The 72,089-nt window shown below is 29.7% G+C and overlaps 6 protein-coding genes, 1 non-coding gene and 1 pseudogene across 8 annotated transcripts in view; 5 read left to right on the forward strand and 3 right to left on the reverse strand.

The window, feature by feature from the left end:
* The first annotated feature begins 7,663 nt into the window (after positions 1–7,663).
* LOC137814130 (uncharacterized) lies at positions 7,664–10,745 on the forward strand. The gene is made up of 6 exons (XM_068616701.1): positions 7,664–8,487; positions 8,587–8,800; positions 8,881–8,997; positions 9,449–9,503; positions 9,602–9,671; positions 10,220–10,745. The coding sequence occupies exons 1-6, from the start codon at positions 7,894–7,896 to the stop codon at positions 10,427–10,429; spliced, it is 1,260 nt and encodes a 419-aa protein (XP_068472802.1). The 5' UTR covers positions 7,664–7,893; the 3' UTR covers positions 10,430–10,745.
* Positions 10,746–17,346: 6,601 nt separating this feature from the next.
* LOC137814131 (uncharacterized) lies at positions 17,347–20,069 on the forward strand. Its single transcript, XM_068616702.1, has 7 exons — positions 17,347–18,120; positions 18,503–18,671; positions 18,771–18,847; positions 18,942–18,981; positions 19,316–19,370; positions 19,515–19,584; positions 19,697–20,069. The coding sequence occupies exons 1-7, from the start codon at positions 17,518–17,520 to the stop codon at positions 19,796–19,798; spliced, it is 1,116 nt and encodes a 371-aa protein (XP_068472803.1). The 5' UTR covers positions 17,347–17,517; the 3' UTR covers positions 19,799–20,069.
* Positions 20,070–27,599: 7,530 nt separating this feature from the next.
* Positions 27,600–33,675, forward strand: LOC137816173 (non-structural maintenance of chromosomes element 4 homolog A-like). Its single transcript, XM_068619253.1, has 7 exons — positions 27,600–27,959; positions 28,148–28,228; positions 31,368–31,623; positions 31,712–31,802; positions 32,139–32,355; positions 32,459–32,550; positions 33,448–33,675. Exons 1-7 carry the CDS (start codon positions 27,791–27,793, stop codon positions 33,502–33,504), a joined length of 963 nt encoding a protein of 320 aa, XP_068475354.1. The 5' UTR covers positions 27,600–27,790; the 3' UTR covers positions 33,505–33,675.
* Positions 33,676–34,429: 754 nt separating this feature from the next.
* LOC137816764 (small nucleolar RNA U3) lies at positions 34,430–34,655 on the reverse strand. Its single transcript, XR_011081876.1, has one exon. It is a non-coding gene; the product is annotated as a small nucleolar RNA U3 (small nucleolar RNA).
* Positions 34,656–35,287: 632 nt separating this feature from the next.
* On the reverse strand, positions 35,288–35,381 carry LOC137816779 (U6 spliceosomal RNA; annotated as a pseudogene).
* Positions 35,382–43,615: 8,234 nt separating this feature from the next.
* Positions 43,616–46,812, forward strand: LOC137814132 (zinc finger CCCH domain-containing protein 36-like). 2 transcript variants are annotated; one of them, XM_068616705.1, is made up of 4 exons: positions 43,619–43,868; positions 43,972–44,073; positions 44,472–44,532; positions 45,911–46,812. In XM_068616705.1, exons 2-4 carry the CDS (start codon positions 44,001–44,003, stop codon positions 46,662–46,664), a joined length of 888 nt encoding a protein of 295 aa, XP_068472806.1. In that variant the 5' UTR covers positions 43,619–43,868; positions 43,972–44,000; the 3' UTR covers positions 46,665–46,812. The 2 variants fall into 2 exon arrangements, with proteins under 2 accessions (XP_068472804.1, XP_068472806.1); XM_068616703.1 differs by having other exon boundaries at positions 43,616–44,073.
* A 7,776-nt stretch (positions 46,813–54,588) lies between these two features.
* LOC137816015 (18 kDa seed maturation protein-like) lies at positions 54,589–55,054 on the reverse strand. Its single transcript, XM_068619117.1, has 2 exons — positions 54,947–55,054; positions 54,589–54,846 (listed from the first exon to the last, which is right to left on the reverse strand). The coding sequence occupies exons 1-2, from the start codon at positions 55,052–55,054 to the stop codon at positions 54,589–54,591; spliced, it is 366 nt and encodes a 121-aa protein (XP_068475218.1).
* Positions 55,055–70,237: 15,183 nt separating this feature from the next.
* LOC137814138 (omega-6 fatty acid desaturase, endoplasmic reticulum isozyme 2) overlaps positions 70,238–72,089 on the forward strand; it is a 6,028-nt gene continuing 4,176 nt past the window's right edge. The window contains exon 1 of the mRNA XM_068616713.1: positions 70,238–70,528. The gene's annotated coding sequence lies outside the window, so the exon portion shown is untranslated. The remainder of the gene's footprint in view (positions 70,529–72,089) is intronic.

A 72,089-nucleotide genomic window follows, 5' to 3' on the forward strand; every position in this document is an offset into this window, starting at 1 on the left:
TTATTCACGTTGTTCTTCCGCTCAATTAACACAGAGGATTTTTTTCTATTATGGTATAGCTCTGCTGTGCACTTTAAATTTCATCTTCTTCTAATGTTTTCGTTCTTCATGATTTCTTGTTCCAAATCTTGAATTTTTGTTTCTTTTTTCAGATATGGCTGAAATCGGTGGAACCAAAGAAACCACAACGCAATTGTCTCAGTCGAATGCAACGAACCAATCGGTGGAACAATTGAACCAAATGAGCAACTGCCTTTATCTCCATCCCAGTGAGAACCCTGTCGCCCCTTTGGTCTCGCTGGTGTTGGACTTCACAAATTATCACTCTTGGAGTAAATCAATGATAACGACGTTGAGCGCGAAAAATAAAGTGGAGTTTTTCCTTGGCATGTGCCCATGTTCGCCCAAGAACCATCCCACTTAGCTTGGTACAAATGCAACAATATGGTTGTTTCCTGGTTAGTTTATTTTGTCTCTATTACCATTAGACAAAGCATCGTATGGATGGATATAACTTTAGATATATGGAATGATTTGAAGAGTAGATACTCTCAGGGAGATTTATCTAGAATTTTCAATTTGCAACTGGGAGTTGCTTCTTTAAATCAAGGTGAATTGTCTCTTACTGACTATTTCACTAAGTTGAGAATAATTTGGGATGAACTAGAAAATTTTAGACCTAATCTTCTATGCATCTGTCATAAAAAATGTTCTTGTTCTGTTGCTTTTACTTTTGTTATCAACCAAAGAAAATTTGAAGATCAGGCCATTCAATTTCTAAGGGGGTTAAATGAACAATATCACAACATAAGATCTCGTGTACTCCTTATGGAGCCTATATCACCTATAACGAAAAAAAATTCTTTGGTGGTGCAACAAGAACGTCAACTAGCCAGTAAATTTTCTGTCTCAAATATTAATAGTGCTAATTCTAATCGCATATCTACTTTTGTGATATATGCACCTTTTGTGGTACAAGTGGGCATACAGAGAACGTTTGTTTTCGGAAGGTTGAATTTCCTAATCAAGAAAATAAGTCTTTCAAAAATAATGGGAATAAGAAATTATGTACCCACTGTGGAAGAAATGGTCACACCATAGAAACTTGATACAAGAAACATGGGTATCCTCCAAGATACAAGTTTTATGGTGGTAAAACCAATTAGGTTAATAATGTTGTTATATCTAATGATGTGTTTTCTGAGCCTTGCCAAAAAGAATAAAAAAAGGGGAATATCACCTCACAACACAACAATATCAAGTTTTGTCAGATTTGTTTAGACAAAGCACCAACAATAATACTGCAACCAATGTTTAAGTAAATGAGTTGGGCTCGTTCACTGCGGACACCAATCATAAAATGGCAGAGAGGTTTCCCAACTAGTAATATTCTTACCTTAAATAGTTCAAAGCATGGTAGAAATTATTGGATTCTAGATTCAAAAACAATTGATCATGTGTGTTGTTCTTTATCTGAGTTTACATCATACAAAAGCATTAAAACTATTCCTATTAGTCTACCTAATGGCCATCATGTGTTTGCAAAATATTCTAGAACTGTGATTTTTAATCCCAAAATTTATCTCATTGATGTTTTATATGTTCCTCAGTTTTCTGTTAATCTTGTCTTTACTTCCAAACTTTCTTTAAATCTCAATTGCAGTTTAATTTTCTCCTTCAATAATTGTGTGATATAGGACAATCAAACCAAAGAGATGATTGGTATAGTTAGTGTCAAAGCTGGCTTGTATGCTTTTGAATCTTCTTTCTTTTGTAATACTGCTACATACACTATTGCTCCTTCTTTCAATTGTACTGTCAAAGACATTAATTTGTGGCACTATAGAATGGGGCATCTTTCAGATGAAAGATTAAATGTTTTGAGAACTCAATACTCTTATATCTCTGCTGAAAAAACGTATGTATGTAATGTATGTCATCGTGCTAAACAAAAGAAACTCCCTTTTGCTTTAAGTAATTCTCATACTACTAACATATTTGAATTATTACATATGGACATTTGGGGTCTTTGTTTTGTCATTTCCATGCACAGTTTTAGATATTCGATTTTTCACATTTGACTTGGGTTATTTCTTTACATACAAAATATGAAGTTAGAAATCATATATTTAATTTCATTGCTTACATTGAAAATCAATTTAAAACTACTGTTAAAACTATTCGCACTGACAATGGTGTTGAATTTGCCATGAAATTTTTTTTTCTTCTAAAGGCATTGTTCACCAAACCACACGTGTAGAAACACCTGAACAAAAATGGGGTTGTTGAAAGAAAACATCAACATGTTTTAAATGTTACCCGTGCCTTGCTTTTTCAAGCAAATTTCTCTCTTTTATTCTGGAATTTTGTTGTTCAACATGTTGTTTTCTGAATCAATTGCACTCCCACTCCTTTGTTGCACAACACTACACCCTATGAAAAATTGAATGGTAGACCATGTGATCTTTCTTTTTTACGCGTTTTTAGATGTTTGTGTTACTCTAGCACTCTCACTACACATAGAAAGAAACTTGATGATCGTTCAATGCATGGTATCTTTCTCGGTTTGTCCCCCAACACAAAGGGATATATCTTAAAAATCATAGTTCTGAGGCCTCAAGGAACATTATCTTTTATGAAACCATTTTCCATATAAATTAAAGAAAAATTCCTGTGCGAATTCCAACAATCCTCCTTTACCTATTCCTCACAATTATGATTCAAACGGTGATATTACTTTTCCAAATGATTGTCATCCTCATGAGACTATGGGTACTGCAAAAATTGATGAAGACATGGATCCTAACCAAAATGGCAAGACCTTGGATAGTACACAAATTGATGATGTCAACATACCATTGAGGATATCAAATAGACAAAGAAAGGCACCAGCATACCTTGCAAATTTTCAAATTGATTTGACCACCACAAACAGTGTAAGTACTAAATATCCCATTAATAATTTTGTTTCTTATAAATCTTTATCTCCTGCTTTTAAATGCATTATTGTTTCTATTTCTTCCCATTAAGAACCTCACACTTACAGGGAAGCTTCAAAACATACTTGTTGGAAACAAACTATGCAAGAGGAGCCGACTGCACTTGATGCCAATCACACTTGGCAGATTACCACACTTTCGCCTGAAAAGACGACTATTGGCTATCATTGGGTTTACAAGATAAAGCACAAATCAGACGGGTCTATTGACCGGTACAAGGCATGCCTAGTTGCCAAAGGGTACACACAATTAAAAGGCCATCACTTTATAGATACCTTTGCCCTTGTTTCCAAATTGACAACACTATGTCTAATACTTGTGTTGCTGCTTCCAATGATTGAATTCTCAAACAACTCGATGTCAATAACGTTTTTTTACATAGAGACCTCCTTAAGGAAGTGTATATTCAGCCACCACCTGGCCTCACTCTCCCCTCATCAAACCACGTCTACAAACTCCAAAGATCTCTCTATGGTCTTCATCAAGCTAGCCGACAATGGTATGCCAAATTATATAACTTCTTACTTTCACATAATTACACAGTGTCATCTGCTGATCATTTGTTATTTTTAAAACGCACTCATACTAAACTCACTGCTCTTCTTGTATATGTGGATGATATTATACTTACTGGAAATGATGATAAGGAAATTTCTCATATCACTAAGTTGCTAGATCAACAGTTCATAATTAAGAATTTAGGGGACCTCACATATTTCTTGGGACTGAAAGTAGCCCGCAACAAATCTGGTCTACATATCAGTCAAAGAAAGTACACATTAGATCTTCTTCATGCAACGAGAATGTTGGATTGTGCCTGCATGCCTCATTCATCTCGCATTTCTTCCACAAACATCCAACTCAATGAAGAAAAATCATCTACCTACTGCAAACTTATTGGACGACTGATCTATTTCACCAGCACACGACCTGACATAGCCTACAGTGTCTACAACTTAATTCAATTTGTATCTTCTCCTACAAAGCACCATCAACAAGTTGTTTTTCGCATTCTAAGGTACCTTAAGGGTAATTCTGGCTCGAGAATTTTTCTCCACAGAACAGTACCAACCAGCTTCGAGGTTACAGTGATTCTGATTGGGCCACATGTTTTGAAACTAGACAATTCGTTACTGGCTTCGCCATTTTCTTGGGTGAGTGTCTTATATCATGGAAGTCCAAGAAACAACAGACTATCTCAAGAAGTTCTTCGAAAGTCGAGTATAGAGCTCTTGCAGCAACCACTTGGGAAATTCAGTGGCTAGTTTACATTCTTAAGGATCTTGGTATCTCTTACATTGAACCTACAATCATATACTGTGACAATCAGTCAGCAATTCATATTGTCTCAAATTAGGTTTCTTGTGAACGCCCCAAGCACATAGAGATTGACTGCCACATTGTCCAAGAAAAAATTAATGTTGGTCTTTTCAAGTTGCTTTCCATCCCTTCCTTCATGCAAACTGTTGACATCCTCACTAAACCACTGTCTCCTTCCACCTTTACTGATCTTAAGTCCAAGTTAGAAATGCGAAATATCTATTCCTAGCTTGAGGGGAGTGTTAGTTAGAATACTTTTTTATTTATTTTGAGTTAGATATTTAGGTTGTTTGGGCCTTCTTTTATCTTTGTCACCATGTATTTTAGGCTTGGCTTTATTTATACATTGTGACTTTTGTAATTCAGAATTTTAATTCAATTTTCAGAATACACTTTCACTTTTTCCTTTGCCCTCTGGTCTCATTCTTCCAACCCTTTTAGGGTTTATCTTCCTTTCATCTCTTTGTCTTTCTCACCATAGGCCCCATTCACTATTCACGGTGTTCTTCCGCTCTTAACACAGAGGATTTTTTTTATTAAGTCTTGCTTAATGATGAGTTGAAGATTTAAAACTAGTTGGAAAAAGCCTAACATAGGTCATAAAAGTGTGCCTAGGCCTGTAAGCTAGGTTAGTGTTTCCAACCTTCCAATCCACTTTGGCTCATTCTACTTCGCTCATCAAAGTTAAAAGTTAAAAGTTAAAGACGGGTCAGACGGGTTGACCTGCAAAGTTATTTTTCTTCTCTAAAGAATTGAAAAGTAAAATAAAAAATAGTTTAAAAAATTAATATTTTTGTATTATATTATTTGAAGGATGAAAATATACTATAAATGGTAACTTAAACCATTAACACTTAGAAATTACATTTCAATTATTAGTTATAATGGAGTAATTACACTTAAAATATAATAATAATTTTAATTTATCTAATTAGAGACATTAATTAATCAATTAAAAATTTACAAAATATTTATATGATTAAGTGTGTTTATATATATATATATAACAAAATTTAACAAAAAAAAATTGGAAGGTTGGGTCACCAACCTACCTCATCCCTTTTTTGGCAGGCCAATTGTATGTCAGGTTTCTTCGTTTTGTTATGCCTAGTCTAACACATGTTTTTTAGTGATGGTAATGAGGTTAAGCAAAAAAACTTGCTCAAACAATATTTCGCTATGATGATCATTTGTGAATTGTGTGGTTAATATATATGTGTTGAGACATATATGATATATTTATCATGATAAAGGTAAGATTTTTATTGATATATATATATATATATATATATATATAAATTATTTGTATGGTATGTACTGTATGTGAGTGATTCATTGTGAATGTATGATTCTTTGTGAATGTGTGATTCTTTGTGGATTATATTGTAACAAATACTTAGGGATGATACCATTCTTTAAGTTGTTATGTATTATACATTTTAGCTCATTAAGTAAATGAGTTATCTTGACTTCACTGACAGTTTGATTGAGGGATATGTATTTATTCGGACAATGTTCTAGTTTATACTGTTTATTTGATTATTGTGAGAAATTACTTCATCTTGATATCATGTGATGATTAAAATTAAATTAACTCACACTTGCATATGTATTTGTGAATTGTTATAATAGTATATAGTACAAGAACCAATGATGTTGTACTTGATAACAATACAACTACCTAACCGGATGAAGATATATTATTCCTGGATTTAGATTTTGTATATATATTCTTTTGGAAACTTACTATCATTGAGTTGTGTAATATATTTTATATAGGTTTATATATATACTATCATAGAGTTGTGTAATATATTTTATATACTAATGGTTTATGTAGATTTATACATTAGTTTATACGAACTAGTATCTGAGTAGTAAACCAGGACATTCGACGAGAAGTAGCATTATAAGTTTATGTAGGATATTATAAGTTTCATTGTCAAAATTTATTTAAAAGATTCGTCCGATATAGAATAATCTGATAAGAAATGCATAAAGTGTATCTAAGAAGTTTTCTAAGGTTATCCAAATTTAGAAGAAACAACAAGAAAGGATAAAACCTGTCATAACTCATACTTTCACTCCACAATGATAGAAACATGCAAATGAGATAATGTTTCACTAGAGAAACATAAAACAAGAAACATATACCTTAGGGCACAAATACTACAAGAAAGATAAACAAAATGTTTTATCAACTTTTATATTACAAGTTGATGAAACATTAATTTATTGTAGTATTACACCAATGTTTATATTTTAAGACTAAAAAAGAAGGGTTTCATTGGATATTTTCAAGCTCCTATAAAATTCAATTTTTTTATATCTCATTTGTTCCCATTTTTTTTATATAATGAATGAATTAGGTTCTCCTCAGCCAGTGATTTTTCGCACCAAAAGGTTTTCTACATTAAACGTGTTCATTCTTCCATTTTCTTTATTTTTGTATATTGTGCATCATTTCTTACACGTTCCTTTTCCCTTTGTCTATAACACTCTGAAAGTGAAAAAGAAAGTGAAGCCTTATTCACCAAGAAAATAAACTTGCAGGAATTAAAAAAAAAAAGGGATAGAGGTAAGAAATATGTCTAAAGAAAGATCAACAGCAACACGGAAGTGAGACTGCATATGAATGCACTGAATTTGTGTGTCACGTTGTACATCTTTTTATTTCACCTTTATGTAATGGAGAGTCCATTAAGTTACTGAATTTTACTGGGATTCTTATAGTTAAAGTTCCATTGTACTTTTATGATGAATATAAAAATTAGATGCACTTTTCTGGTAACTTCTGATACCCCACTTTGCAAGATACAGTGCCAGCAAGCAATGGAACAGGACTTAATTTGATAATATATATTTGTCATTCTTGTGTGTAGTTAAAGTTATTTCATCCGAATTCATTGTAGGAATAAAAAAAGATGTATTATTATATGTGAATTTATTCCAGAATCTTTATCTAACATTTAATTATTACACTACAGACTACAGATGCCCACAACATCTCAATATTCTCAATTTTTAAGATGATCAATATTAATGTTAGTCTGGGACCGTTTTTTGTGTATGACCCATCATGTAGCTTTGTTGTTGAAGTTGTGCTCTAGGGAACTTCTTTTAACCTCTTCCTTCAGACCCCTCTAAGTTAGGTTGCTTAGTTTTCCTACTTTTTTTCTATTGATTCTTTTGCATTTGGTTTAAATTCACGTGAAGACAACATTTAGACAAAACTTTTGTTTGTTTCCATGTACTCTACTTCGTTAATGTCAATTCCTAATTGTTCATTCTTATCCCTTTTTTCAAGAATAATTAATAGCTAATGACCTTGCAAGGTAGCATTTAGACAATTAGATTCAAATCTTATACCTAAAGCCTTTTGGGAATATAAAAGAGAATTTTATGACATAGCCTCGAATTGGCATTCCTTTTGTTACCTTTCCAATCTTCTTCTCCCCTCCCAATCTTAACGAGCTTCCAGAGAGTTGTTATGTATGATATCTCACAATTTTTAACACATGTGTATTAGTCTTATTACCATCCTACTTCAAAATTTTGGGTCCATATTGTGTCAATGAACGAGAACAAGGTTCATTGGGGAGGATTGATTCAACAAACTCATGGACTAAGTGGGGATTTTAATTCTGAGTTTGGCAACCATTACTGTCAATATTTTGATATCAGACAGGCCTGGAATATGGGTCCACTTGCGATGGTTGGAGGAGAAGCTACAGATCAGTTGCCAAACATAGGCCATGTCAAATCATCTGGCACCATTATCAGCCGTTTTGAGTCACCAGCTTCTGCCTTTTATGCTACAGAAAACTGCATGGGATTTGCAGAATACGATTGCCAAGTTGGTATTCAACCTCAGTTATCTAAGATTAATGATTTGGAATTCCCTTTGTATCAATCTCCCAGGGAAAACCTTTTCTTGGATTCAGCAAATCAACCTGACTCCAGCTACGACTTGTCAAACACTTTGCAGTCCATAGTGAAATCTCAATTGAATAATAATCAATGTCGTGTATCCCCTGAAAGTTCCAGTAAAATTTCATGTGGGAATTTTCCCACCACCAAGTTCCTTCCAATTGAACAACAGAAGTTGTTCATTGATGGTGTTATCAGGGGCTCCTCATTTCCTAACAAAGGAAGTCAGGACCATATGGTAAGTTTTCCCTTTTGGCCAACCTCATATGTAGATTTTTTCATGTGTCCATTACTTGAAGGTTCTATTGGCTTATGATGTTAATTTACTTGTATGCAGGTTGCTTGTGGATCTTTTAATTTACCTGTTGCACATCTGAGATTTTCTTCTGAGATTGAGAAGTTGTCTCCCACACTTTCAGCAGCAAGTGTGTCTACTGTTGGAAACTCTGCTTCTAATGGGGCAGTAGTCTCAAGTAAAACACGTATAAGATGGGCTAAGGATCTTCATGAGAAGTTTGTTGAGTGTGTGAATCGCCTTGGAGGCTCTGAGCGTAAGTAACTTAACTAAATTTACTTATTGGCTATGCATCTATGTAACATCTTATAGTCCTCTATTGCTGCTTCACTATAGACGCAACGCCAAAAGCTATATTAAAGATGATGGACACAGATGGTTTGACTATATTCCATGTCAAAAGTCATCTGCAGAAATATAGAATTGCGAAATTCATTCCAGAGCCCAGTCAAGGTAAATTCTATTTAATTGTTTACTAGACTTGCAGTGTAGTCTCTTTTTTATGTCATTTACATTTCTTGGTGCTTGAATTTACTGACATTCATGTCATAAATGGTGAGTATATGTTTTTGCTATACTGCTTGTCAAGGTCGAGAATATGAGCTTCACTTTTTCCCTTTGTTTTGATTCTTTAATTCTTGTTGAGACTTAAATAAACTAATGCAGATTGTAGGAAGTTCAATGCAGAATAAATGCATTTCTTCCCTCACATGCTAGAAAGTTTGAGTTGATCTACTAAATGGCAAACAGTTTATTCGTTTTGTGTTATTGTTTTCCTTTAGGATATTACTTATTGTTCTCCTTTATTCTTCCAACCAGTTATTCGTGATCTTCGTTGTTCTTCCATTCTTTCAAATATCAGGTTAACTCCACATACTGAACCGAAAACTTTCTTCTGTTTCAGGGAAATCTGACAAAAGAACCCACACAAAGAATTTGCATCATCTTGATGTAAAAACGTAATGCTACTCATTATATTCCTATAATAATAGTATTTCCATGAAGTTTCTTAGTTCGTTTTATAATCTGCTAAGTTAACACTGTTCTTGATCTTCAGTGGCTTACAAATTAGAGAGGCACTTAAGCTTCAATTAGATGCTCAAAGGTGTCTTCACGAACAACTAGAGGTATATCCGTGCTATCATTTTTCTTGCGAGTTTTTATTTATGCTAGTATATTCTCTTGCTTTACAAACTTTTAAGGTTCTTACATTGTACTTAATCTTGGATCCTTTCAACCCTCTTGTAAAAAAAATTCAATACTGGCCAAACCAGCTGAAAGTTTCTTGAACCTTAAAGCATTGAATTTCACATTTTTTACCTTCAACCAGCTTTTGATGGAAGAAAGATGTAGAGATTTTAGTCACAGAAGAACAATGAAATCCAATATCTCACATACTTATAAAATAATGTATCATTTTTACAAGAAAAATGATATATTTAAAGGCTTCTAGACATCTCTATTTACATTTTGGCCTTTTACTAAAGCAAGACATACTCATTTGGCATAGGTGATGATGTGAATTTGCACTATCATGTGCTAAAATGTGGATAAAAGTTAGGCACATATTTTGAGGAATTGGATGCTAAAACTAATGAATGAGAGGGGATATTTGGATTCTTTTAACACTCTTTCCTCACTTCAAGTTTTCATATAACTTACTTTGGTGGTGCAGGTTCAGAGAAAATTACAGTTGAGAATTGAGGAACAAGGAAGGCAACTAAAAAAAATGTTTGACCAGCAGCAAAAGACAAGTAATAACCTCTTATATGCTCACGATTCAGCCACTGATGAAACAACAATTACTCATAAAGATGGTGAGGTTTCTGTTTCTGAAGGGGCCAACAATTCCTTCTTCACTTCCAAGGCCTCGCCGAGCCAATAATTTGATTCTATGTATAAAATTACAGTTTTCCACATGCTTACTCCTTGTAAGAACCAGATAGACCACATCCTGTGATTTTGTTATGGGAAGAATAACATTGTTGTTTATCCTACAAATGCAAACTCTCTCTATGAATTAGTACAAAATTTAGAGTGCTTACATTATATATTCTATAGAAACAAACAAGTAGCATTGTATTAAGGTAGCTTTACTAGGGGGGGAGGGAATAAACTTTGTAAGCAGAGTCTTCTGTGTTTTTTCAGCAAGGTGCCACTCTTTTACATAAATGTTGTGAAAGGTGATTATGCTTTTATCATTAGCCGCACCAATTGTTTGTTTCATTGAAAAAACATTTGTTTGGTAAAATGATTCACATCACATATAGGGGTATTAAAAAAATCAGCTTCTATTGTTGTTTTGTTTTCAGCTGTTGCATATGATCGGTTGTGTTTGGCTGTTAAAATTTAAGAAGCAGAAAAGAGTGTTTTTTTTCTTTTCTTAAAACTAAAATCAAACCTCATATCTTAATTACAGAACCTAAGTCACGAATAATCTGTAGTAACAACTTCTTATCAATAACACTTGTTAAGTATGAGATAATGAGATCTTCAACTAGTGTTTTGAGTATGAGACATCAATAACAATATGTGTTTTGTTTAGATTTTTCACTTAATTAAAGATGTTTATATATTTATATATATTTCACCGTGTCAATTCAAAATTTCCATTATAATCCTAAAATATATTTCAATCCAATATACATATTGTTTTCCTTATAAAGTAGGCTGAATTTGGATTAATCAATTTTAACATTTCTAATTACTCATTGTATTAAAAATAATAATAGAAGAGAATATTATTTTAATCCTCTACTATTTCTTTTAGTGAATTTGGAGTTAAATTATGAATTAAACTTAATTGCTGCTCAAACTACTTAGCTTTTTTTCTTGTGAAAGAGGTCTTGAAAGTGAATAAGTAGAAAAAAAAAAGAGAAATAGAATGAAAATGAAAATGAGATTGTTTTGTGAGAGATAAGGAAAAAGTTTATAAGTGATTATGATTGATTTGAAAGAAAAATAATAATAATTTGATTATTTAATTACTAGTTGAGAATGAAATCTTTTACCAAAATAGAGAAATTTGATTGTGACATATAATCCATTCTCTTAAAATTGCATGACAGACTTATTCATTGTTTACCTAAATAACTGTTGTGAGAATTGATTATTTAGGCCTCTACAACAAATTTATATTTATCAACTATCTTAAAATATGATGAATTAGGTAACTAAGTTTAAGAAAAGCCTTTTAATTTTGAAATATGATGTAAAGGACATTATTGATGAACAATATTAAAAATTATTCGTGGTTATTATTGTTGAGTGGTATGCTAAAAGTATTATTTATTAATAATAATAAAAAGAATATATTTAGCATAGAAAACATAAAAAGGGACGTATTGTCTTGTTAAAACGGAACCTTGAATAGACCGGAATCTTGAAGGCTTGTTTTTATTGAATCCTATTTCTGACGGCCGTCCTTCCTTGGCATTTCATTTTTGGAGCTTTATATATATATTAAACTTTTTTAAATTTCGTTTTAGTTTTTTTTTAATTTATCTATTTTTAGTCTTTTTGTTTTCAAATATGATAATTTTAGTCTTTGAAATAGCATTTTTATATTGGAAAGTTTATTTGCATATTCTTTGGAAAACAATAATAAATTCCAAAATTAAAAGAGGGAGGAAAACAATCAGGTTTTAATATTTTAGAAAATTCTAAAATATTAAAACTATGTTTACCTTTATTAAAGTTATAGTAAATGAAATTTACATGTCCTTAAGTTTTGAAATGAACATTCAAGTTTTGGAATAAAAAATCGTTTTCCCTAAGTTCTTAATAAAATGACACTCATCGCATTTTTAATTTCCCAATCAAAGTTTTCCATCTCGTGTTTTTTTTTTAATAAATGATATTCACAATCTTGAATATTTAATATAGTGATACTCATGTTCCTAATTTTATTTATAAAAAAATAATTTTTTTGTTTATAAAAAAATCATTATTTTTTTATTTTAAAACTTTAATATTTAATTTTCATATTTTTTTATCTAAGTTTTAAATAATATAATATTTAAAAAGATAAAAAAAAAATTATCACTTTATTAAAAATATAAATTTTGTACTACTCAACCCACGAAATTCAAAACAGTTATTATCCATCTTGATAGATATTAACAAGAAATGTATCCATGAAACTCGACACGATATCAAAGCAATTATTAGTATACATTAACAATAAATGTATCCATGAAGTTCAACATCATATCAAAGCAATTATTAGTATACTTATTGCCTTTAAATACAATCACATAAAATATTGTGCACACTCAGTACTTAATACAAATTTACTACTCTAAGACAGAAATCAGTCAGTATTCATAACTTAGATTTATAATTTACTTCTCTCTTATATGTTGATTTGGTTTTTATTTTAGATTAGATTGAGTAATTACAATTAAAAAAAATATTTATAATTTAAACTTATACAATTTAAGTTACTCTACGTTGATATGTTGATAGCTTTAACATGTTCTTGACATGAGATTATTCATGTTATTCTACTACTTTTTATCTTAAAAAAAATCATCTTATCATGATTAGAATTTTTAATTAGATTATGTAGGTTTCACAAGTCTTTTTAACAATGTGAAGAATTATATGGAATAATTTCACAACTTGAAAATTTATCGGTTACAAGCCATTTTAGAAAGGCAAATGTTGTGAAGCAAGTTTCTTGGAAGCCTCTTACTTTGTGTTGGATTAAAGACAATGTTGACTGTGTGTCGAGGGAAATATTGGTAGAAATTGACTCTTGTGCTGTTTTTACTGATGCCAATCCTAACTTTGGGGGTTAATACAAATTTTTATGCATAGTTCAAGGTTGTTACTGTTGCCATTAAAAAGTTGTTGATAAAAGCTAGTTTTTTCTTTAGCTGAAAATATATTATGAATTTCTCATTCAAACTTTTATGTTGTTCAAAGTCATTGGTTGAATTAATTGTATTTATTCTAAAGTTTCTTTCACTTTTACACTCACATTCATCTCGAACAAGCTACCACTCTCACGTGCACATAATCCAATACCTTTTGTTTTATTATGTTATACTAATGTACATGGTAACTGCTACACAAAAATTACAATTCCTTACAACATTCCAAATGGTTATTAAATAAATAATATAAAAAAATATATGGTAATAAATTTTTAATATTTTAAATTTTTTCTATATTCTTTTATTAGTAAAGAGTCAAATTGCCGATAGAAAAAAAGTAAAGAGTAAAATTATATAAATATAAAATTCTCTGTTTTTTCTAAACAAAGAAGAAAGACAAAAAAATAGAAAAAAAAATGATTATGCTGTATTTATATGTCTTTAACTCAAAAAGCATTTCTTTTCTTTTAAAATATTTTCTCATCGTTAATAATAATAATAATAATAATATATTGTATATATATTATTTAGTTTGGATAATATATGAATATTATATACATCCAATTTTATGTATTATTGTTTGTTTTGTTTCATGTTAATGTCAATATTTGACCCTTTAGACAATATTAATATTTAGTGATAAATATAATTTTAATAAATCAGAAAGTTGGGCATCTTTAATTAATTAAAGATATATATATATATATATATCATAAAAGTCATTATAAAAAATAATTATAATTTAATTATAAGTGTGATGAAATAATTTACAAGAACTTTCTTACGTTTGTGATTAATTAGGATAAAATATTGAATTTTATTTTTAATCTCTTTACATGAATTAAAAAAATAACATAATTTAATAATTTTATCATAAGGTTACATAATAAGTCTAATTGAGTATGACTTTGGTTCACACAAGTTTTTATGTTCCGTTGAGTATTACTTTAGCTTACACACAAGTTTTATACTTTAGCTTACACACAAGTTTTATGTCACCAATTGAGTATGATTTTAGCTCACATACTAGTTTTATATTACTAATTGGATATGACTTTATCTTAGACAGAAGTTTTATCTCACAACATTCATAACTTAAGACTATTTGCATTGGTAAAACATAACATATATTCTAATATCAAAATTATGATAATAAGCATATATTTTGAACTTTGCATGTTTCTCAATTTGTGAATGTTTTTATTTAAAGTGCGACATTTCCAAGTGAAATAATGAAAATTATAAATATAGAAAAAGAAAGACTAACACGTGACTATTTTTTGAAAAATAAGAGAGGTTAAATCATCTCTTTGTAACATTCATAAAGACCAAAATCTCTATTGAAATTCAAGTTTTTTGTTGATGAGCATGATAATGCTAAGGATTTGCTAAAGGCTACATGTGAACAATTTACTACATCTAATAAATTTCTTGCTAGCTCTCCATGGAGCTTACTGGGATGAGATATTGTGGCTTAAATAAAAGCCTTGAAGGTTACCATTGATTCTTTCATAATGCACTATATTTTGTGCACCTTACCGCATTAATATGTCCCCTTTAAAATCTTTTACAACACTGATAAGGATAAGTGGTATAAATGAATGGTTGATCATGTGTGTTTAAGAAGCGAAAATGTTACTAATGGAAGAATGGTAGAAGGTGAACTTGACTATGTTTAGAGTAAGAAGAATCAAGTTAAATCATAAGAGAAAGATTCATTCTTAACCAAACATAAAGAAACAATTAAATTCTTTTGTAAACAAAAGAGACACATCATGAAGAAAGAATATAATTCTTTTAGAATTGGCTAGAGAACAAAGGTAACTTTTAGTTTGTTAAGAATCTAATACGGTTAATTTTAATCATAACATTGGTGCATTATTTTGGTTCTATAATTCATATTTCTAATACCTTGCAGGTTATGGAAAACCTAAGGAGGTCAGTGAAAAGTGACCAGTATATCTACTTGTGAAACATGATGAGTCCACTTGTAGAGGTCATTGGGATATGTAGTTTGGTTTTGAGTAGTGGTTTTATTTTTCATTTAGAAAAGATCTTTTTTGTTCCTAGTTTTTTTAAGAATTTGATTTCATTTAAAAACTTACACCTTTCGGTTTTAAAATTATATTTTAGAATTTTGTTTTTAGTTTGTCAAATAAATCTAAAAATTTTGGTTTTGATTAATTGTGTGATGATATTTATTCCATTATTTTGTAAAATAATAATTCTATGCACATTATGCCTAGGTTAAAACAATGTATTGTGAATGAAGAATCTTGTATTTTGTGGCACCGAAGATTGAGAGACATCTCCATATAGAGAGTTCAATGTTTAGTAAATGAAGGAGTACTTACTCTTTTGGACTTTTAGTAATTGAGACTTGTGTAGATTTCATTAAGGATAAGTAAACAAACAAATCTAAATTTGGTGTAATGAGGAGTTCAAACTTATCGAAGATCATTCATACAAATAATTGTTGTCCATATATGGATGCAAGTAGTCTTAAATACTTCAACACATTTACAAATTATTACTCAAAATATATGTATCTTTACTTACTTCGTTCCAATGATGAAACTTTGGATGCCTTTAAAGTTTTTAAGGATAAAATAGAGTTATAATGCGAAAAACAAATGAAGATTGTGAGATCATATAGAGGTGGAGGGTATTATGGTAAATACACAAAGAATGACTAAGTGTTTGGTCCAATTACGAAATTTCTTTAAGAATATAGGATTGTTGTTCATTACACTTTGTCTAGCTCCCTAGATCAAAATGGTATGACAAAAAGAATGAATCAAACTTGAATGGATATGGTGAAAAGCATGAGGGGTAATGCAAAACTTCCTCAATTCTTATAAATTAAAGCACTTAAGACTACATTGTGTTTATGATAAATCGATTTCTATTCAAGGTTTATTTAAACGCACATTTTGAGTTATTCAAATGTTGGAAACCTAGTTTACAACATGTACGCATTTTAGGAAATCTAATGATGTTGAAACATATTATCATTCCACATGTCACTCGCTTGCCCTCAAGGCTTGCTTAAACGCCTTCAAGGCCCACACTGAGAGTCATTCACTCAAACTCTTTAGGTGCATCACTTGATTAATTGAGTTGACATTTTGCTTCAATGACTAACCTTGTGTAATTCATGGATTTTTTGGTTTGTCTCGCTCAAATATTCTAAGTTTTACTTGTGCGAGAATCATCCTCTTCACTTGAACATTAGAGAAACTTTTTTTTCATAATAATTGAAATTAAACCAGAAAACTAATAAAAAAAGTATAAGTTCCCAAATAGAAGTTAAATTTAACAACAAAATATGTCAATATTTGTCACTTACTATAGTAAACTCATTATATAAAAACTAGTTTTAAAGATAAAAAATAATTAATTACTATATTGACTAAATTAGATACTATTTTAAACATTAAATAAATTATTAGTATTTAAAATAGATTCTATTGTTAATAAAATTTATAAATTAGTTTATAAATTGTTATCTAATTAGCTATCAATGATTTAGTTATCAGATTTAGAATCTAAATTAATTGGTAATTAAATTATTGATAGCTAAATCATTGCTAAATTGAGCGCATAGGATTTTGAAAGTTCCGACCGGTACAAAGTAATACATTGTTCTCCAAATTGCTCTTGAGCAAATAAACAAGTTGTCTTGCAATGAACTAATAAGAATATCTGGTTCAGATTTATTTCTGAGTTTTTAATGTGTCAAAATTAAGGCACAACAAAAGTGAGTAGGATCTGTGTAATGCTACAATGCTTGATACTTTACATAAGTCAGAATGTACCTAGACAGAAACGATGTCCTGATGCATTAAGAAATTCGCTTTGTACGAGGACAAAACTATGTCTGTATACATTGTTAACTTTTTCTCTCACTGTTCATCCCTTACATTTTTTTATTCTCCTAGACGTCCTTTCATTTAAAAAATAAAAACCTATTTGAAGTCTTGGATAGGTAGGGACTGTTAATGCCTGTTTTCTTCGATATAAATGAGCACCATAAGTGGAGCAAATAAATTTGCGGAAGAGTTTAGGTTAGGTTTTGAGAGAGTAGAGAAGCATGTATCAGTATAGTTCCCAAATGTATGGAACTGAATGGGAATCCTACATGGGGATTAGCAACCTGGGAAAGGTTGTTGGATCAGAACAAGTGAGTGTTGTTGACCCCAAAAACTCACCCTTCAACATTGTCACCAATCCTTTTCAAATTCAAACCCCACAAGGCTTTTGTGCAAGTGCAACAAAAGGCCTTCTGAGTTTTCAAGCTCAACAACATGGTCATCATCAGCATCAGATTGAAGTTCCTTCTTGGAGCTTTGAGTTTCCAAAGACCACAACAACTGACTCTCACATGCTGAATATTCGCCAAGCCTCTGGGGATAACTTCGCCACAATCACCACTAAACAAGATCCACCCTCCTCTCAATTCACAAGCTCCTTGTGCCCGGTTGCTGAATCCTTCTTGTCGTCCAGCACTGATGCAGATTGCCCTTCTTCTTCTGAAAAATATTGTAAAATTACTTCCTATTCTGAAAAATATAGTAGTATGCAGCCTGATGGTATGCCATATTACGATCACTGTTCACAAGAAGAAGATAAATTACTGAGAGATGATGCTGCCACGCACGAAAGGCCCCTTGAAATTTCTTTTCAGAGAAACCAGGTTCTTACTTTTAAAGTGTGTGGTTAGTAGTTTCTGATTCCATTTGAAGTATACATGATTTAATATGAAAGCATCCTTGTTTTTTCTCTAACAAAATATTGGAGGAGATGTAACCCTTTTTATCTTAGCTTCGTTTAGAGGAAAATTATCAGTCTTCCCTTATACAGAAATTCAAACGGAGAACTCATTCATATGTTCTTAACTTAGTTTTAATGAACCCAACACTTTTCTATAGGATTTAGAAACTCCAACCAATTCTCTGTAATACTAAAACTCATGAAAACTTAAAATGGATCATACACCAGACCCACATCATTATCTGCTAGTTTGAAATGCAGTATTTTTTGTGCTATGAGATGTAATATGTTATGTCTTGTATTAGTTGGAGTCGTGTACAAAGCCACATAAGCAAGCTCCTCATCGGCTTTGTGGGGTTACCTGTGTAACTTCTAGCAACTCTGTTTCTAGGAGAGGCAAAAGAAGAGTAAAATGGACCAACGATCTACACGAGCCATTTATGATGATTGTTAATAGTCTTGGTGGTCCAGAAAGTAAGTTAACAACGTAATAGTACAGTTTACACTTAAAGTAAAAAACAACAAAGAAACCTCTTGTTACCTTGTACTTAGTTTGTTCATTGTTAATCGCAGAGGCAAAACCTAAGGCTATACTAGATAAGATGAAATCAGATTTGCTGTCCATTTCTCATGTTAAAAGTCATTTACAGGTAAAATCTAATTCCAGGGAACAATTTCTTTGTCGTTCTTAAACTTTTTCATGCATTATAATAGTCACTAATATTTCTAATATGTGCCTTGCAGAAATGTAGGTCTACAATACACGTGCACAAAACTTTGCAGGGTAAGTTACTTTTGTCATTGCCAATGTGATATACTACTGCAATGCATATACCATCTGAAATTCTATAAAACATATTTCTTTTGAACTGTACTATTGGTAAGCTCAATTGGAATGAAAAGAGTAAGGTGGAAATTGGAGAAGTGAAATTTATAAAGGTATTTGGACACTCATTAAGTCTAGATACATCTCATTATGATTCCTCAAATTTTGCCTTCTGATATTTAAATATTTCTACCAAACACAACCTACCCTTCAACATTTTGTTTGCTCGATGAGTTATAATTTCATTTTCTGTTATTGGGGTATATCACACAGTTACCACTTTGTCTTTCAGAAAAATCCAAGGAAGGACAAGGAATGGATGGGGTGGCTGAGCTTCAAGTGAAAATGTAACATCAATTAAACTATACAATCTACACTTTTGTGTTGTTATGATACTTTTTATATATATAGATATAATAATAACGAGACCTTTCTAACTAAAATATCAAACAGTTAACCTGTTTTCTAAATGTATACTCTTTAATCTGCAGCCACATGCAAATTGAGGAATCAAGGCAACTACAGCTAGAGGTTCGGAGGAATATTTGCCAACAACTAGAGGTAATACACAGAATTTCTTTGATGAAAATATCTATTTGACATGAATGAAATTTTTTATGAAACTCAAGCATTTGGATGACTTACCCTTTAGTATCTTGTGTTTGTTTCTTAGATGCAACGAAATTTGCAAATGCTGATTCAACAGCAGAGCCAGCAACTCAAAGTAATGTTAGATTACCAAAAGAAAAAAAACCAAACAGAAGAAGACCCTTGACACAGAACTGGAAGCAACTGTCTCCAAATGATGGTTCAATTGTTTTAGTAAGTTACTCTATTTTTGCTGCCTTTTGTCTTGCAATAGACAATCGAGCATGTAAGTGTGAGAAACGATTTTTTGGCAGCGACTTCAAAATGTAACTATGCATCTTGTTCAGCACTCCCACACAAATCTCACAGTATTCATTCACATATGAAGAGAGGTGTCACATAATTTAGAGAAAAACTGAAGACACTTTCACTTTGATACCTGTATTTATTGTATGGTTTATTTATTGTTAACTATCCTTCACATCTTAACTTAACAAACAGATAATTGTGAAGGCTATATTTCATAATTACTTCTTTAGTTCAAATTTCACTGAATACAACCCTTTACATTATGTTTGTCTAAACAACTTTAAAGATTAAGAATTTTTAATTTTTTTGAAATTTAAATTATTTTGATTTTAAAATCTTAGTTTTTAAATACTTTATTTAAATTATCAAAGTCAACAAAACTAAATTTGAATTTAAATTAGATAGGGCAGTTTCTTTTCTACTGAATACAAAAATATTATATATAAATAAAACTTAATATTAAAATTTATGAAAAAAAAGTTAGATAATTTTAAATATGTAGTAATTTTTAAAATAGAAAATATTAACATTTTTTACATCATTATTAATAAAGAGAAGGAGAAAAACAAACTATAAAAGCAATAAAGGAAATAAAGAGAAACAAGAAATAATATACGGAAATTCAAAATCTTAACCTTTTTTTATTTTTTAATAAGATTTGAAATTTTAAAATTTTAATTGATCAAAATATATATTTTCATAAATTTAAAGAATTTGAATTTTCTTAATTTTTTTATACAGACAATTTTTTTCTCCATGAAACATTTCACATTAAAAAAAAGTGAATTATCATCTTACATTTTCTCACTTAAATACAACACTAACTTAGATTTCAAATGACACAACACCTATTTTCTCTCTAAGCAAACAATGATTTAATTGTTATGGCTTAAATAGGAGAAACAAAAAAAAGTAAATTAAACAAAAACTTATTGCTACAAATTAAAGTATTGAAATTAAATAAGATAAAATGAAAAATAACTAATTTATGATTGAATTGAATTCGATTTCGAGTTTATTTCACACAACCAAACCAGTCACATAATCGCTACATAATTTTTAAGAAATTGGATGGTAAGATCATGGTACCTAAAAAAATAAAATCAAGATATGATAATTACTATATCTATAAGCAATGGAGACTGAATGTGTCATATTTATTGGTTAAAATCTGAATTTTATCATAATCATTGAATCAATCCAATTTAATTGACTCAATTATATCTAATAAATAACTAAATACTCACATTAACGATTTACATAGATACATTATTTTTATCCTATATAATAATAATAATAAATTTTATATAATTTATTTATTATAAATAACTATATATTTTTTATTAAAAAAATTATTTTATTATTAATTATTATTATTTTATTAAAATATTTGTGTTGATTAAATTTATTTAATAACTAATATTTATAATGAAATCTACTTTTTATTAATGAAAGATGTAAAAAAACGTGAGATCTTAAGATAAAAAAAAGCAAATTTGGAAAAAAACTAAATGCATTTTCCTTTTTTTCTCTTATTTTAAGGAGTAAAGAAATTTATTCTTCATATTTATATTTTTTTCCTTCTGTTCTCTACAAAATCATAAATCCAAATAAGAGATATACTTTCACATCGGAAGAATACATTCATTAAAAACAAAGAGATTAACCATTACTCCTTATTAAATACTAACTAAACAAATCATGTTGCTTTGCTATATTTAGAAGTTAATTATAAGACATAACAATATTTTAACAAGTCATTAAACTTAATAATTTTTAATTTAATTTAAAATATTTCTTATAAATATTTTTATATATTATTTATTAATTTTCCTCGTCAAATATTAATCCCGCGTCACTTATATGTAAGTGAATTTCTTAACTTATGAGTTCTGTATTCTATACATATATTATCATCATTACACCTAGTTATAATTTATAGCGTCATTATAATGTGGACATACAATGAGGGGAATTATATTTTTGGAATTTCTAGTTTGTTGGTTAAACTTCGCTTTCATTTTTTTTTTATCTTTTGAATCATATTCAACATTAATTATCAATACATACATCTTTAGCGTTTCCATACCAAAAAATGCATGCTCACACACCATGACCATTTGGTATTATATTTTTAAAATTAGGTCAGTTTTAAATCAATAAAATGTCTATTATTTAAAAATAAAAATAAAAAATATTGATTTATGTTAAAAAAATCAACATACCTGAAAATTAGTGTAACATCCTATATTTTTTCATATCTAATAATCATAATTTATATGAAATATTAAAATAAATATATAAACATAATACAAATATATCTACAATTCTTTCATATAATGTTTCAAATTATTTCTATCTTTATAAGACTTGAAACATTTACATAAAATTAAAAACAAAATTTTAAAAAAAAAATAAACATTTTCTGATGGCATTCCTATGAGCTCTTCTTTGATTTTTTATGATGAAGGTTGTGGAAGCTTAGTGGAGGAGATGAGCAAGGTCTTCCTAAGAAATGTGAGTGCCTTGAAGGTGCATGAAGAGTGTGAAATTGGGGAGGTTCGGCCAGCCCCTTTGAAGGTGGTGAAATGAAAATTAAAACCTAGATGCAAGGCAAGAAGTAGTGTATGGCACAAAATTGGCAGCATAACAATACTCTATTCAATCTTGAAAATACATGATGTTGCTTAGAATTTTCTTATGTTGCATTTAATTTTCATAAGCAAAATCAGCCAAAACAGAATGGTGAAAAACAGAGGATTTTGAAAATCTGGAAACAAAAACAGAATGATATACCAACAAAAACACAATGGAATTAGTGTAAAGGAATTTGCGTGGATCTAACACACAAATATGAACTCAAACTAAAAATAAAAAGCACCAAAGGATCAAAACACATCAGATTTCAGATCAAGCATTCAAACCAAAAACAATAAACAAATAAACCAAGAAAAGTACTACTAGGATTTGTTGACAAATATGGAAACACATGACTTAGACAAAACTTATGGATTCATAAAATGAAAAGACTCAAGAACATCATATGACCCAAATGAAATTTCAAGCAAGACTCAAATACCTAAAAATAAAAACAGCAACACAAAGATATCAAGAATCCTACACAAAATTGAAAATAGATGTTCAAGCACAATTTTGAACAAACTCACCGATTGAATTGAATAAACAAGCATTCAAATCATATTAAAACACAAAAACAGCAAGACAACTTGGAATAAAGATGAAAAACTAGGAAATAAGAAGAACTCAAAAAGAAAATTGCAAAGAGATACTCATCTTTGAAGAACCATAGCTCATGATACCAAATGATGGCATTCCTATGAGCTCTTCTTTGATTTTTGATGATGAAGGTGACGGAAGCTTAGTGGAGGAGATGAGCAAGGTCTTCCTAAGAAGTGTGAGTGCCTTGAAGGTGCATGAAGAGTGTGGAATTTGGGAGGTTCGGCCAGCCCCTTTGAAGGTGGTGAAATGAAGATTAAAACCTAGATGCAAGGCAAGGAGTAGTATGGCACAAAATTGGCAGCATAACAATACTCTATTCAATCTTGAAAATACATGATGTTGGTTCCCCCTTTTATAGGCTAAGGAGGACCATAAAGGTTAACCTAATGATAAGCAAATGCCTTCTAAATGAAATGTAAATGTCATCACAAGGAAACCATGGCACATGGCTGGCCTAGTGGAGGAATCCTTCTAGAACGTACCAAATCTTAGCAAATCTAGGTCAAATCCTCATGGAATCAAGTTTGTGCTATTTACACTACAACTAATACTAAGCTACTCTTGATGGGCCTTCATGTAGCATATACAAGTAGCTTTCTCTTCCATCCGTAGCTTGGCCCAAGTCTTCATAGATTCGCTTGGCCATGGACCTAGTAATAGGTCCTAGACGTTCTCCCTCTTGCACTAGACGCTCTCCTCTTTGCACTAGACGCTCTTCACTTGGCTCTAGACGCTCTTGGCTTGGCTCTTGTCTATCATGGGAGGTTGAGCTTGGCCCTCTTCCATCATTTTCCATCATCCATCTTCTCACCGAGAAACTTTATCACCTGTAACATCATCTGCTCCCGTGTAAAATACATGATCATCACAGATCAAAGAAAAACAAACACAAAACAAAGGGTAAGCTAGGTATTTTTAAAACTTATAACATAAATATAACTTTAAACATCCACATAAATTCATCCTTTCTCATGCATTCCACATAACCATCAAGCTTCTATTAACAATTTCAATATTCATCTTTCTCATGTCAGACGTTTACTGACTCATAACACATTGACACTTGACTCTACTTTTGGAAGACTCGTGCGTTGACTTAGACTCAGAGATCTGCACCTATCATACTACATCACTGTGAAATCCACACAGTTATGCACATAAATAATCTCAATATCATCTCTCTCCTAGTATGACAGGATTAACTCATATAACAGGTCAAGTTAGTTATCTTTCAAAGAAATTACCCATTCATATGAACCTCCTTCGACTTTCACCACCTGAATAACTTCATCTATATGATTTTATTATCTCAGTAGAGTCAGGATATCTCCTTTTAGACGAATCCCTAGTCAATGCACATCCTAAACAATCTTAACACGGTATTTTCTTTCCTGAAAATACTATGTCTTGATTAAAATTCATACTTTGAACCTCACAAAAATCCAACATCAAAGAATCAAATCATACAAAATTTTAGAATTTCCAAAACATACCACAATTCATCTACTAATCATATAAATGTCTAATTAAAGAGATGTTCAATTAAATATACATGAAATAAAAGTCTATATAATTTATAACTATACATAAAGAAATAAACCAACCTTTTAAAAAAAATATATAGAAAAAAAAAATAGATTTTATTTTATTTTAGAGAGTCTAGCTTGAGCTAGAATTTGCTAGCTTGAGCTAAAATCAATCAAAGAGCACCCAAAATTTTAGCTTGAGCTAAACTCAACCCGAGAGCACCCAGAATTTTAGCTTGAGCTAGAATTATCTAGCTTGAGCTAAACTCAACCTGAGAGCACCCAGAATTTTAGCTTGAGCTAAACTCAACCCAAGAGCACCTAGAATTTTAGCTTGAGCTAGAATTATCTAGCTTGAGCTAAACTCAACCCGAGAGCACCCAGAATTTTAGCTTGAGCTAGAATTATCTAACTTGAGCGAAATATGCAGAAAAATTCTGCATAACTTAATATACCTGTTAGATTATAAATCAACATCTCATTTAATTCATAAATTTATAAATCTACACATTACATTGACAGTTTCTGTTCAGCATGATACAATCACTCTCATTGAATCATTGAGTTATTATGTCCATCTATACATATATATGATTTCTAATTCCAAAACCGTTTAAATTTAAACAACCAATTCTCAATCACAACACTTTCAATTTCAATCAAATTACAATCTACTCAAAACAAGAAATTTTGCAACAAAATTTGGAATTGGTGACCACGTCACACTCACATTCAAATCTTCTAACCTAGGGTTCTATTGAAAATTTTAAACTAGCTTCCCTTACCTGGACTTTAGCATATACTCATTAAGAGCTCCAAACCCACCAAAAGCCTAAGGATACCCTAACCTGCACCTAGAGTCCTGATCACAAATCTAACTATATCACTAAGACCCTGAGCTAACAGAGATTAACTCTTAAGATAAAAACCTCACATGCAAACTTAAACTAAAAGGCAACGTAACCAAATCCAAACTAACTCAAAGGAAAAGGAGTCAATAATGAACTTACTCTATCTAAGATTTTGATCGGTTAAACTTGTAGAGTTCATTGCCAGGAGTCCAATGGCAGACTTCGATCGTTGATCTGACGAGCGAGGAGGTTGGAATTTTAGAGAGAAGGCATAGGAAAGGAAAAAGAGTTTTTAGAGAGATGATAGTTCTTTTAAAATGAAACCTGAATAACTAAATTTCTATTTATATAGCATTTTCACTTTAATAAGGTTTCATTTTAATTCTATCATTTTATTTTAAGACTATTTTTTTATCGGTCCTTACCATTAGTATAAAACCTTTATGATAAAATAAATTAAATTATTTTGATGGACACGAATGAGAAAGAATTTGACACGGATGAATAAGAAATTACTTTGATGGACACAGATTTATTGGTTAACGAGGTGATTGATAAGAATAGGAAATTGAATTATGAGTGGTGTTTTCAAAGTCATCTAAATTCTTTTAAAAATCTTGACCAAGATTCCTATCAATTTGGTTCTTTAAAGGGAAATGTTAATCTTTTGAATATTTACTTAAACTAAAAAAATAGAATGAAGCATGAATCAGTGTCTAACCAAAGGCTTTTGTTTGTCATTGTCAAACTTTTTGTTATTTAGGACTACAATTTAAATTATTAGAGATATCATGATGATGGAGTAGAGATAAAAATACTTTATAATTTTACAAGAAGATATAAGTATATAAGAGAGTATATACATTTATAATATAATATTAAGAAATAAATAATTGATAGTTTAATATTTTGTATAGATAAAAAAAACTTTGTACATACCAATTAAACCATATATACATATGTATTACAACTACGTGTGTTGTCAAGATTCATCAATGAATGTAAGTTTATTATTATATTTTTTTTTTATAACTTTCATACATTTATATCAATTAAAATTCAAAAAATTCATGCAAAGGCTCTTTTATCTTTAAGATTTCTCCCTTACCATAAGAAGGATATAATCATTCATAACAAACAACATCAATAATAGTGTCATTTATACTTATATATAGAGAGAGAATTTTTTATTTTTTTTTATAACCGTTTTTTAATGTATATAAATATTTTTTGATTTTATTCTTATTAATATATTTTATTATTTTATCTTTAAAATTTTAAATTTTAAAATCCTGAGAAGGAGTATTTCAGTAATTCATATCAATCACTTAAAAAAACTCATTCTTGAATGAAATCATCATTTTTTGTTTACATTTACCATCAAGTGAAAGTCTGAACCCTTTTATAATTTTTGATCCCAAAACCACCAAACAAAGAAGAAGACAAAAAATCTGAAAAGAAAGAAAAACTCAAACTAAAAAAAAAATATTAATTAATCAATATTTATCATTTTTCTTAACAATATAATTTTTTTTTTCAACTTCAACTCATCCAAATTAAAAAAGCAGATACAAAAACTTTATCACACATGGTTTCAACTAATTTATAATAAAATGAATACAATTCCCTCAAACTAACAAACCAAAATAACATAAACTTCAAATAAATAAATAAAAGTAACACATGACATATTATTAAAAACCAAAATTAACTGTACTAATAATTACCTAAATCTTAACACTATAGTTAATATCTAACAAGTAAATAATTAATATATATATATATAATTAAAACTAACCTGGAATGCAATCTTAGCAAAGGAGGGAGAAATGTTGGGGGAGGGAGATGATTGGAGAAGAGGATTGGGCAGACTAGAAGAGTGATGCGAGGATACGGTGGTTACAAAGAAGGAAAGAAAAGTATATAAAAGATAAATTTTAACGAATAAGTCACCTTATTAATAAAAATGAGTAAAAGAAAAGAGAAATAAACATTTTTTTTATTTTTATAATTAATGTAAAAGTTTCACACTCTTCTAAATCTTCCGGTGGAAGCCAATACGGTTAACCAATCCCCTTACCTCATCACCCTCTCTAACAAACCAAACACTGTCTTTCAAGGACTATATAAAAGGAGCAGAGAGCCTCTTCGGCTTCTCCTCCCTTTTCTTTCTGTTACTTTTACACTCCCTTCCTTTCTCATTCTACATTACGCTCTCGAAATCCTTCCACTGTTCGCTTTAACAACAACATCATGATCAACGTGAAATGCGAATTGGACGGTGATGGTGATTGCAGCAGCATCGACAAATTTAAACGTGACTCCGAACTCCACGCCGTTACCGACGACGGTGATTACCAAACTCCGAAATGCCGTCGAGGTATTCGTTCTCGGTACCTGGCCTTCAAAAACATGATTCATGGTAATTTCGTTTGACTCGCTTTGCTTAATTCGTACTCTTAGTTTCCCTCTATCACTTCGAATAGTCCTTACTAGCTAGCACTCAATGTACAAAATGACCGACAATCCTGTGTCGTTTTCGATTTTCTGTGAGGAATGGAATAGTAGCGTTTTGAATTTTGATTGCATGTGTACCTCTTGGTTTTTCAGATGAAAGGGAAGAAATTGCTAGGCCTGACTCTGACAAGTTCGATTCCATCTTTAGTGAATTGGAGAGCTTGCATCAACAAGGTATTTATTAATTATTTTTGTATGGTAATGCGTGGGTGGTTCTGATTAGTTTTGGGGATTTTGTGATGAACTATAGCTATTTGTGGAAATTAAATTAATAATTCCAAACACTGCCAAATTAACTTTAAGCATATTGCCGAACTTGTTATTTACACTCAAACATGTATATATTTCATCCAATAAGCACAGACAGTTATTGATATATTAACAACCTACTTTTTTTTTATATAAATATATTACAATCTCAATATTATTATTTTAATATTTTTATATATCATTTAATTACAAATTTATTTTTTATTATATATATTTATATATAAATCAATCACAACACTGTATAGAACTCAAAATATCATTTCTTCACGAGAGAATCATGTCAAATTGGATTATTCACATAGAACATACAATCTCTTGCTTCAAACTCATTCTATATTTTTTCTGGATAAAAAAACAATGCATGTATTTGACTATATTTTAAATATATATTTTTGATGGATAAAAGACAATGAGTTTGACTATATTTGAAATATATAATGAATATGACGGCATATATAATTAAGAATTTTTAATATCAGTGGCATGAAAGATCCACCATGGGAGGGTTTGTTATCATCTAATGAAATGTGGGTTTACTACATCCTATGGTTTGTAATCTGAGATCTTTACTTATTAATATATTCTTTTTAATTCATATATCTTTAAAGGTTATAAGTTATTAAAAAGAAATTTGTGTCCCCATGTAGTTAAATGGTGAATATCAACTAATTTATATACAATCAAATCTATTTAATCATTTTAAGAAATTAAGTATTAAGTACTTGATTTCTTCTTACTATTAAAACTTCTTTTTCTTTTTTTATGAGTTGTTCAAATGATGTGACTTATTCAACAAGTTTTTTTCACATTAGTTGAATCGTATTATTAATAAGAGTTATCAATTGAAGTGAACAAAGAAAAGGACCAAGTTTAAAATACCGTAGTTTTCATATAAATAAATGCTCTCTTAATTTGGTCCTTAATAAAAGATATTATTTAGAAGAAATTGATGGTTTTTATAAGGCATTTTATAGTTTGTATGAAACATTTTTTTATTTGTCTCTATCAAATATTATGATCATCAAAACATGTGTGTTTTTATTAATAAATAATGAACAAATTTTTAAAAAATGTTAATAATAAAGATAAAGTTAATACATCAGCTATTTAAAATTTCAAGCAGACCAATCAAATTAATTTACTTTAATTTATGTGTAAATTGTTTTAAAATTACTTTGTATTAAGGATTAGAGGACTAAAAAAATTATTAAAGATTAATTATCATCATTCAAAATTAAAACGTGCTTCTAAATTCTTCTAACCAAGAGACATTTTTTACCAAGTATGGAAGTAGATGAAAAATTCTATTTATCAAAATGTCTGTAGTAAGCATTTGTAGGAATGGAATGATACAAAGTGAGAAAATGAAAAAAATAATGAACGAAAAATAATTAAAATAGAAATTTAGGTCATATGAATTAAAAAAAAGATAGTAGAAAGAGATAAAATTTTATTAGAAATTTTGAAAGTGCATATCTTTTATTGTAAAATAAAAAGTAGTTTGTTTATTTAGACAATGATCATTGTGTCACTTGCTCCTATTATGTTAAATTATACATGGTAGGAAAAGAAGCAACTGATATTGACAAAATTGGATTTCCATTTTGTTGGATTTACATTCAGTAGTGTGTACTTAACTGATTATGCCACATATTTAATCGTTTATGTGTCATTAAAATATGGAGATTTTCTAACAAAAGAACACACGGTTACGGCATGGGAGTAATCAATTATGTTGGGAACACTACCTATAATATATACGTGTTAATTGTGCCGATAAAAAAACATGTTAATGGTATATATATTCAAATATGTACCAATTAATTCATATGAATTAGCCTAATGTATTCATCACGGGTGACACATAAAAGTTTGGTTGATGATACAGAAATGTTGGTTGGCAGATAAGAGGAATAATGCCACGTTAATTAAGACAAGAAAAGTTCAAACTCATTGCTAACTTTCTAAACAAATCATATTAATTCAGTGACAAAAGAGCTCATAAATTGAGTGCGGAAATAGCTCTTCTTGGACTCCCACATTTTCTCCATGCATCTATTTCCTCTTATTTAAACAAAGTGTATAAGAAATAATTTATTGATTGATTTGTATGGAAACGTAAATATCAAGGCATCTTTGGTGTTATGATAGGATGTAAGGTATGTCTCCATATGAGCTAGAGTATTGAAAATACACATGCAACATGATTGTTATGTTAGTCGAAAAGATATATTATTTGCCAATATCTTTTGAAGATTCATATTGATTATATTAAACATTATTATTTATAAGCTAGTTTTATAAATTTTGTTAGATGTAAATCTATTTCATAAAATATTATTATAATTTATTTTAACAAAATTTGTTAAGTTTACCATATTGATTACTACTCTTGGTAAATTACTTTTATATATATATATATATATATATATAATTCTTTATATAAAATGTCTGTTGGAAATAGGTCTCATTGAATATATGGCGAAATTATAATATAAGTAGGTGCAACTTGTAAGAACAAGAATGATAAGTCAACATATATGACGACTTCCACATACGCTCCCATATGCACGTTATGCACATTTGCTCGTTTGGATACGCCTAAATCCACACCCCAATATGTTTGCTCGTGGGCAATGATGTATTAACAATTTTATTTTTTTATTCAATCACATTATATCCCTTAATATTATTATTTTAATATTTTTTATATTATTTTTATAAATTTATTTTTTATTATATATATTTATATTTAAATTAATCACATTAAGAATTATATATAACTTTATGATTGTTAAAATATCATTTCTTTAGATACGTCTAAACTCACAACACCATCCAAAACTATCCCTTTTGTTAATTGACTCTGTTCTACAATTTTCTGGTAAATTAAAATAGAACTTTTTAATCTTGTTTCGTTTAGTTGTGCCCCATAGTAACAAATATAATACACCAAGTTTTTCCAGTGTAGTTCCCACGACTTACTTTGTTTCTCATATTTAAATTTTGCTTTTAATTTTTCTAATGTTTTGTCTAATTTCAGTTACAAAACCAAGAGAACAAGTAGCTGACGCAAAAGCTCTTTTGGAAATCGCCCAATCCTTGGTAATGTCTGTGAGAACTACTGCCAATGGTGGAATAACTCCTTCAGACTTTGTTACACACATTCTTAGAAAGTTCGGAGGAGAATTTGGACGAAATAATAGCACACAAGATTGCAGGAGAAACTCAGTAGCTTGGAATGATATTGGAGTTGCAGTGTCAGATGTTTTTAGACCGGGTTATGGGTGTTGTACAATGTAGTGTCCGTTCCGTATATAGGAGGGAATTCTTTCTTATCCAACTGTAGTATTTCTTTGGATGTTCATTTCGAATTTGCTTCTTCAGGATGGGCCCAATGGATGCTAAAATAGAGCAGAAGACGGTCATTAAACGTCGAAAGCGTATGACATCCACTGAATTTGCGCGGCCTGAAGAGGTAAAACTTATTATTTGAGTCTACAGTTTTGCTAGAAATAAAACAGGAGAGAAAATAAGATCGAGTTCACAAGTGGTTTTCATTTTGATAGACCTTTAAATGCTGCTCAAGTCTTCCATTTGTAATTTTCATGATTTGAAGTTTCTTACGGTTTACCTCGCATTTAATTGTGGTGAGATAATTATGAAGATGCAATCTTTGAGCCGTAGTCAACAATATGGAATTATATTGAAGCTACGATTTTTTCTGTTGTTCAAAATTATAAATTCAGTGATTTTTATGTAATATGACATACTAATCTTTTCTGTTTTATTATATCACTGTATATTTTTGCAGCTATGTGGAGGTTCAGGGGAAGAGATAACTGAGACTGATAAGCATATGTTAACTATGTTTAACATCTTAAGGATGAATAAAGTTGTGAAGCTTGAAAATTTGGTTTTGAATCGGAACTCGTTTGGACAAACCGTGGAGAATTTATTTGCTTTATCCTTTTTAGTCCGAGATGGTCGTGCTGAGATAAAAGTTAATGAGGCTGGATGGCAACTAGTTTGTGAGTTATTTTGAAAATGCTTATACTAACTCTGAACTCATATTACACAGTTAGCCTACATTTCACCCTCATGTTTTTTTTTCATCCACTTGCTCAATGTCAGCACCAAGGAATGCTCCTGCTGCAAATTCAGTTGTTTCTGGGGATGTTGCTTTCAGCCACTTTGTATTCCGATTTGACTTCAATGATTGGAAGGTATTTTACTTGTAATTGTTTCTTGTATTAAATTAAATTTAGTGTATCATTTTTCTTTTGTCTACGTTACAGTTATGATTATTATTTAATAGTTTATAGTTTTTTATTTTATTTTATTATAAAGTGTTTTTTAAGCTATTCTTTTAACAATATCCTTATATATAATTAAGAATAATCAATATGTATGATTTATATTGAAAAGAGATATTTTTATCTAAATTTGTTATTAATTGAATATTTATTGATTTCTGGAATGTATGGAGTAGCTTTTTCTTCCGTTTTCTTTATTTTGAATATTAATAGTTGGACTATTGTAATGAACCTCTGCAGTCAAATGGTTATGGAATGTACCCGTTTTTAGAGAAGAAATAAAGTGCCATAACAGCGGTTTTCTTAAGAAAGTGGGGGTAATTTTTCCTTTTTTTATTAAAATGTTTTTTGTTTTTGAAAATATTACAACAAATAAGGAAAAGTCATGTCAATGTAACATTTTTTCTGATATGTTAAAAGTGAAGTTGTGTTAATATAGTATGATTTATTTATAATAAAATAATGTCACCTATCACGACTTTCTCATAAGTATAATTTTTTTAAAAATAATCTCAGTTTTTTAAAAATTTGGCTCACTTTAATAAAAAGAATCCCCATAACAGTCACATAAGTGCTCCAAACACTCAATTTTGAAGCTGCCGTATGCTTTAAATATTAAGACATTCGCATTATCACTCTGATTTTAACGGTCATTCAGATTATGGTAGCACTTTTATTCTTTGTCATGTTAATTTAGTCTGGAAGTTTTTGCTAAAAGATCTGGAGTGAGTGAAACTGCAAGCTATTTTTTCAGTGATTTAATTTCCTTTTTTTTTCTGTATATGTGTTCTTGCATTGAATTCTCAGTTGATGGTTCGCACTGTTGGGGTTGGAGAGGAGCTGATGCCTGACAGGAATAGATGATGCAGAATCTCATGAAACAATAATTAATGTCTGCAACCAAAAGTGATGCATTTTTGTTGTTCTATGCGTGGTAGTGAGTATACATGCTCAGTAGTTTAGTTTCAGATGAAGTTTTTATATGGATGCTCACTAATCTTTTGAAAACTGTCAATTTATGTATATTTTTCTGAAGCAAGTGTCTTTGAGAATTGATGGTGGCGCTGCCGCATTGTATTAACTGTAAGGGAAAAAATTCTTTAACAATCAATTTTTTTAAAACAACTAAATGAAAACTATCTTTTAATATTAAAATATAAATTAAATTATTTAATATAAAATTAGTAAAATGAGTTACAGAAGGCTTGTATCAAACAAATTAAGTTATTTTAAGGATTAAAATTAATATTTTACCTTTTCAAAGTCGAAATTTACATTACTTCATATATTTAAATTACAGAATGTTTTTTCTACTAATATTTTTGCATGTGATCTTTGGAATGATTCTTAATACTTTTTATTATTTTCTTTTTCAGTGAATCATTTACTTAATAATTTCTTTGTTACTTTTGGCAATCAACCATTTATTTTGCATAAGCTTTATGTTTTCTAGAATATTTCTTATTTTCTTTAATTAGCTTTATTATTTCTTCTACAAATAATTAAGTACAATTATTTTTCTATACCATTTATTACTTAATTCTTTAATTAGTTTTATTATTTATCCCACAACTATTCTTTTATGCATCTATGTGATTTGTATTAATTCTAGAATTTTTGTTCAAATTAATTCATAACGTATCGAATTAATTATATGAAGTAGGCATAAACATTTTGCCCTTCATATAATATTAATTGAAGAAAATAAAAAAATGGTAAAAAGGTGGAGTAAACAAATTAACATTATAATATGAGGGAAGTTTGGATAGACAAAATAAAAAGGGGGGATAGTCTGTCAGACAACCCTGTGACCATCCCTAGTTATTATGATGACTGGGGAACGATCCTCTACAGCTAAAGGCATGCTTGATCCAGAGATGAAACACACCTAACCATCAATCACGCTCTGATCACAGGGCCATAATTCATCCACCAGACTTTAGTTCCTGTCTCCTTAGAACTCAAGGATACAGAGGTACGAGCCTATAGAACAGATCCTGTTCAAGTAAGGTCGTGACCAAGTACATTATGTGTTCCTTTATAAATCTGTTCTGTTTTTATAAATTTTTCAATGTGGGACTATGTTAGCTGTTGCCATGGTGAACACTTTTTTTTCTTTTCAGAAAAACATCTCCTGCTATGCTATACTCAGGGGTCTAACATTGATCATTACGAGCGGTGAAACACAAAAGCTTTCAAAGTAAACTAGACTAGTAAAAGAAACCCAGCACTTTCCCACCAACATTCTTCCTCCTAGCTTCTTCATGATCCATCCACCCACAAATATGCTGTTGTAACTACATACATGCACTACCCTCACCCCTTCCTGCATATTTATTTCTTCAAACATACCTCACTAATATGTTCACTGAAGGTTTAAGAATCCAATTGGTTGCGCCCATGTGTGGAACACTATCTCTGAATACTAGAATAATCATGGATTCCCTGTAACACCATTCAAATTATCAGTTTACGAAGAACACATCATGGACGATTTGACTATTTGCCCATCAAACAAACTTCAAAGCTAGATTGTGATAGAACTTCTGATTATTATGCGTTACAGAAATAATAAAAGATTCAAAAATTACACACAGGGAAGAAAGTGACCTGAACCTCCATAAAACGAACTCCATAAGCGAGAAAAAAACATTTGGACCATTTCTCGATTTGTGCGTGTGCAAGGGCCATGCTAATCTTCTCTGTATTGTTCCAATTTTATCAGATGTCCCCGAAGGGACAAACATAGTTGTATTTGGCATGTTTATAAACATTAATGTTTTGATGACATTATTCGGTGTGGGACTTCAACGGAAAATAAACTTCATGCAGAGCAACATCATAGACTAGAAATACAGAAGAAGGTGTAAAGGGTATAGTTGTTTCCTAAACTGAGAAGAGGAACATATATTTTTATGTATTTTTGAAACACAACAATAAGGGGATTGCACTGTAAACACTGCTAACTTAGCTGCCCCTACCCTTATCATTACTCTTCTATTCACTTTTTCTGATTTGACATTTTTCTATTTTTTCTCTCTGTATCTCTCTGATTTTTTTACTGTGATTTTATGTACTTTATCAATATTTATCATCTTTATTTTTTATTATACTATATCAGTTATATTACTGACCAATATTACAAGGACTGAAAGTTATTGTAAAAATATATTGTTATATCTCTTAACAAATTGTTTTGACTATTACGTTTAGTGCTTTTTTTTCTTTCTTAGTATAATACATAATAAAATCATTTGTTTTTCCTATCTTTTTTTCACTAAGTACAGATAGATTTAACATGTCCATTAAGGTGTAAACAATTTTTTTTTTCAAATAATTGTAATCTCTCATTATATGTTCAAACAAAAATATGTAAATTAATTATAAATAAATTTTCACATATAAAATCTATTGAATATTTGCGTGCATTCAGTGTTATTAGAAGATGATTACAGCATTGCATAGTGAACAAAGTTAAAAGATAGAACTGTGAAGTAAGAAAGAAAAGGTTACAGAGCCAAGTATTCAAAGTGAAAATGTTTTTTTTTTTAAGAAATTAATGTTGGATTTTATTCATGAGAAATATTTTTTAGTAGAAGTCATATAGTAATATACGTTATAATGTATTTTATAATTAGATTTAAATCTAATTTAATTCTGTAAAATCAGTTTCTAAAATAACAATGGCCCTATATTTATATACTTTATTTTTATATTATTTTTAGTTTATATGTGAGACTTTAATTTTCCCTTAACTTCTTTATATCAAGTATATTATTAAACTTGGTACATCATGGTAGATGAATTTAATAAATTAATAATAGACTATCATCATTTTTAATAATTTTTTAATAGACTATCATATTATCATGTAAAGTAGATTTAAGTCTTAATTCAATATAACAATCCTCTGGTTGTAAATAAAGACTATCTTTATTTATATATCCTATTTTAACATTATTTCTGCTTGAAGTGAAATTTGGTTGTTTTTTTAATAAGAAGAATGGAGTGATCTTTTTGCAAACAAATTTTTAATCTCTCACAACAAGAAGAGTGTTTTTGTCTAGTAAACATGTATATTAATTATCATGCAAAATTTTATGTAAATGAGTTTTTTTTTTTTATTTGCACTTATCCTCTCACTTAACATGATATATCCAGAATAAGTATTGAAATAATAAGATTTCATATTAGAACACATAACATCGTGTAATGTATGAGTAATAAATTTGTGAATGTAATATAATAATAATGGTTTGATAAATCTTTGAGTTATAATAGGAAACATCATACAAAATTTCTGACAAATGAAAGTATGGGAACTAAAAGCTTAAAATACTTGAAAAATACCTAAATAATACTTAAAAATAAAAAAATAATAGTATAAACATTATATTTTTGGAAGTTTGGTTCACCACAATCCCCTTCGGATATTGGCCACCGCCTTCATTACGTCGTTTCGAGCAACTTTCATTTTTTATGCGTCTTCATCCGAATTCTCTATCAAAAGTTATGATCGTTTGAAATTTTTTCACGCTAATTTTTGTCAACTCTAAATCTATCACTTTTCTCTTCAATGTCATAACTCTTCCATCAAATATCCACTAAATCAAGTTTTCTCACACCCTAAACTATTAACTAATCAACACATACATGCAAATATTAATATTTATTATAAAATTAATTCAAAAATTTAAAACCCTAAACCCTAAAAATACTAACCTTCTATAAAAAAATTAAATACATTTATAACAATTAAAAATAGTAAACACATAAAATAAATAACACAAAAACAGTAAACACAAAAAAAAATATAAATACAATTATTAAAATTAAAAACAATAAACACATAAAAAAACACATAATAATAAAAAATGTAAGAACGTTATATAAAAACAATAAAGTCATAAAATAGAAAATTACACAGTAAAATATAATAATAAAAAATATAAAAATAGTAAACACATAATAATAAAAAGTAAATACATTTATAAAAAATAAAAATGGTAAACACATACAAAATAAACTAAACAGTAAATACATATAGAAGAATATAAATATATTTATTAAAAATAAAAACAGTATACATATAGGAAAAAATTGTAAATATATTTTTAAAAATTAAAAACAGTAAACACACCTAATAAAAAAAAACTCTAAATACATTTATAAAAATAAAATGTATGGTCAACGCAAGCAAAATCACCCAGAGCACCCAAGATCCAATGTGAAGAAAAAAACATAAAAGAAAATATTATAAATTAGTTAATAAAATTGATTTTGTATCTAGTTATAGAAAACGAAAATCAATTCCAACACTTTTATCACACAACGAGAATCGATTCTCATTCTATTTTTAAAAGCTATAAAATAAATTCTCTCAAATCAAGACAATTATGCACCATTTCATAAAATATGAAAATCAGTTATGCACAATTTTGGAAAATTCGAAAATTGATTTTACTTGTTTGAAACAAGCATCAAAATCGATTTTGTTGTTTACATCAAAATTTTAAATCATTCTCAACGTACAGGAAAGTTGATTCTATTAACAAAAATCAAGACAGACTCATTGCATCAGGGATTTTACCTTCTTTTATTGCTCTTCCTCAAGCACTTAAAAAATAAAAAAACTACAATGACAAAACCAGTTCTCACTTTCACTCGTTCTAGGCATAGGAGCTCTCACAATACAAACTTCACAACAAGCAAAACTCTCATAAAACCTAATTTTATTTATGCATTTACAAAGTTCATGGGGCTATAACTTTTTTTAAAAAAATGGTCAAGATTCTCTTCTACATCACTGCTAGCACTTTGACCACATTAAGCAAGAAAGAAACCTCATTCAAAAATGCATGCACAACTGCCCACACTGTGTTTAATATATTAAAAATGGATGGAAGGATATGAAAGTAAAATTGCATTGTGCCTGTTCTGCCAACGTGTAATCAGCGCAAATCTTCTCACTTTTGTGAAGAGTAAAAAAATGGTCCACATCGCTCTCCCATCTGCTCCAACACCCTCAAACACATTGAACCAAACACACACTCCATCTGCCCGCCCTTCCATCCTCCCTTATGATACCCGGAAACAAACAAGTCATTAGAGACTTTCATATGTCATACTACTCACTATGAATCCACACAATTATGTGCACAATCATGTCAATATCTCATCATCTCTTCATCTCATATGACATGATAAATCCATATGATCTGTTTTGAGTCTTATACTCAATCATATGAACCTCCTTCGAGTCTCACCAATTAAATAACTCTATCTTTGTGATTTCATTAGGATCGTCTCATTCAAAGGACACTCACAAATCAATACACTCACAAATTAATAATAAGTACAATAAAAATCATAATAATATTAAAGAATTTGTCTGGTGTAGTGGTTAAAGTTTTTTTGGTCACTGAAGGAACTTGGTTTTGAATCCCATCCACTGCAGATTTTATTTTACTTTCCGCTTCATGGTGCCAAATTTACATACGGATATAATCCATATATAATTCACGTTTTTCTTGTAGTGAAATAAAATTTAAAATTTTCACTTAAAAATAATAAACTAGGTTCTCAAAAGCAAAAAAAATTATCTTGCTTGATCGAGGATGGGTCTCGCCCAAGTGAAAATTCTTTCATTTGACCTAAAACAGACCCAATAACACTCCAAAATTCACCCCATTTCGCATAAGCGAAATTCCCTCTCACTTGAAAAAAATGATAAAAATTTTGTGGAAAATATTTATTGAAAAGAAATTGGTAACAATCTAGTTGGAAATATGTATTTTTTTAGTAATGTGTTTGCATAAAAATGTATTTATATATATACTTAGTTACATCTGTAATTATTAAGGCAAAAATATTTTCAAAAATAACATATTTTAATTTTTGTTTTACCTAGTAGAGTAGTTTGTCAATTAATTATCCAAGTAACACACTTTTAACATAATTCAATTTTCAAATAACCAAATTTTTAGCATGATTTATGTAATGTCTCTAAATTCTCACATCTAAAAAAATTAATATATGTATAAATGATCAAACTATTACATATACAAATATATATCAAATATTTCACAGTGTATCTCAAAATATATTTCTCTTTATAGGGATTTTAATATATACATATAAGTTTAAAAACATCACATCCTCTAGTTGCTCATTGAGGAACTTTATCACTTGTAACCATGTCTGCTCCCGTGTAAATACACGATCATCACAAATAAAGAAAACAAAACACAACAAACAATAGGGTAAGCTATAAAAAAATTCTATATAATTTCAAATTCAATTAACAAACATAAAGTCATAAATTCTCATACATTTTCACAAAAATCATCAAGTGTCTCCCATAATTCATCATTAACATTTTTCATGTCAGACTTCTACTGGCCCACATACTCAAATACTTGACTCTACCTGAATAACTTCATATATACGATTTCATTATATTAGTAGAGTTGGAATACCTCCTTCTAGGTGCATCACTAGTCAATACACATCCTAACAATCTCAACACAATATTTTCTTTCCTGAAAATAATATTGTCTCGATTTGAACTTCATAATTTACATCTCCCATTATACAAAGTCACACTATTTAATCTTACCAAAACATAGAAAGCAAACAAAACAAAAAAATTAAATAAACACATAAAAACTAAAGGATTTTCAAAAATATAATATTAAAATTTTCATAAGAATTAATTAAAAACAATAAACAATAATAAAATAGAAACACAAAAGCAAATTTTAAAATTTTAGTTTTTTTATTTTTTTTAGCTTGAGTGGAAATCAACTTGAGAGCATCCCATTTTTTCTTGAGTGAGATTCCCTCTCACTTGGGCAAAAATGGAGATTCCTTCTCGCTTGAGCAAAAATGAACCCGAGAGCACTCCATTTTTCACCATATTTTCGCTTGAGCGAAAATGATTTAAGAACTCACTATCTTGGGTTAGTTTGAGCGAGAATAATTCGCTTAAGCGAAAATACCTTGCTGAGTGAAATATGCAGATTAAAACTGCATAAAACCATTAAAATTCAAGTTTTTCAACAAATTTTTCATACTCGAACATATTAGACCAAAAACAATAACAATTCTCCGCTTAAAAGTTTGATAGTAATTCAAATAAAGTTAATTTTTCAATCTATAATACCATCTATATATTCAACATCTCTAATTCATAATCAATAATCAATACTCACAAATTTTTAACTTCAATTATATCATACAACAATCCAACTCATTTATACTGTAATTTAAACACTTCCAATATCAATCAAAACACATTCGATAACTATATTCACATCACAATGAACATAAAATCTAAAATTTTACAATCTCAAATAAAACACATTCAATTACTCATTCAATCATTCCAACATTTAATTTCAAAATACATTTTTTACTCTGAAACAATCAATCCTGCAAACAAATTTTGAAACTAATGACCATGTGACCCCCATATCTAGATTTTCTAACCTAAAGTTCTATTGAAAATTTAAATTAGTTTTCCTTACTTGAGTTTGAGTTGTGCTCACAAAGAACACCAAATCTACGGGGCTCAAGGACAATTTAACGTGCACCACAAAGTCTTGATAAAAATTCTAACTATATCATTAGGACTGTGAGTAGAGACAAATTTTGAAGTAAAAAACGTCACATGCAAAACCGAACTGAGACAAACTTAACAAGTTCAAAAATTGACTCAGAAAAAGAGCAAAAATGAACTTATTATATCTGATATTCTAATCAGGCAGCCTTGTAGTCTTTGCAGCTAGAAGTCCAATAGCGGACTTCGATCATTGATCTAATGAGTGAGGAGGTTGAAATTTTAGAGAAAAGGTAGAGAAAGGAAAAAAAACTTTTAAAGAGATGATATTTCTTTTAAAATGAAACCTAAATAACTGAAATTTCTATTTATATACTATTTTTATTTTAATAATAAAATATCCAGGTGTCATTTAAAATATATCACTACTACTTTATACTTTCTAGATCTTTACAATTTGATGCACTTTTGTAAATAATCAAAATTTTATTTGGGTTTTAATTTCTTTTTTTATCTAAAAATAAAAGGAAATGAATTTTAAAATAAAAAAATAATCTTAAAAATAATTATTATGAATAAAATTGTAGAAAAAAACATATTTAAAAAATAAAATTTTAGAAAGGTAATTATGTTGAGGGATAATATTTTAGAAACATAAATATATTGAAAATTAATAATTTAAAAAATTAATTATATTAAAAAATTATTATTAAAAAAATATTATAATTTAAAACATAATTATTTAGAAAAGTAATTACTTTAAGGACTAATTAATTATAAAATTAAAAATATGAAAATTTAATTTGTTAGAAAAATAAATATTTGGAGAAGTGATTATTTAATTTTGTATTAAATAAAAAAAATGTAATATTAATAGTTATTTATTTATAAATAAAATGTAAATATAAACATGTAAAAATAAATTATATATTTAAATATATTTTGAGTCCATTTTAAATTTTTTTATTTATAATATTTTAAAAATTATTTTTAATCCTAGACATAATTATTAAAATAATTATGGTAGTAACAATAAGGATAAACAAATAGGGAATACTGTTGTTTATAAAAAATATTTTTATAAATTAATGCTTTTATTTGAATAATTATTTACAAAAATAATTATTACATTTTTAAATATTTTAATTCTCATATTTATTATTTAAAAAACAATAATCTAAATTATGTAAAAAAATCACTATTTTTTAAAAATTTCTTTCTTTTTTCCATGAAATTTTCTAAATCAAAATTAAAAGAATAAATTATTTCAAAATTTATTAATGTTAATTTTTATTAACATTTTTTTCTTATTTACATATTTTTTTTTAACTACATGTCTTTTTAAAGAATTATTTTCTCAAAATAATTATTTTCTAAGTTATTATATTCTATAATTATTTTTATAAATAAATATTTAAAAAAAATATTTTTCAAATCAATTTTTAAATAATTAAATTTTAAAAATATAAAATTATAAATTCTATCATTCATTTTTAAATAAAAAAGAAAAAAAAAACAGTTTCGTGAAAACTAAATTCCAAACTGGTATTTTTAAAGTACATCAAATCATGTTTCGTTATCCAGGAATCGAATTATGAACAATAGTAAATAATGTTATTTAGATAATTATAAATGATGTTATTTAGATAATTATTAGACTCAGTATGCTATTTGAGTAAAAAGATATCAAACTTTACTATTTTGGAAAAAAATTCTTTAAATCACTTAGTTCACATTATACGAGATGGATTATTTGCGTTAGTATTGTGCTTGATCTAATAAGATTTTCTTATTAAAACATGCTAAAATAAAATTTAAAACTTGAAGTATTAAATAAAATTATAAACTGTAAGAATTAAAAATTATGTTTAATTTTTTTAAAATATTTTTCCATCAATAAATAAAAAAATACTAAATTTTTTGTTATAAATTTTTAAAAAATTAAATACAGATTGTAAAAATATCTAACATAGTAAGATCTAAAATAAATTAATTAAAATTTAAAACAAAGACTCTGACATTAAAGATCATCCAATTAATGTAGTCATTCTATTCTTATATTCTACTATAATATTTTGTTAGTGAAGAATTTCTTAAAAAAATCTACAAATTTTATACACATGCAATAACATTCTAAAATTTTACAAAACGTGTCTTGTTTTTTCAAGTGGTCAAATAATTCATGAATTTAAGGAAACAGCAAGGTGCTAGTTTTATTTGTAATGCTTTATCAGCAAATTGTGATTGTATAATTTTGTCTTGGAACTTTCAGTTGTATTTTTTTTTTTTATTTAGGAACTTTCCATTGGTTTAAGGAAGTTTTTAATAAAAAAAATGTATATAAATATAATATAAAATTAAATAAAAAAATAAAATATAATTTTCATATATAAAGTGACAACATCAATAATGAATAATGTCATGTGAGCAGGGAAGGAAGCATGTGAGGGAAATCGAGAGCAGCTGTAAGATGACAGAACAAATCCAACCCACCTTTAAACCTAATTTATAACATCATCAAATTAATATATTTATATAAATTACAAGAGATAAAAAAAAACTTTTTTCTCAATCTTTATCATTTTATTCATTTATAGCCTCATCAAACTCTTTCCTTTCTACACGCTCCTTGTTGCAAAACCCCTCTTTCAGGATCACCACTCCTAGGGTTAGGGTTTTTCCTCATTAAGTTTCTATCAATTTTTCTTCTTCTTTTCATTTCCTCTCATCAATTGTAAGCTTAGGTTTTCTCTGCAATCTTCTATACCTAGAACTCGCCATTTCTTCCGGATCTCGATCGATGGATACTCGCAAGAGGGGAAGACTCGAACTCGGTTTCAACTCCAATGGTGGATTTAAGAAATCCAAGCAAGGTTTGATTTTAAGCATTTTTGGTTTCCTGGGCTTTGTATTTTCATTCGCTTTGGTTTATTATGCTTCAAAAGTTGTTTGCCTTTGCTTTCTTCCTTTGTGTTTTGTGGGGTGCCCTTTGAGGGGAGAAATTTCTCTCTCATGCTTATGAGCATAGCTTGCGCTGTTGTAGAATTGTTTCAGATTGGTCGGTTTTTCAGTAGTTGGGGCAGTGGAAAACCTAACCTCTGATTTCCCTGTCTAATGAACTCAGAAACTACAAAAAATTCTAAAATGTTGTCACTCGAAAGTAATTACATTTTAAAGTTGTTGGTTAATACTAATAGCTTTGGAATAAAATTTACTAGATTAATAAGCAAAGGAATATTAACTGAGAATAAGTAATAATGTTTTGCAACAGAAATGGAGTCCTTATCAACTGGTGTAGGAAGCAAATCGAAGCCTTGTACCAAGTTTTTCAGGTTCTAATCTATTCCTATCTAATAAATATTTTTGAACTGCCTATCTATTCCTAATAGTGTTTTATTATAATTATTTTAAGAATTAATTGTTTAGTTGCTTTAAAACTTAATTGTGCAATTATGCAAATTAACTGGGCTTTCAAAGCTTTTATACAGGTACATACTGTTCTTTCTCTAAACAAGTTGTAACAGAAATAACAGAGTAGAAAAAGATAACAAGTGGATGGAATATAGTTGGCTCCAAGATCACTTTCTTGGCGATAAATTGATCATTTCCCTCTTAATGTTTACCTTTCAGCTTAATTAGTTTGTTTCCCTTGAAATTATGTTTAAGATCAATTTTTCAGTCTTTAATGGGTTCTATTGCTTTTGAACCCACTTTCATTTGGTAAGCTATTAACAAACTAATATGAATTGAACTTCAGTTGGTTGGGTCAGGTATGTTGTCAAAACTACAAATAAATTTTGGTGGTTTTGTACTTCAATTGGTATGACAGTGCTGTAGGCTGCAATGACATTTATATGGCAGAATTTTGGCCTTCCGCCCTATTCCACTAGGTTTCCATTGACAACGCCGTTTGGTTACCAGTTGGCAATTTAATAAATATATTCATTTGCGGATTTATATTTATGCTTGAGTTCTTTGATTGCCTGCTCTTTTCGTACAATTTTGGAGTCGGATGTCTGATTTTTCATTTTTATTGGTGGCTGTCAATGTAAATACATTTGAGAAACTTTTCTAGAATTATTCAAAAATAAATGTCAGTTTCTTGTGATTGGGTACTTTTTTGTTAGATCTTTGTTGGCTTTCTAGGTCTCTTCTCCACGTTCAATTTCTTCTTTTTGTCTTTCATAATGCACTATTGAAGGATCTAGTCTTCTTTACTGTGATTATATTTCAGTTTGAGTGGAGATGATATGAAATTATTATTTGGGATGGGTAAAACTAGAAGCTATACTCATTAATTCTTGATAGACTGTCTACTATACTTGTTACTGTGAGCCGGTTGGTCCTAAGAGTGGGCCTTGCTTGAGATCTGCCTGTATGACTTTGCCTTTCTCCTGTTTGGCTCGGTGCTCTTGCTGTATTATTTCCTTTTCAATTAGTTGGTTTTATACTTTAGTTTTTCATGTAGTTCAATTTGGAGGAACCGTTCTGAAACTGTGATCTTTTAGCATTTCAGTGTGCATGAGTGGTGTATGAATATATTACAATATAGTAGACGACTCTGATAGACTAATTTGCATGCCTGTCCTATTTTAAAACTCCCTTGCTATCCCTTTTTGCTAAATAAGCCAGTAGTTTCTTCATGTTACATTTTATACTTAAGGAAGTGGAAATGAGTTTGGTGTAACTTGATTGTGTATTATCTTGCAGCACTTCTGGTTGTCCTTTTGGCGAGGGCTGCCACTTCCTGCATTACGTTCCTGGTGGCTATAATGCTGTTGCCCATATAATGAATTTAACGCCTGCTGCACCTCCAGCGCCAAGAAATGTTGCAGCTCTGCCACCTGTTCCAAATGGGTCCGCACCATCTGCTGTTAAGACCCGCATATGCAACAAATTTAATACTGCTGAAGGTTGCAAATTTGGTGATAAATGCCATTTTGCCCATGGTGAATGGGAACTTGGCAAGCATATTGCTCCATCATTTGATGATCATCGTGCCATGGGACCCACTGCATCAGGTCGTTTTGCTGGTCGAATGGAGCCTTCTCCTGGTCCTGCTACAAGTTTTGGTTCCCATGCCACTGCCAAGATCAGCGTAGAAGCATCCCTGGCTGGTGCAATCATTGGGAAGGGTGGTGTGAACTCAAAACAGATATGCCGCCAAACTGGAGCCAAACTTTCCATCCGGGAGCATGAATCTGATCCTAATATTAGAAACATTGAACTAGAGGGAAATTTTGAGCAAATCAAGGAAGCTAGTAATATGGTGAAGGATTTGCTACTGACCCTGCAAATGTCTGCCTCATCAAAAGCTAACCAAGGGGTTCCTGGTGCACCTATTCGAGAGCATGGAAGCAATTTTAAGACGAAGCTGTGTGAGAATTTTTCCAAAGGATCTTGCACATTTGGAGAGAGATGCCACTTTGCTCATGGAGCTGCTGAATTGCGTAAATCAGTATGAAGTTTGTGTTAGTCCGGTACATTAGCCAGAGCTATTATTATTGTTGTGCATTGCTACTTTAGCAGTACTGAATGTTAGTTTTGCTGTTGAGTTGCTTTCTATATAACTTGTTTTCTTTATCAATTGCAACTTCTCTTATATCATGAAAGTGGTGTTCTTTTTAGGTCATTTAGTTGGAAAGCATGGTTCTTTTCTTGTCCTATTTTTGGGGTTGGAGAATAATTTTCTTTATCTATTGATTGATACATGCATTGTAGTGTGATGGGATGGTACTTGTGTAGTATAAAGTAAATGAAATTATTAATTTAATTATATATAATAATATTATTTTCTTCTAAAAATAGTAAGTTTTTAAATGAATACAAAGTTAGTATCCCGATCTCTTTAAACTGTGAAAATTAGTTTTATTATATTTGTAAAATTACGTTAAAATGAAAGCATGAAAATATAATTTTATTTTATAGATTAAACAATAATTATTGCGAAACAGATGTAGCAAGTTATTAGCACATTCTCTGCGTGTAATCAAGTTCTAAATTCATATAAAGCTATTCCTCACTAGTTGCTGATGAAAAAAAATCACAATAGTCATAAAAAGCCATAGAATAACTTTTTAAAAGACCTTTAAGAAAAAGAATCCTAGTTCATCAACTATGCGTAAAGTCTTAGACACGTCCGTCTTAAATATTTATTTTACTTCTTTAAATAAATTAAAACTATTTTTTCATATTTTTATAGAGAATGGAATGCTACTTATAAGTTTATTTTAAAAAATTATCATTGTAGAAAATTATTATTTTTAGAAGAAAAGACTGTTATTTATATAAATAATAATAATAATAATATTTTCAATACTTTCCACTTTGATGTCACCCCATCACACTACAATGTATCTATCTATCAATAGACAATTAAAATTGGGTGGTGATATTTTGTCACCTAAAAAACTAAAATATCGATCCACTTGACAAGTTAGAACATTAATATTTTAATTATATACTTTTTCATTTTAAACTTAAAATACTACTAAATATTATTACATGATTAAAATTATTTGTTAAGTGAGCTTTTTTTTAAGAGGACGTGAAATGTGAAAGTATTATTTCTCATCAAAATTATTCTCCAACCCCAAAATATGGAGAAAAACAATTATTTGCTACTAATGTGTAAATGTTCTTTGAAAAAAAACAAGTTATAGAAAACCTAACTCTGGCTAGTAAGGCTAAACCAGCATCCCACTTAGTATTTCAAAAACTAGTGATACAAAACAACAACTAAATAACTTTCGTTAATGCACTTGATTAGCAGATTTTCAAAAACTACATTGTGAAAGTGATTCACTGTCTCTATATAAAAATTGTTTATTTATATTTTTAATTCTTGATGTCACTCAAAAATACATGAAGATAACCAAAGATGTTAAACTTAAAAGATTATCCCAACAAACAAATAAAGATGTCATCCATAGGAGAAATGTTCAAAGATCAAAATATTTAAAGTTCTTCTTATTAGTGTTTTTAAAATTTGTAATTTCTATAGAGTAGATTTAAAATATAACATAAAAATGAAGTATGAAAAGGAGTATAAGACTTATTAGAAATAGTACCAGAAGTCACACTTTTCATGAAGTATATGACTTATTGGACAGCATTTTCTAAATACCATTTTCTAAATACCTTTTCACTTGCTCTTTCTCACTTTTGCCTTTTGAATGACCACGCCTCTACTTTATATAAAGAGGAGTTTGGCTTTTGTAAAGACACATTAGATTGAAATTGAAGTAACCTTACTCTTCTCAAGTTGAGAAATTTTTGAGAGACTTGTTCTCATTCTCATAGTCTTATCTTGTGAGTCTTTGGGAGGTCTCAAGTGACGGTATTTTTCACTCATCTTGAAGCCAATCACCTTCCACATGGCGTGACCATTCCCTTGTCTACAACCACATAAGTTTTCACCAACCTTTCATTTTCTTCTTCCATTTTCATTCCATGTCAAACTCTAAACATGTCTTATTCATTTGTTCTTGTTTTCAATCGGTAGAAAATTGTTATTGTGTGGTTCTAATCGGTTGTAATGAGTTGTTCTTCATTTTGTTCGGTTCAAATGTTTTCTTACATCATTCTAATCGGTTCATGTGCATTCTTTGATATATTCAATCGGTTCATCTTCTTTTAATGGGTTCCAGTTTAGTTCTTGAATTGCTTGAGAATTTTTATCCTAATTCTTAAAGTGTCACCTAATGAATCATCTCCTAATCAACTCACATCAACTCAAGATTACGAAATACGGTAAATTTTTGGATTGGCGCTTCTGGTAAAATTTCGAATTGACTGAATTGGCGCTTCTAGTAAAATTTCGAATTGACGTGTCCGGTAACTTGGATTGTTGCTTCCGATAGTACATGAATGGAAGTGTTAATCCAAAATAAAAAAATGCAAGACATCCTTAATTAAAAAAAAAAAAAAACATTTCAAATCCGCCAATCCATAATTCAAAATATGTATTCCGGATTCAAAAATTCATAATTGAAAAATCATTCTGGATACACAAATCCGTAATAGAAATTAAGCTTCCAGATTCAGCAATCCAATCAATAGTTTATGCAAACTTTGCTTTTGAAACACCCCTCATCTAGAAAGTAACATGATTCACTTCCGGATTGATGAATCCGTAACATACTCTCAGATCCCGATTTCAAATAAAAGATCAAGGTTAACTTTGAAATTTACAAAATTGTGAGGGTCCAGGAAAAAGAATGTAGAAGTGCAGGAAGAAACTGCCCCGCACTTATTGTATATGACCTCAGTTTTAAAACCTGGCCTCATTTAACTAGCCCATACCTTTTGCTCTCTGCCGCCCTGTTTATTTTATAAACCCACCACCTTTAAATTTCTTTTAAATATATATAATAAATAAAATAATTTCTTAAAATAAAAAAAGTATACGCAGTACTAAATTTTTTATGAGAATTTAATTATTTTGAAAATTTTAAAATTATTACTCATTAGTACAAATACTTTTCAGATTCTCTCTCTTTGATATTTCACTTCCAGCACTTTCCTATTTGCACCATATACTTCATATATCTGACCATCTTTTGTCAAAACTGGGCCCATTCTGCTTCCCAGCATTTTCGTATCTGCACCACGCTTATAATATATGCACTCAGTTTTAAAACCTGGGTTCAATTAACTGGCCTATGAACTTTGCTATGTGCCACCCCTGTTTATTTTATTCACCAACCAGCTTTTAATTTCTTTTAAATACACATATGTATATATATATATATATATATATGATAAATGTTTTAAAAAATTGTTAAAATAAGAAACACTATATATATACAATTATTTTGAAACACTATTTTGAAATTTCTAAAATTATTACTAATTAGTACAAATACTTTTAAGAGCCCCTCTCTTTGATATTCTCACTCTTATAACTTTACTATTTGCACCATATGCTTCATATATCTGCACCATGTTTTCTACAACATGGGTCCATTCTGCTGTCAAGGAATTTTCGTATCTCCATCATGCATGTTATATATGCACTCAGTTTTAAAACCTTGGCTCATTCAACTGGCCCATGCCTTTTGCTATCTGCCACTCCTATTTATTTGATCTCACCAGCTTTTAATTTCTTTTAAATACATACATACATACATATATATAAATATATAATAATTTTTTAAAACAAAATAATTTGTTAAACTAAAAAAAATGTATAATACTAAAATTTTCATAAGAATTTAATTATGTTGAAAATTCTAAAATTATTACTTACAAATACTTTTAAAATCGTCTCCCTTTGAAATTCCCACTCACAGCCCTTTGCTATTTGCCACATATAATTCATATATCCGCACCACATTTTGTGAAGGTTGGGCCCATTCTGGTGCCCAGCATTTTGGTATCTGCACCATGCTTATTATATATGTACTCAGTCTTAAAACGTGGCCTCGATAAACTGGCCCAACACTTTTGCTATGTGCCACCCCTGTTTATTTTATTCACCAACCAGCTTTTAATTTATTTTAAATATATATATATATATATATATATATATATATAATAAATGCTTTAAAAAAATTGTTAAAGAAAAACTATATGTAGTACTAAATTTTAAAGAGATATTAATTATTTTGAAAATTCTGAATTTATTACTAATTACTACAAATACTTTTCAGACCCCCTATCTTTGATATTCTCAGTACGAAAACTTTACTATTTGCACAATTTGCTTCATATATCAACACCATGTTTTGTCAAGCGTTGGGCCCATTCTGCTGCCCAGCAATTCTATCCGCACCACACTTATTATATATGCAGTCAGTTTTAAAACCTGGGCTCATTCAACTGGCCTATGACGTTTTCTATCTTCTACCCCTCTTTTTTTATACACCCACCAGTTTTTAATTTATTTAAAATACATATATACGTAATAAATGTTTTAAACAAAATAATTTGTTAGAATAAAAAACAAATGTCTTGTACTAAATTTTTAATTAGAATTTAATTATTTTTAAAATTCTAAAATTATTACTAATTAGTACAAATACTTTTCAGACCCCTCCCCCCTCTCTTTGATACTCCCAATCTAAGCACTTTACTATTTGCACCTTATACTTCGTATATCTGCACTATGTTTTATCAAGTTTGGGCTCATTCTGCTGCCTAGCATTTTCGTATCTGCACCAGGCTTATTATATATGCATTCAGTTTTAAAATCTGGGCTCATTCAACGGGCTCATTAGGTTTGCTATCTGCCATCCCTGTTTATTTTGTACACCCACAAACTTTAATTTCTTTTAAATATTTTAAACAAAATAATTTAAAAAAAAAAAACTAGATACATTTACACATTTATAACATGAACTAACTCTTTTCTACAATAAAACATCCTCTTAATGGAACTCACATAAATTGTCACTAAATTTCCCATAATTTCTTAAACCAAACCAAGGCCATAAATCATAAATTATCCAACAATCATAAACATAAATTTACAAACAGAACATGTCGCTCAACTATAAAATTTTCAAACAAAAATATAAACTGCAACACATTTAAATCCAAATCAAACTGGAACCTTTCAGAAATTTAAATCTTTTCCGTAGAGAATATCCCCACATATATGTACTTTTATTTAGTTCTTAACTTACAATTTTATTATAAATATAATTAATAAATACTTTACTACATTAATATTAATAAATAATAGTTTAATACTTTTATAAATTCTTTTAAATTGAATAAATCAACCAAATTTATTGATATGTAATTTATATTTTCATAATATTTTGAACATTTATTTAAATTTTGACAAACTGAACTATAAATTTAAGTAAATAATTTAATTCATACAACAAAAATAAATAAAATTTTAAACTAAACATTAGAGTGAAAAAACAAAACTCACTAACATTAAAATATTCAACATAATTTATTTTACAATTTAATTAAAATATTCAACATAATTTATTTTATAATTTAATAAATAAAAATAATTACAAATATATCATAAATAAAAATGTCAGAGAAATTTTTTTGGAAACTAAAATTATTAATATTTACATTTAAGACCCTACGAATGTCAAAATAACATAAAATCATACAATTTATAACAACATTCAATTCTTGTTCGGAAAGATAATTTGGTTCTCGTTCATCTAGCTGATTGACAGGTAAGATTTGTACATTTACTTTAAATGATTCTAGTTTTGTGATATTCTCATATGAATATGTTTTTAGTGACTTCAAATTATCATACGAAACAATATATATTTATCTCTCGTCTTTTTCTTTACATTCTATATCAAGTTTATAGGTATCAAGTTTATAGTTTATAGGTGTTGATTGATGTAATTCACACTTAAAAGTAAATGTAAAAATTATACTAAATACTCAAAATAAAATAATGATATATTTAAGAATTAGATTTGTTAAAGATAACAGCAATCAAGATTGTTTCATCATTGCTTCTATGATGAAAGACATATATTAAAAAAGAAACTAAATCTATCAATATATCATTTGAATGCACTGAAAAAGTGTATTAACGCATTTGTAGAATAATGTACATGTGCATGCTCGTAAAAATATACTGATATTATGAATAAGTTACAAGTCTTTGTATATTAGAATATGTAGTGAAGTTTATAACACTATGGATACTGTAAGAATATAGAAAAATTACTCACTTACACTTTTTAATGTTTATATTATATATTTGAGGATAAATCTTTAAAATGGATATCAGAATAAAAATCCCCTATTTTGAACCACAATAAACATTAGAAAAAAAATAGATTTAAAATATATTGTTACTTTATTATATTAGATTAAAGATATTATAAAATTCATATTTTCTTAAGATTGTCAAATCCTACCTTTTCTTTTTAACTTTACTTTCAGATTTTATCACAATAATTACTTCTTTAATTTTAATATCTTAATTAAATTTTACATTAAATAGTTCATACCATTTTTAAGATCGGTATACTATTTTATATTTTATATAACATTATCAAAAATTAAATACATATTTTTTTATTAATTATTAATTTTTATTTTTTCATTTTTTCTTAATCTTTTAAAATAGTTTCTTTAAATAATTTTAATATTAAAGACTTTAATCAACTAAATAATTAAATTATTTTAACTATATTTAGTTAACTTACATCAAAATTTAACTTTCAACTTTAAAAAACAACTTTAAAGTAAAACTCAAAACTATAATTAATATCTATTATTTATAATATTATAAATTTAAAATAAATTAAAAAACACACATTAATATATATATAATAACTAAAATTAAAAATCAGCCATACTTCATCGACCGATGGATAAAGAATATTATTAATATTTTTTCTGAACATATATTATCGGTTTATCACATAGTTTATAAATATTTCATTGCAATTTGTCGGTTTAGCTAACACAATTTCTTTTTATTTTCATTTTTTAAAGTTTTTTTAAGCGTCTGACACAATTTTTTTATTTTTATTTTCGTTTTTTTAAGCCTCTGCCATGCATCAGAATGATCTACACAGCCTTTGTTTTATGATTATTTTTTCGTAAGTTTGTCCGACATAATTCGTATTCTTCACTTAATCGAAGCAAATCACCATTTCTTGATTTTTTTTTTGTGTGAAATAAGGTAAAATATTTAAATGATACAAAATATTTAATATGATGTTTAAATATTGCCTACATAATTCATCGTTTCAGATTAAAGGACATTTAGGTAGAAATATGATATTTAGCTTTAAAATCATAGTAAATGACAACTCTTTCATGATTTAAGATATATAATTATGATAAACAACATTGACAATTTATACATGCCTTTAATTTTCTTCATTAAAGTCACAGATAAACAAGAGTATTACATAACTGCAACATTCTTGCATTTGTTAATATATAATTATCGTAATGTATGCATTTTAAACAAATAAGACATAAACAAAACATTAACAAATTTTCATATCAAAATAAAAAGACAAAAATATTGAAAATCTTATTGCTGATAAAAAAAAAATAAGATATTCAAAATCTCACTATAATAATCAAGGTAAATTTCGTAAAAAATAATTTGATAATATATAATAGAATGTGTGTGATCTATTACCCAAACAAGATAGATCTTATTTATTTATTGAAACAAAGTGATACATAACAATACAGTCCAGTGAAAAACCTTTTTAAACCAGTAACAACACCCTTCCACTCTCCATTACAAAAATGGAGAGAAAAAGAGAACATGGCACAGAAATCAACTACGCCATTTTTATTAAACCGTTGCTAATAACCTTTGATGATATAATCATCATTATTTACCTGTAATTACCCCTAAAGCCATAATCATATGAGTTTCCACCTGCACGGGTATTATGGGCCGTAGTTGTTCTCACCCGGGCCTAGATGTTCCCACCCAGGCCTCGATTGGTCACGTGGCCCGTGGGCTGCCCAGTTCCGTGACCTGGCATCGCCGACGTCTGGTGGAGCTCTGTGTGATTACCATGCTCCCCGGTGGTGGGGTAGGTGGCCGCCTCCTTGGACGCGGCGTTATGCGCACGCGCCGCCAGCTTGTCGAGCTCAGCCTGGTTGACCTTTACATCCTTCTTTTGGGTAGCCATTTCCTTTTCCAACGGATCACGTGTTGTCAACCTTTCTGCCTGATTATAGCACGTGCACATTTATTGGTTCCATAATTTATGTAATATGATAGTCGTATTAATATAATGGTTCTATAGAATGATTGAAAATAAAGGGTACCTTCTCTTCGACATTGGCCTTGGTCTTCTCCATGCCAGCTTTGGCAGAAGCACCCATGTTTGAAGCCGTTTCCTTCGCGCATTCTGCTGCTTTCTTTCCTCCTTGCATTTTCACGATCGATTCTGTTCTTTTCTTTCTTTTTCTTTCTTTCTTAGATTACTTTTCTTAAGCTCAGTGTATCAGACTCTAACACCACACACCAAATAAATACATTTAGGTGCTACGCTAACTTTTCCACACGTGCACATGTCGTACGCGTGGCAATTTTTTTCATTCCTCTTCTTACACGTAACTGCCGCGTGTCGGTTAGCTACCACCTTCATCACAGGTGGGTTCCATTATTAGTACACGTAGCAGACAACCGCTCCTGTAGTAGAGCTAAAAAGCATATTTTTTATATTTTTGTTGGAATAATTGTTCAGTGGTCCCTTAGATTAGGTGTTTCTTTCAGAAGAAAAGTTTTGTTGACACATAAACGTAAAAAATATACATTTAACACTATTTATAATAATTTTAAATTACAAAATAAAATATTAGTTTATTATCACCATCCTTCTACCGACAAAGTTCTTTATTAAATGATTTTTGAATTAGTTTTTTGAAATTTATAAATACATTTCGAAAAATGTTTTCGCAAAATTTTGAAAAACATATTTTAAAAAAAATTCTAAAATAAGATTTTAGAACGAGTATCATTTTGAAATATATTTTCTAGAATGTATTTAGACAAAAATAATGACTCACATAAGTGTTATATATTTTGTGAATAAATATTTAAAATGAGTTTGTGCTTCTTTTCTAAGAAGTCACATCTTTCTTATCACAATTAATATAAGATAAAAGTTTTGGGATCAAAATAAATTGTTCTTTATAGATATTATGAGATTTATATTTACTTATCAAAATAAGGTTGTACCTGTCTTTTTCTTTTCTTAACTTTACTTTTAAATTTTATTACAATAATTACTTCTTTATTTATAAATATATTCCTTATATTTTACATTAAATAGTTAATGTCAAATTTACACTTCTAAAACGTGTATAATTTTTTATATAACAATTTACAAAATTTAAGTACATATTTTTTTTCTTTACTCAATTTTTATTTTTTCATTTATATTTTAACATTTTTAAATATTTTCTTTAAATAATTTTAATATTAAATATTTTAATCAACTAAATAATTAAAATCTTTTAATTATATTTAATTAATTTATATCAAAAATTATATTTTGTCTGCAAAATAAATTATTTAAAACTAAAATTAATATTTATAATAATATTATAAATTCAATAAATTAAAGCAAATTAAAAAACACATATATTTATACATAAAATAAAAAATCAATCATACTTATGTGTCACTGACGCATAAAAAGTTTAATACTTTTTAAACCTATATCGATAGTTAAGTTCACATATAGTTTATAAACTTTCTATCTCAATCTAGTTGAAGTAATTTCTTGTTTTTTCTTTCACTTTCTCTAAGCGTTTGTCATGCGTTAGATTTGGCCCATACAATCTTTATTTTTTGTCCATCTTTTATAACATTTGTTAACGCAATTCACATCTTTCTTTTGGCCGATATAAACGTAACTAATCATTTATTATTTTTTTGAAATGAGATAGAAATAATAAAAAGTTTTAAAAAGAAAATATTTTAATTATGGGAAAGGTAGATCAACATAACATAATTTTAATGAGTCAAAAAATTAGTAGCATGCAAAGGACATAAGCAAAATGGATGAAAGAATTTTGAAACACCAACCTCACAAATATTTTTTTTTATTATCGCTTAATGTTAATGAAAAGTATACTACGCTCTTGATGTAGGACGTACTTTCTGTACTTTCTCCTTTATAAATACATTTTCTTTATATGTGTCAATATATCAAAAATAATATTTCTCTCTTCTTTTGTGTGTTGCCTTTCTCTTTCTTTATGGCTGCTCTGTTACTCTTTCATGGTATCAAGAGCCACACAAAAAAAAAAAATCTTCCCACAGCCATGTCTTCTTCCTGTTCACCCTCAGTTTCAAAGCTTCAACAGTTTCTTATCCCTCCGCTACCTCTGTTCATCTTCACACTTTTCCCATTGCTCTTTCTCTCAAACTCAAAGATGGTAAATTTCTTGTATGGAGTCAAAAGGTTCTTGCCCAAGTTGAGAGTCTCAATCTTCTTTCTTTCTTGGAATCCTCTCTCACCCCTCCACGATTTTTGCTTGAGTCTGCCACCGTCAGTTATGTTTTTCTTCCTCACAAGCAATAAGATCATCTACTTGTTGTTTGACTTCTTATCTCCATGTCCACTTCTATGCTAACACAAATGGTTGGGTTACTCTCTGCTCATCTTATCTGGGACAAATTGAAGGTCTATTATGGTTCCCATACTCACGCCAAAATCCACAAACTCAAGCTCCAATTCAAAACTCCTAAGTGTGATCGTTCAATCTCTGCCTATCTTCTCGACATCAAGAAAGTGGTGGATTCTCTTACTGCCACTGCTTTTACCTTCTCCTCTGAAGATCACATCGAAGTTGTTTTGGATGGTCTTTCTGAAGAATATGATGCTTTCATCACCTCTATCACGTCTCATCCTGATCTTTATACCATTGAGAATATTGAAGCTTTGCTTTTAGCAAAAGGAAAAATATTTGAGAAACACCGGTCTCTTGAGCATTCATTCATTCAAGATAATGTTGCTTCTACCAATTGGTCCTCTTCACCTTCTTCCACCACTACCTTTCGTGGCAATTCTTTTCACGGTGGTCGTGGCTCTTTCAGGTCATCTAATAACAAACGTCAACAATCTTTTCGCAACCCACACACTTCTTGGACAGACCAATCTTCCTCTACGTCGTCTACCCGCGTCCAATGTAAACTTTGTTTTAAGTATGGTCACATTTCCCTCACTTGCTAGACTCGGTCTGATAATAAGTTGCCCACTCATATATCTGCTAATACCACTTTCTTTCCATCTTCAACTAATCTTGAACAATCTAAGCCTTCCATCTTGGGTACATCGTCAACTACTCAAGATCCCTTGTGGTATTCTGACACTGGTGCAACTCATCATTTAACTAATGATCCCTTAGTTTTTCCCAACAAAACCGCCTACACTCGTAATGATTTTGTCCACCTTGGTAATGGTTCAGGTATGTTCATTCGTGATTTTGGCTCTGCTTCTCTTTCTCCTCCTCATTCCTCTCAATCTTTTAAACTACATAATCTTTTACATGTGCCTTCTGTTAATAAAAATATTTTAAGTGTGTCGAAGTTTGCACGAGATAATGGAGTCTTTTTTAAGTTCTTTGTTGATCATTGCTTTGTCAAAAATCAGGTTTCAAAAGAGATAATTCTCCAAGGAAAAATTCTTGATGGTCTTTATGTTTTTTCATACTTACAACGCACTGCGACACCATTTGTTCACACACCAACAAAATGGTTCCATTGAAAGAAAACACTTTCACATCGTTGAAACTGGGCTTGCTCTTCTTGATGCTTCTTCTTTGTCTCTCACATTTTGGGTTGAGGCCTTTACTTGTGTTGTTTATACCAGAAACATGTTACCTACCTCTGTTTTAGATAACCTTAGTCCCTATGAAAAAGTGTTTTCTATTAAACCTAACTATCATTTTTTCAAAGTTTTTGGGTGTGGATGTTACCATTGTTGCGTTCCTATAATCAACACAATTTTTTTTTGGTTAAAATAACATGACTTGCTTTTTATGAAAATATATCTCGTTTTATTCACTCTATATTAGAAGTATTACAACCGGCTTATATAAATGGCATTATAATACTAAAAAAGCTGACTATTTTATATAAAAAAAAATCTTCACCTTAGGCCAAAACATATAAAGAGTGTTTAGAGTTATTTTCATTTATAGCTCTTAGTTAATATTAAGAATTTCTAAAATTAATTATTGATTAGTCATAATCACTAAAATAAAAAATAATAATATTTTTATGTGTATCAAATTTAAATTATATTAGAGTTTAATTAGGTAGTTTGTGTTTTAGATATAATATATTAAAAAAATATTTTTTTTATTTAGTTTTGTTAAGAATTTCTATTTGGAAGAAAAAAAAATTAACGTGAACGTGGCCAATTTTATAAATATAGACCATAATTAACTATTTAATTGATATAAAATTCAGTTTTAAATAATTTTTAGTAATTATTTCCAATTTTATTAAACAATTACCTCTTATAAAAAAAATTCCCCAAATTTTCATTTATATTCATTCTTATTAAATATTAATTAAGATATTTTGATCATTTACTACATATATAATTTTTTATTATACTAATCAATTATTAAAAAGTTTTTATTTGATTTTATTCAAAATAATAATATTTTCTTAATTTAAACAATTTCAGTTTTTTTTTTCTTCCTTTCTGTGGCATTGTATCCCACCAATCCAAAAATAGTGTAAATGTATGGTAGAACAATAGCAGGTGTTTCTTCATGCACCTCTAAATTTTTCTTCTGCGCCCTTACATTCTTCAAAAATATTAAAATTATCCTTTATAGTTTTGGGTATTTCTTAAATAGTGGTTCTGTAGGCAAAGGATATTTCTGGAATAGAAAATCCGAAAAATAAAAAATAATTCTGGAACATCTTTTTTAGAACAATCCTGAATTAATAAAACATATTCTGAAAAAGATGTTCTGGAAATATTTTGGAAAGAACAATCCAGAAGTAATTTTTTAAAGGGAGCAAAACCGTCTTTTCAAAAAATAAATGATGGGGTGCAGGAAGAAGTTGCCACAATAGCAATAGGTGCCAAACTTTTTCTTTCTGCACCTCATATTTCTAAACTCCATACCAATAGAAAAAGATGGGGTACTGTTGTAGGTCAGTATTTGGGACCACCCATTAACGTTGGATTGTCAAAACACTCTGGATTAAGCCTACTGGGACCCTTTTAAAACAGAAGTTAATCATAAAAATGTCTTGTTCAAAAACTTTGTTTCTATTTTCAGTATTTGAACTATAATTTCATAGAACTTATTTCCTAATCAAGAACCAATTTTATCAACATTTTCTTTCAACCTCTTATCTCAATTTCTAAAATGTTTTACAATAATTACCAATTATTCTTATAATTTAAAATATTTTAAGATAATTAAAAAATATTACAGATTTCAATAATTTAAAAATTATTTATTCATTCAAACTTATTTATGGCAAGATAGATCCATTAAGCTGTATTTAATTATGCTTGATGATTAAATAGTGTTAAATTTATTGATTTTTTTATCACTTTTTTTTGCGCGTGTTGGAGCTTTTATTTATGCTAGTACGTTTCAACACTTTGAATTATTTTTCTTGCATGTTTCCCAAGTATAATAGTACATTAACTTATATTATTGGGCTCTATTTCCATATTTAAAAATTGTTTATGACTATTTAGAAAAGGTAATTAAGGTGAAATTGCAATTCTTTTTACAAATTTCAACAAGTCAAATTTTTAATATATTGAAATCGTATTTTTATTAACTATATCTTCTTAACTATTATTTTAGTTTTAATATTATTTTTAATTGAAAATGTATCCAATATAATAGATTTTTTTTTTCAGCATCCAATATAATAGAATAATAATAATGAAAATAAGAGTTTGATCTGTTATCCGTATTATCAGGTAAAACATAAATTAATATATTAAAAAAAATTATTAGCTTTCATCTTCTTAATATTTTCTACAATAATTAACTATTTAATTGATATAAAATTCAGTTTTAAATAATTTTTAGTAATTATTTCCAATTTTATTAAACAATTACCTCTTATTAAATATTTTTTTTCCCCAAACTTTAATTTATATTCATTCTTATTAAATATTAATTAAGATATTTGGATCATTTACTACATATGTAATTAATAACAATTTCAGTTCTTTTTTTTTTCTTCCTTTCTGTGGCATTGTATCCCACCAATCCAAAAACAGTGTAAATGTTTGGTGGAACAATACCAATAGGTGCCAAACTTTTTCTTCCTGCACCTAATATTTCTAAACTCACCCCATACCAAGAGAAAAAGATGGGGTACTGTTGTAGGTCAGTATTTGGGACCACCCATTGGATTGTCAAAACACTCTATTTTAAGCATACTGGGACCCTTTTAAAACAAAAGTTAATCATAAAAATGTCTTGTTCAAAAACTCTGTTTCAAAAAATATTGAAAATTTATTTTCTTTAATTATATCAACATCACTTTAATATATTAAACCTTTTTTAATCTAACTTACTTATTTATATTATATAATTTAGTTTCTTTGTCATTTTTTCTATCAAAACTCTTAAATAAACTAAATTATTGAGCTAAAGCACTTCAACCAAAAATCATATTGTTTTAATTAAGCTATTTTTTCCTCCTCAAAATTAATTATAAGATCTTATATATTTTTACTTTTTTGTTGGTATTTTTTTAAAATTTATCTCAGACACTTAATTTGTGTTTTTTGCATTGAGCAAAAGTAATCTTATTAAAGTTTTAAATTGGGAAGTGAAGAAAAGGTTCGCTTCTTTTGTACGACTTGATTTTATTAGAAGATAAATTGTTTTTTTAAATATAAATGGTAATTTATGAAATTATGTTGTTATAAAAGTGATGAGTTATTTTATGATTATGCGTTTATAAAAATTTGATGTTGTTTTGTTGAGCTTAAATAAAAAAAATCCAAAATATAATTTTTTTTAACATTAAGAGTTAATTTTCATTGATAGGAAATTTCATTGCAAACGACACTTATGTAAATATTTTTAGTATTAAAAATATCATGATGTTTGCATTATTTGGGGTTTATTTAAAATATATTGTATGCAGAATAAATAAATAAAATGAATGCAACGGTTCTTAATCTTTTGGAGATTGTTGAATCGGTTGGTGACCATAACATAAGGGTAGTAACGTGAGAGTCGCAGATATTTGGGTACGGAATGTAGAATATGTGGTAGAGAGGATAACCATGTAAATAAATAAGTTGGTTAAAGAGAGGACTATTATATTGAATGTAAGTACTAAATAACGTAAGATATTTATTGCATAATGATCAATCACTTGAATACCTTAAAGTCGTGTAAAACATTGAAACATGCCTATTATTTTCAAATCATATTAACCAATATCATAAAATATTTTAAAAGTGTGAATAAAGGTCACCATCCATCCAACGTGTTCATATGAGAAAAATTAGTTGGAAGCAATAAGGATTTCATTAATGACAAAAGATACATGTTACCGATGCTACCAACATTCGGTAGAATATTTTAAATGCATTTTTTTATTTATGATTAAAATTTTATATTTTTCTTTGGTAGGATAATTTAGACGATTGAGGTGTTTTCGGTAATCTCATCTAACTCCTTTGTTCAGAGTCTTATGCTAAAAAGGTTTACAAAGTATGATTATGATTAAAATTTTGATACTTTTTTTTTTGTTAACTGAGTTTAACGTGATTTTGAGCGTTGATTTGAAGGAACTGGTGGTTGAAAGGTGATGGATGAGTTTATTGAGTTTTTGCGCTTCAACATGTATAAACAAATGTGAGTCTTTAATAGTAAGACTACTTGCATTTTTTATTTATCATAGTAGTGGTTAGGTGCAGAGAGTTCACGAATATTTGATATTAGTGATGCTTTTATCTTTGAGTGTATCAACATCTTTGGATTGATGCTCTTTGGGGATTCTAGTTAGTCGGTCCCTGTTGTGGGGAAGAGTTCGGCCTCGAGGTAGGGGAATGTAGGGTATGCTCTCGGTCGAGTTAAGAATTTTGTTGAGTAAGCCATAAGTGATCCCCCTCTTCAGTTAAGTTATGAGTGGGTAAATACACACATCACCCAACATTTTTCGAAATAGCAATGGTTTTCAATGATAAAGTCATATGTCACGAGTGTCTCGATTCTCAAAAGGGACGTTGAAGTGGGCATAGTTTCTCTTGAGCGATGTATTGTCACTGACAATGTATCTCATGGTTGGGAGCGGGTGTCGCCCGAGTTCTTCTATGTGTATATTTGTTTGTTCTCGGACACCCATGTTCAACTTTCCTTTAATGAGTTTACCATGAGTGTTTTGCACACCCTTATTGTTGCTTCTACACAGCTACATCCAAATTCATAGGCCTCAGTACAAGTCTTTCGCTTGGTATGTGAGAGTTTCAATTTACTTCCCTCTCCTCAGGTTTTTCTTCACTATTACAATTCTTGGCCTACCATTCAGATCAGTTGGGTATCCCTTATAGATGAATGGGGACATGTTTTTTTGCCCCTATATTTCATCCTATAAAACTTTAAAGGTGGATTTTTTAAGGTTATCGTTGTCAAAAATATTTTTTTCATTCGGGAAAAATCGAAGTTCTCATTTCATTGAATCTGGGATCTCGTCTAGTATCATAATTGGCTAAGGTCTATGATGACCTTCAAGGATAAGAATGTCTTTAAAGTCTCCGATCTCTTCCCAAAAGGATTACCCACTAGGAAGGTACTTTCAATATATCTTTCCCCTCAACGATTAGTGAATTTGATTGGTATGTTTCAATTGTATTCTCATTAGGTGTTAACTTTGCTAAATGATTTCCTGCTTTTTAGGCATCATGGGTCAAACAACTCTCAACTTCATGAAAGTATTGAAGCGACTTAGGCTAAAGAAGGGTTGATTGGGCGACAAGAGCTCAAAGGACGTAACTAAATCCCTTACCCCTGACATTAACCTTACACCTCCTTCAGTTAACAAAAAAACACAACAGGAATGAGAGGTCCAAGAAACACTCTTCACCGAGAAGCTCCCCCAAGAGGTCTCAACCTTTTTCTTTCTTATGTTAGGACCAGTGTTGTTGTACCCCTGCTCAGGAGGGGAAGACTTTGCGTTTTTCAAAGGTGTGAATGTATATTTGATAGCTAGCCAAAAGGAGGTATTGCTCCTTGATTCGTTTGAGGAACTCATGGTTGCGTACTTAGAGATGCAAAGTTGAGCCCTGATATTTACTCGAATTCTTGGTTCCAAGATCTTCAAGGGTTCAACTTTTGAGATAAAAAATTGTAATAACAAGGATAAAAAAATATGCCTCATCTTGGAGAAAAGGGAAAAAGTTATTGATTCTAACATAACAAAACTTACTAGTTGAGATGAAGGAATTGAAGAAAAATCTAATCAAGATGACCTTAGCTAACGAGAAGGCCACCTCTCAAAAAGTCAAGGTCGAGGGAAATCTCTCGACATTTAAAGGGTATGTTCTTAGGATGCATGTCAAGGGTTTCAACCAAGACATTCGTTAAGCAACCATTAAGTATGGTATTCCAAAACTCTTTTGTCCACTTTCCTTTGACCCCTAATCGTTTTTTCAACTTGTTCAAAATCACCTTGTTGGGACCTCACTTAATCGGGGGGGGGGGGGGGGGGGGGGGGGGGGGCTCTATTGAGTTGGTGATGTGATGAATTTCGAGACCTTCATAAAACTCGATTAGACCTCGGTCAATAACTATTGTCCATTATTGGTGATTATTGAATGAGGTATATCATATCGACATATGATATACTTCCATACAAATCTCTAGGCATTTTTTATCGAGATGGAAGTCAGGGGTTTTGCCTCAATCCATTCGGTGAAATAGTCAATTCCTACCAACAAAAAACTTACATTGTCTTTTGTTGAGAGGAAAAAACCCTACTATGTTCATTCCCCATGTTTAAAGGGTCATGGGAAAGTGATGTAGTGTAGTGTCTCGAGTTTAAAGTGTACCAGATTTTTGTGCTCCTGACACTTTATGCACTTGTTCACATACTTGGCACAATCGTTTTGAATAGTAGGTTAGTAGTAGTTTGCTCAAAGGACTTTGGTTGATATAGTTTTTCCTACAGATTACAAATTGCATACTCCTCGTTCTTACTCTTCCAATACGTAATTGGCTTAGCCTTTCCTCACACATTTTAGTAGGGACCGATAATAACTTCTTTTGAATAGGTCGTGGCCAATAAGCATATATCAGGCGCACTTCTATCTTATCAAATTTTCCTTGAGTTTGATGCATGTGCCATCTACCAAGACTTATTGTATGAAGGTCATCTAAAGAGGTTGAGAAGCATTCAACTTGGTCTATGTTTGGTACCACAATCGTTTGTTAGATGATTGATTGGTGGTGACTCTTCTTCTTGGTGTTCACCAATTTCGATAGTAAGTAGGCAAATATATCTTTGCATTGGGGGCTCTAATGGAATCTAGAGTCATTTTTTAGTAGTTGAATGAATGATTTTGTCTTCGCAAGAAGTTTTGATAAAAACCAAGATAGTATAAAGAGTATTTCCATGAGTCTTTTCACCTCCTTCATGTTTTTGGGGATTATCATCTTAGTGATAGTTCGACATTTGTCGGAATTAGTGTTTGTGTCTTTATGATTGAGCATGAAACCAGGGAATTTTCCTCTCTCCACCCTACATACACACTTATTGGGATTCAATCTAATGTTATTTTAAGCACAACAAACACTTTACCGAGATCCTCCACATGCAAGATTTAGACTTAACAACCATGTCATCCACATATACTTTGACATTTTGTTCAATAAGGCCCTTGAAGACCATGTTCATTACTTTTTGGTAAATTACTTTGGCATTCTTAAGGTCAAAGGGCATGACCTCGTAAAAGTAATTCACATCATCCATCATAAAAGTCATATTCTCCTTGTCTCTTTGATGCATGCAAATCTAATTATATTGGGATTGTGTGTTAAGAAAGCTTAAAATATTTTGCTTGATCGCCCCATCGACAAGTCAGTGTATGCTCGATAAAGCATAATCGTCATTTCAACAAACCTTGTTAAGGTTGGTATAATTCATGCACATTATCCATTTGTCATTTGTTTTATTTACCATGAGTACACTTGTGAGTCACGTTGTGTATTGAGATTCTCGGATGAATCTAACTTTGAGTAAATTCTTGGTTTCAGCCTTAGCTACACTCAAAGTCTCTTATTCCAAGTTTATCTTCTTTTGGGATACCGACCTAGCTTATTTGTAGACCAGGAGTTTATGTATAATAATGTTAGAGTTGACTCTCGGCATGTCAACCACTATCCAAGTGAATAGGTTGGTGTTTTTGGTAAGGGCTTGATGCATATTCTCGGCATCTTACTTGATTAGCAAAGTCCCGATTTGGGTACACTAGTTCTCGTCCATAACTATAACGGAGTAGTGTCCTCTCTAGGTTCCACTCGAACATCATTTATCCTTATATTAAGATTGGTTAAAGCAATAATATGGTCCATTCATGGACTTTGTTGATCTCGATAGACCAAATCATCTCAATACGACTATGATGGCTCAATTTTTAAGCTAGTCGCGTAACATATTGTCATCATTCTCTTGTCCACGTGTATCGTGATGATATCACCCGATGTTAAAGGAAATTCCATTGCCAAATGTGGGGTAAAGACTATCGCCCCCATCCGGTTAAGGGAGGACCTCCCTCAAAGGATGTTGTATGTTGTGCTAGCATCGACTAGGAGGTATCGTATCTCGATGGTTCAACTTTGTAGTCCTCCCTCCCTAAACTTTGTATAAAGGTTTATGTATCCCCTTGTGTCAACTCGTTCACCGGAGAATCCTACGATTTGATCATCATAGGGTTGAATCTCGATCTTGAGTATTTGAAGCTTTTAAAGATCTTCCAATATAGCATGTCTACCAAACTTTTCTAGTCAATCAGTGTTTCCATTATGGCGAAGTTTTCTATTTCAATAGTAATAACCATATGGGGTAGTTCGACGTAGGGTGAATGACCTGAAAGTCGAGATCAATGAAGGTGACAAAGACATCCTTCGCCGAAGTGGACTCCACTGTGCTTATCGATTGTACAACACAAAGATATCACTTTCTTATTGTGATTGATGCTTCTCCCTCGGCGAAACCTCCAACTATTATATTAATGACTCCCTTGAGGGGAGTTTCCATAGTTTTCCATTCTCGGTCAGTGTCAACACTTTGGATCGATCTTGGTCTGTCAATATCATTTCAACAATAATCTACTATGGTGTCTCCTTTGTCATAGTCTCGATGAGATCGTTCCTCTCTTCATCCGGGTGAGTGAGGTACAAAGTGACAACCATGTTGTCTGACGAACCTTCATAGTGTCCTGCCTGGATTCTTAATCTTATCCTTCAATGTTAAACACCCCTTGGTTGTGTGGCTAAAATTGTGGTTTGTATTGACATTTCATGGCATTCACACCTTACGACGTTTTGGAATGTGGTCAACACTTAGAACCTCTTCTAGAATCCAACTCTTGTCTATGTTTAACAAGGTGTACCGGGAGAATCTAGGCAATCGATTTTCCTTGGGTTTGTTTGATGGTTAAGGTATGTTCGATCTCTCATTTTCCTTGGGCTTCTTGGACTCGATCTTAACTTTAAAACTCATGGAGTTCTTTTATTTGCATGCAATTTGTTGCTCTTAGCCTTAACTCATCTAGGTCGACAATTGGTTTCTTGCACAAACTATCTGTGAAGGGTCTTGGTTTTAGTGTTGTCACCATATGATGGAGGGCCACCTCCGGGATGAGGCTTCATATATTCAAAACGAGTTCCTAAACCTCTCTATGAAGAGCCTTAGTGACTCTCCCTTCTCATGTCAGATGTTGACAACGACGATCAACTTCAAATGGTGTGACCAACTCATTGCGAACTACGTTATGAACTTGGCTACTAAGGTTTCAAGCCAGTCGATAGAAAATGGTGGAAGACAAGTAAGCCAGTTTAATGTTTCCCATTTAAAGATGTAGGGAAAATGTGATAGAGTACTTGGGCATCCAAAGTGTAAAGTCCAATGTGGGTCACATACACATCAACATTTTCATCGGGGTTGGTTGTCTTGTCACATTGGTCGATACTTAAATTTTCCAACTAGAGTGAGTTCGACTTTCATTATTCTGTCAACAAAAGGGTGTTGTCGAGCAATTCCCAATGTTATCAAAGTGTTTGTCAATGTGTGAAGTTGTAATTCTACCTCCAATGTATGGGTTACCATGTGCTCGAGGTTGTGGGGACATTTATTTTTAGTCATCGATTCTCAGTATTCTTCCTCTAAGGGTTGGGACAGGCGAGTCTCTCCGCTTCATTTCCTCATTTTCTTGTCCGAAGGCACTAATTTCTTCAGTGTTCATTTGTTTAATTTTGACCATTTCCTTTTGAAGTATAACCATGTGTTTGGTTTCAATTGCATTTGTTAATCTTTGGTCGTTAGTCATACTCGTAAATACCATCACATTCTTCAGTAGTCTTCCTTCTCGTACCCATGGCGAGCACCAATTATTCTTGTATGAACCGAAAATGCGTCTTCGTCACCGTGTTGATATGATTGTCAATTTCTTCTCTGGTCTCGACCAGAGTGGCGGGGTTACCTACAATCAAGTTAGTATTTAGTGGTTGGAGTATTTAATACTATTGAAAACCTAAATTTTACCTGGTTGTGCCAACCTATTTATAGAGGTGAGTGTGAGTGCTATTTTGAAGTAGATCTAAATTAACACGACTTTCAAGATTAATCTTGATTTAATCTGACAATACAAGTTGATTAGCGTATTCCAATTAGTTTTAATCATTCTTTATTTATTTGTTCTTTTAGGTCTCCAACAAGTGTTTGACCAACTTTTCCAATATCATTTTGAGTTTGTTGTTTTTAGTGTGGGTTGCGAAGATAGCATCAACCAAACATGATGTTAAATATTAATGATTTATTATTTGAGAAAAATACATAATTATTTATTTAAAATAGCAAAAATTTTGTGAATTGAAAGTTAAAATTTATTTATATTTAAGTCCAATAAACATTTATTTTTTCTATAAATGAATTTAGAAAAAAAAAGAGTATAGTATTAACATTCTCATAGGTAATATTCTCTTCGTATAGAATATAAGTAAAAAATGTTATATATTGATATTAAATATATACTATTTTTATGTATAATGACATTATTTGTAAAATATATCTTATTCACTTGCACTTTTATTTTCAACTATTTTCTTTTTAATATCAAATTTTAATAAAGTGTAAATTAAAAAGGTAGAAACATTATTTAATTATTTTCCTTTAAAAAAATTCAATTCGACTTTTACATATAAAAAATTATAAAATCAGTTTTCTGAAAATTTGGTCGCCGTTATTTATACATTTTTTTAAAATTTTTTGATTATTATATATATAACAATAATTAAATTAATAATGTATATAAAAATGATAATGAGAGAGACCAAATCAATAATATTTCACATGTAAAAAACTAACTTAATAAGTTTTTAAGTTTTTATGTGTAAGAGTGAATTTAATAATTTGTTATATATGCATTAGAGCCATATTTTAATTATTAAAACAGTAGTTTTAAATTAGATGGACAAGATAATACCAATTAACTTTCTTAATTATATTTAATGTATGAAAGATGTTCATTCTCTAAGGAGATATAACAAGAAAATGACTTCAAAAGTATCCAATTGAATTGAAGGGATGATACCCAAATTTATAAGTTTAAGATAAAAGTTTTATAGTATTTGCTCATTGAAGTATGTTATTATGATATAAAATTAAAGATTATAAGTTATAAAATTAAAAAATATTTTTTTATAAGGAATCGTATTTTTGTGCCAGCAACTAAATAAAAATTACTTAAATTAGGAGTCTTATAGACACTCTAGATTAATTTTTTTTTTAAATAACATCATAACATAGTAGAACGTCCACAAAGTAAATTGAAATTTCATAAAATAATTCTTGCGTGATATTAATTGTGATTTATTTAAAGAACACAAATATTAAATTTCAATAAACTATAAACAAATGAAATGATAGTATCTCTCAACCTCAAACCTTAAAAAAAAATTTATAACTTTTTTTTACTTATATATATATATATATTTCATTTCAGTTTTCTTTATTTAGCATTAACTTCCAACGCACAATATAATAATAATAATAATTTATACACATTCCCTCCTAAACCTTGTGGTACCACAAAATGTCCAGTGAAGTGTCTGCATTACTGCCATACATTCTATTTAGTTTTGGAGATGTTATCTTCTCTATTCAATTGCGTGCTATCATTTCAAAATCTGGTGAGGAATCCCAATTTTTTGATTTAAAATAAAAGTAAAAATGCATATGGACGAAATTTATACTGCAAACTGGTGGCAGTGATGCAATTAAAAGGGTAGCATGATAGTTTCAATCACACACAAAAAAAAAAAAAGTATGGCTAACTCATTTACTATTTTTTACTTGAATAATATTAAAATGGATGTAAGGGCAGTGGGCCTTAAACACGAAAGAGGGAAGAGGTAAAGGTGAGGCAAGTGGCATGGTAAGGTGAGCCATAACCATAGATTGACACGGGAAGAACATGGGAAAAAATCCAGTGGGCTCTACCTTCATTGGACGGAAGCCGCACCTTCACTGTTAATCGCTCCCACTCTCGCTCAAACACACCTTAAATACAGCCACTCCTCTTTCTCCTAACCCTTGCCCCCTTTCTCACTCCCTTCTCTTCACACATTCTTCACAGCACCAACAAACTTTCTCCCTCACACTTTCAGGTACCTCTCTCTCTCTCTCTCTCTCTCTCAATCTCTTTCTTCTCACTGATATCTATCTATTTATCTATGTATGTGTGCTTCTCTCTCTTCTTACCTTCCTTTCCCTATTCTCTCTCGATCTAACCGTTTCCGCTCTCCGCGCTTCGATTCTCTTTAAATTCCACGCTTATTTTATTTTACGTGATTCTCCTACGCTTTTCATTCCATTGCGCCCAATTCTTACATATCCTGCTTCATTTTCTCTCTATTTTTCTCCTCCACATATGCATAAAATAAACCTCTCTGTATAACTCTATTTTCCGACGCATCTTTATCGGATCTAAGGAGGAATCTCCTTTTTCCTCCCTGTCGCTTCTCCTATTTCTGCTTTCTGCTAATACTCCGGACCACGCCAGCATTGTCTTCTTCTCTTCTGTAATAAGCGTGGTTGTCGTGAATCTGGAACAAGTTTTGCGTGAGGTAACTTTCCACCTCCGTTCTCTTCCAGATCTCGTTTATTCGCTTCTGTTAATCGCTGTGTTCATTGTCAAACTGAATACACACGACTTCTCTCTGGAGTTAGGATTTCGCTGATTGTTATTTTTTGTTTGTTATGTTTTTGCACCTTATTTAGTGTTGTTCTTAATGAATAGATTTGTTGACCAATTGAGTGGTTCGTGCGTTAGAATATTCGGATTTCCTTGCCCAACTTAAAAAATCTCTGCAACTCTCCAACTCCCTATACTATAAATTTTTGCTATTGTTTGGAGGAAGGAAATTTCTTCTCTCTATTCTTTTCTTAAATTACACTTTTCTTTCATTTATTTTAAATATATATACTATATGAATATAAAAAAGTTATACTTTAATTACTTATTGATAATTATGAATGTTTTGACAATTTCTTTTTTGTTGGTATACAATTTTGATGTTGATGTTTATTTAATTTAGAACATGTTATTGATGTCTCTTTGTCCTGATTTTAGTATTGTTCAAGGAAGAATAAAATATAAGTATTTTTATTATCAATTTTAAAATTTGGTTTAATATTTCATTTTTATGTTTTTTATATGTATTTCAAATATTTTTAATTTATGCATACTATTATTATTAAATTTCCAAGATCAGTAAATAAGAGTTAAATTTTATTTCACAAATGACATTAAGTATTTGATATTTATAAATTTAATTTTAAGAAATAAGTGTTATATTTAAATAAAATTATTTTATGTAATTGTTTAATCACGTACTATTTTTTTTATTGTTATCATAGCAATTTTAGAATTAGTATTACTTCTGATTTGTATTAGTTGATAATGTAGTACTCTGTATAAATGACTTTTTCTGCTATTATTTAATATTTTTTCTCATTCAAATATGTAATATTTATTGATTTTTTCCGTTTAAATTTATTAACCATTTGTTTTGAGTAATTTCTTTTCTAAGTTCTTGAATGTTCCTTACTTGGATATAATCATTTCTCATTTAATGTACCTGATAAGGGAGAATAAGAATTTAGAAGAGAGAATGAGGAATTTAATTATAAATGAGAATTGCTTTTGTAAAATATAAGAAGAATTCA

Source organism: Phaseolus vulgaris, chromosome 1, assembly GCF_000499845.2.
Source record: "Phaseolus vulgaris cultivar G19833 chromosome 1, P. vulgaris v2.0, whole genome shotgun sequence".
Classification (NCBI taxonomy): domain Eukaryota; kingdom Viridiplantae; phylum Streptophyta; class Magnoliopsida; order Fabales; family Fabaceae; genus Phaseolus; species Phaseolus vulgaris.

Excerpts from the sequence above, each read along its gene's own strand:
- LOC137814132 (XM_068616703.1), top strand. The coding sequence starts at position 44,001 with ATGGATACTCGCAAGAGGGGAAGACTCGAACTCGGTTTCAACTCCAAT. Across the intron at positions 44,074-44,471 it reads ATTTAAGAAATCCAAGCAAG|AAATGGAGTCCTTATCAACT; the intron begins GTTTGATTTTAA and ends GTTTTGCAACAG. Across the intron at positions 44,533-45,910 it reads CCTTGTACCAAGTTTTTCAG|CACTTCTGGTTGTCCTTTTG; the intron begins GTTCTAATCTAT and ends ATTATCTTGCAG.
- LOC137816015 (XM_068619117.1), bottom strand. The coding sequence starts at position 55,054 with ATGCAAGGAGGAAAGAAAGCAGCAGAATGCGCGAAGGAAACGGCTTCA. Across the intron at positions 54,847-54,946 it reads AGGCCAATGTCGAAGAGAAG|GCAGAAAGGTTGACAACACG; the intron begins GTACCCTTTATT and ends TGCTATAATCAG.
- LOC137816173 (XM_068619253.1), top strand. The coding sequence starts at position 27,791 with ATGATCAACGTGAAATGCGAATTGGACGGTGATGGTGATTGCAGCAGC. Across the intron at positions 27,960-28,147 it reads CTTCAAAAACATGATTCATG|ATGAAAGGGAAGAAATTGCT; the intron begins GTAATTTCGTTT and ends TTGGTTTTTCAG. Across the intron at positions 32,356-32,458 it reads GGCTGGATGGCAACTAGTTT|CACCAAGGAATGCTCCTGCT; the intron begins GTGAGTTATTTT and ends GCTCAATGTCAG.
- LOC137814130 (XM_068616701.1), top strand. The coding sequence starts at position 7,894 with ATGAACGAGAACAAGGTTCATTGGGGAGGATTGATTCAACAAACTCAT. Across the intron at positions 8,488-8,586 it reads AAGGAAGTCAGGACCATATG|GTTGCTTGTGGATCTTTTAA; the intron begins GTAAGTTTTCCC and ends ACTTGTATGCAG. Across the intron at positions 9,672-10,219 it reads GTCTTCACGAACAACTAGAG|GTTCAGAGAAAATTACAGTT; the intron begins GTATATCCGTGC and ends TTGGTGGTGCAG.
- LOC137814131 (XM_068616702.1), top strand. The coding sequence starts at position 17,518 with ATGTATCAGTATAGTTCCCAAATGTATGGAACTGAATGGGAATCCTAC. Across the intron at positions 18,982-19,315 it reads CGTGCACAAAACTTTGCAGG|AAAAATCCAAGGAAGGACAA; the intron begins GTAAGTTACTTT and ends TTTGTCTTTCAG. Across the intron at positions 19,585-19,696 it reads ATATTTGCCAACAACTAGAG|ATGCAACGAAATTTGCAAAT; the intron begins GTAATACACAGA and ends TTTGTTTCTTAG.